Source organism: Anopheles maculipalpis, chromosome X (genome assembly GCF_943734695.1).
Source record: "Anopheles maculipalpis chromosome X, idAnoMacuDA_375_x, whole genome shotgun sequence".
NCBI classification, from domain to species: domain Eukaryota; kingdom Metazoa; phylum Arthropoda; class Insecta; order Diptera; family Culicidae; genus Anopheles; species Anopheles maculipalpis.
In genome coordinates this window covers 5,710,775-5,782,863 of record NC_064870.1, presented here as the reverse complement: position 1 = coordinate 5,782,863, position 72,089 = coordinate 5,710,775, and the positions used below count along the sequence as shown (strand labels likewise).

The window sequence follows — 72,089 nt, the reverse complement described above, 5'->3', positions numbered from 1 at the left end:
ATATTTAAAATCCGGAATGACAGGTAGTACCGGACCGGAGTTCAAATTCATCCGGATCGTTACCAAGCAAGGAGGACTTGACTTTCTAGCTACGTGGTATCAATAATCCAGTGGTCTACTTAATTAGATGGACCTCTGGACCTTAGTAAAGTGCTCAAATCTCTAATAATCTGGATAGTTTCGAAAGCTTTCGTGTGCATTTTCTGCAACAGCCATTTTCAACCATTTTCCCCATCCGTCATCCGTCGTGGGGACACGGTGGACACCCATCGCAACCGGTATTTTTAACTGTTTTATACATCACGCCTTTTTGCACCTTTGTTGGCTATTTTTACCCTACCTGGTGTGTGTGTGTGTCTGTCTGTCTGTTGTTGGCATTTGGGAGCAGTCAACAGTGCGACGATCGTTGAAGCTCATGGAAAAAGATTTTTTCACCACCATTGGCGGCGTGCTGATGTGCCCACACACACACACACACAAGCTGGGCGAGTGAAAACTCTTCGTGGAAATATAAACCATTCGGCTAACCGTGTCCGTGGCGTGAAAAGGGACATGAGTACAAAAAACACACAAACAAAATGCAGGGGTTTCTTTATGAAGATATCAATATTCAATACAGGGTTTATCAGTCCATAGAACAAGCAAAAGTAGAGCTTAAACAATTCAGGATATCACAAATTCAGGATATATTGTGCATCTTGACAACCTCATCCGGCTTGAACGCACATTAAATCAGTTTAGCTACGCTGTTTCAATCAATTAGACATGGTCATCGACTTGGTTTCGTTTCGGGTGTTCCGTTTAGAATTTGCGATTCGTTTCTCAAAACGCTTGGATTGTTAGTTCCAGCCCAGTATAAAAAAATGCCATCCAAGAATTCACCTTTGTATGCTAAACATAGCCATCAAATTCTACATTGTTCCGGCTATTCTAATGATTGTTTTATGAGATGGTAAACCCTGTACGCAATACTCCACCCGGTGGCTACTGGTTTGAAGCTTGAATCGACATCCTTGACGACAGATACTCGGTTACGAGAGACCAGTTCTGTAGAAAAAGCTGTATAAAAATTGTTGAAAAACAAAGAACCAAATCAGCTCACAAGTTTTCAGTGTGTGAAAGCGAACACTTAGATTTGGCGCACTTCTGGAAACTATCCATGCCAGAACATTTTGCCTCCTAATAAACACCAAACTTTATCATCAAAGTGTAGGAGATGGCTTTCAGAGTCTTTTACCACAGTCATTTTCTTCATATTCTTTGTCTCAATTCTAGAAGTTCATGCTTACTAGACTTATTTTATGCTTTGTCACTGTACCAGTCAGGCAATGCTTCAACGCATTATTTGTCACATTCAGTACCCGATCCTGGAAAGACAGGAGCTGCCTTCGATGTCTCGTTATTAAAAATAAACCTCAAACTTCATATACTGAATCAATTTGTTCGTGTCCCATTTCAAACGAGAACAGCTGTAATTGACTCTTTAATTGATTGATCGATTAAAGTCGCGACCAATCTTATCGGAACAATTCAATACCTCGATAAGCTTGTCGCTTGTATCCTTGGCAAACCCTGCTAGATATGAATAAAAACAATATCCCAACAAAACAGATATAGAAACGGCCAACGTCTACAGGCAAAGGGGTCGCTGTTGCTCATATTTCGGCTTTGCACCTGCCCGCCCAGTAACCACAATACGCGCGCACGCTTCCGGGCCGGCGTAAGCCGAGGGTTTAGCGCAAAGGATAGGAAGATTTCTTCTATAAAGTTGGCGTAGGCGAAAAATTTACCCCATGCCGGTGAAAGGCATTACATCTGCCGTTAGGTTTTTGCGGTTTTCGCTAGTTTTCGGAAAATATATATATATATAACTATACCTGCAACTGAAACAACAGTCTCTGTGCTCTTCGCCTGCCGCGGCGATGGTTGTATTGTTGCGCTGCAACAGCAAACAATAATTTTATCTGTTTTTGGCGACTAAACTACGAGCAACGAGCGTCCACACATGAAGGGTTTCCGCCCGGTACGGTGGTCCACATTTTCCCGCAGGCACCGCTCCCTCGCTGGAGGGCGGTTGGGGTACGAGGGAGCAGGAATCACAATAGCAGGAGCACTAGGAGTGATGTGCCAAACCTGCTGTGCCGCCCTTCTAGGTCCGGGTTCGGGGTGTTTGATCCACTGGCTGCTTCCATCCCACAGCCAGTTGTTCCGTCGGCACTGCTATAAATATCCAGCACCACACGTTCTCTTTTATTTTTACCATTTCACATCGCCGATGTGTGATCGAAGCGCGTGTGTGTGCGCGAGCGTGTAGGGCTAGCACAAGCCCGCCGGCTGGTGTCCAGGGTTCCTTGAGTTCCTGTTTATACGCGCGGAACTGTGGGGGTGGGAGTTTCGGGTTGAAGGGGGTATGTTTGTAACAATCTGCCGCCCAGCCGGGCGAACCGCGCGGCATGGCAGCAGAGCATGCGAGTGAAAATTGCATAAAAATCCACACCGCAAAAGCCAACGACCGATGTGTGGTGCTGCCAGCACCGGAATGCTACAAAACTAGCTCATTATTACCAACAGTTAACGCTAGCCATTACGATTGTTTAGGGTAGACGAAGGGGCTTCAAAAATGCTCGAATACTGAATTGGAAGACCGTTTAAAATTGGGTAAGATATCAGGATTTCTATTCTGATGGATAGAACTATAAGCATGCCTTCTTAATATCTAATTCTGAATACAAAGTTTTCGATGCTTGGAACTTCAACTGGATCTTCCATCATATCTTGTCTTTCAAGCGCAATGGTGTGCTCGTACAGAAATTATCATATTTTCTTGCTGACTCTGAAACTTCTAGTGACCTTGACCTGTAATTATTTGAGTCCTGGGTCTTTGTTTAGCCACTGATATCCTTTACCATACCAATGAGTTACTTCATGGTCTCGTCAGCCACTCCAGAGTCTCCAGAAGTCCTCAGTTATGCTCTCGATCTAGAGCTGTCATCTGATAATCCAACCCCATCTCAGTTTGAGCCTACCACTCCTCCTCCCCTGTCCATATCTATGGCAGCCTGAAGTGTCATAAGGTCTGGACGGGACAGGTACCATTCTCATGACATGAGCCCACACCTCATAGCATCCTGGCGAGTCTAATTAGCTGTACGATTAAGAGATTACTTCACGTAAAGCTAGTCCGCGCTTTTTTTTACCTTTCACTTCTTTAATGCAATTGTATCACATAGAACGTTGGTGTGAGGACGCTGTAGTATGAAGCGCTTGTTGCAATAAAGAAAATCGCGTAACAGTAAAACGCTCCAAACGACCCAAACTATATTCTTCTTGACTAGACTGCTGTTTGAAGCTAGAACAAGCACATAAGGGCTGGTCGAAGTCTGTCAGCTTGTGTACCGATGACTTTGAAAGCACTATTCACCTGAGAAGGTAGCTTTCACTTTACCGTATTCTGTCACACACACACGACCGAACTTACGATGCAACTTTTCTTAGTACGCACCAACCTGAATATTTGTTTGACAGCTTGTGTCATATTTGCATGGAGTGGAAAGAAACAGCGAAATGAAATATTTCATAGTCTACTGCAGAAAGACGCAGCTTGCAGCCGAACTTACACACACTAAATTTCGTGGCAAGTATTTACTGCGTTTCGGTTCTAGTTCAAAATTTGTGCCAGATGTGCCAGCTGACTTAATACGCAGGAACATACCTTAGGTCGGAAAACTTCAAACGAGTGAACATAGCTGAAAGATTTCACGCTAGGGAAAGTTTGGATGTCACTTAAAAAAGCACTTTTATAGCGTTTTAGCAAAACGGTTAAGTTTGTTAAAAAAATATAATTTTCTTCTTCTTCTTGGCTTAACGACCTCTAAGGTCATGCCGGCCATCGAAATGGCTTTCTAGACTGTCGATACCACGTGGTTGGCTAGTCAGTCCTCACTACGGGGGGACGGTTGGAATGGGATTTGAACCCCGGTCCTGCCGTTTGAAGATCGGCGCCACTGTCGCCTACACCGTACCGGGCCGTCCCCCGGTATACATGTGTAGTAAAATCTAATTAAAGCTTAGTAATTGTTTAAAACAGTGACTCCGTCTTACAAGGTACGAATTTTCGTTATCGATTAACTCGAAGATGTTCCACAGAGACAGGAAAGATCGGGCGGTTTCCATTACCAGCCCCAACTATCTTCACTCATCCCCCCGTACCCCTCCCTCTTTTCCCCACGAACCCTTCATCGCGTACCAAGCGAAAAGTGAGACGACATTTGTTTGTTTATTCTTTCCTGCCTGCCCAACGCTTCCGTACGCCCCTAATCCAGCCGAGTGTAGTGTCTGTTGCTGTCACCACCCTTTTTCCATTATTGTGCTGCCGCTGCTTGATGCTGGGAGCCGATGTGGTTTGGATGCACTCCAAGGGCACCATCTCCAAAGCCGCAAAACTGCAACAACAAACCGTTGTACCGGTTGTGTGTGTGTGTGTGTGTGTGTGCGACGTAGGAAATAAATTCACCTATTTCAAACACTTCTTCTCCTACAGTCCTACACCCTAATCCTTCCTCTTCCGCACGGTATGATGGGTGCCGATTTGTCACACCCGTCCAAGGATCATTTCGCACCGGTCGTTCGTTTTCGTTCGATTTAAAGTTTCCCCAAACCGTGCAAACCCGTGCTCCCCGCTTCACCCCCGCTTGAATGTGCACTTGTGAACGCATCAGCACGAGCTCTAGCAGAAGTGTGTAAAAAACATTTACGACTCACCGTGGAAGCGCGTTGTCGAAGCGAACAAAACAAAAAACCCACTCGGCCACAGCAATTTTGCCGCTCCGGCGGTTCGCGCCAAAAAACCAGTGGTGTGTATGTTTTGTGATGAAAAGTGGTCTTTAAAAAGCAAAAGCTGGGCAGAGCGCAAAAATATAAAATCCCCTAAAACATCAACCCACCCCGGAACGGTGGTCGTCCGAAAATCTGAGTCGCGGAAATTTACGACTTTCTCCCCGGAGCGTTAAAACTGCAACGCCCAGCAGTTAATATAATATCTCGCTGGGTCGCTTTTGCACACCCGTGGGGCCACCGTTTACGACGAGCTGCATTCATTTCGCGGGGGGGAGGAGGGGGGGGGGAGGGGGGCGCCATTCGCCAGAAACTGCCCGGTACCTGCCGGCTATGACAGGATGTGCTGATTGAGCTGAAAGATGATCTCATTAGTTTTCTATTTGTTCCAAGGTGCACTCCGACGCCTTCCAATCGTGTTAGACTGGTTGGTTGGGCGGGTTTTTTGTGTCTTCTGTCTGCGCACACTGCTTTCGGGGCCGGTTGGTTCGGTGTGAGCATTTTTATTGCCGAACCGAACGGGGTTTTTATTATCATTTTTAGTGCCGTTTTGCCGGACTTGCAACTGTGCTGCCGATCCGTTGCTTTCTGTTGGGTGCATTTTTGGGACGAGGTGGTGGAGGCGTAGGCACGGGACAGGGTAGCGGAGATTCTAATGGGTTGCACGCGCTCGCGTACGCAGCGTCGTTTCGTTGCACTAGCAAAAACTGCGTCAAACCCTTGGTGCACTTAGTGTGCACTATAGGGAACCAGCAGCAGCAGCAGCAGCAGCTAATTTTACGACCATTATAACGGCTATCTGGGTCCCCGGGCTTGGGATGCATTTCGGTAAGGACCAAGTCCACTTCACTATTTGCGTTGAGTGCACGCCAGATGAAAACGGCGTTGTCCTTCGGCATGTGGCAGCAAAAAAACAAAACAAAACAAAACAAAAATTTGCCATAAAACTGGAACGTTTAGTTTTTGTCGTAAAATTATGCAATTTATTTCAGTCGGTCACCGGCGCACTGGTTGTGAATTTAATGTCAGCAGATGGTTGGATTTGTGCACTTCCGAAGCACGAAGTTGACAGTTGTTTAGGGTGTTGAAGTGAAATCATCACTTCAGCGAAACTGCAGAGAAGACTCCGCTCAACGTGCCATGGTTGACACTTTACGACTGCTGGTGCAAATCGCCAGAAACCCATTACAATAACTCAATCGAGCTTGGGCGCCCCGTAATGAATGGTTTTGGTATGATGGGTGCGTTAACTGTTTGCAATAATGAAAAAGGCTGTAAAATGTTTGCTGGGGGGTTGATCATTGTAGGCCAGGAGTGGTGTTTGCATAATTTCTGACATGCAGTATATCTTACATCTCCTAGGTCATGGTCTGGTACTGGTACTGCTATAAAAAAGGTGTTAGTGTGAGCAACTTGTATAGTGCGCCATCTAGGCGTGAGAATTTTTGGTTGAAATACTTAGAGTATTATTCATGTCATGTAGCCAAACATTTATGGCAAATACTAATGATGGTATCGATCTTGACCCAACTAAGATTTTTATCAATTTTGACATGTCGAGGCTAAACAGCTACTAGCTCACCATACAATATGGCATGCTAATGGTTTCATTCGAGCGAAAAATTCGAAGAAAAAATCTAGTCTAAGGAAAAACTAATCGGTGACCACCTTTGGCAAGGTAAGCTGCGGGATTTATCTGTCAAAATGGTATGTAAAAACGTAAAATTTGCGGAAAGAGTTTACGAGCTCGCGAATACAATGTCCGTTTTTTTTTGCCTGAATCCATAAAAAAATCCAATATCAACTACTACGAAAATGGAACGTCTGGCTCGTAACTGACGGGCACAAAGTTTTGTTCCTAAGCCGCTACAGTTTTTCTTTTACCTGTGAAACAGCATTGTCTTTTCGATAGCAGTTCTCGCTGCTTCAATTGAGATGATATTGAAGCGAGAAGCATGTATTAAATTTTAAACAAAATATCGTCGTGAAAATCTTGAGATTTTAAATAGACATTCCAGTCTATTGAAGTCAGTGAATACAAAAAACTAAGTCAGTAGAAATCTTTCTAGCTAACTATTTTGGAAAAGATGCATCCAAATTCAAACGGCGTATTGGGATATTTGGCCCGTAGTTTGGTCTTTTCTTTACTGTCTGGATTTTGCCAAGAAAGGTGTGTCAATTTTTGTTGTCAGGGTCCCAATCCCTATTAGGATACTCTGACAGCAAAATCTCTCTTCTCAAATCTAAATAGGACAGAGGTCGACGCATCCAGTGTCAAATCCTGCGGATTTGAACGGGTTTGAAGGTTTATGCAGAGAAATGTTCACTGTTTTGGGTTTTCACCGGCTCTTGGAACAACTATCGCAGCTTGTAGGTGTAATTTCGAAGATCCTTAAACTCTTTTGGTGGTGAAATGCTATCGTTTTTTTTACCGGAAATCTCAAAATTTGCTAATATTCGACCTCTATCCTGTACAGACTTTGCTTCTCACTATAGTGAACAAGGCACTTCTCGACACGGAGGGAATTTGAACCCCAGTTTTACCACTTCAAAGCTCATTAGGAGTCTTAGTTTCAGGGTTTGCTTGATTCTAGTTGAAGTCTAGTGCTTCTAAAAAGACTTTTCTAGTAGTATTAAAGTAGCATTAGATATTGTTTAATATTTGCTTGCCTAACCGCAAAACGACTCTTAATCGTTAAAGAAACGAATGAATTCTTAATTGCTGAGGTGTGGTCCGATGGTCGCAATGGTAACAGCGTAGAATTTCACCCTGAGTGGTCCCTCGTAGCCTGACTGACTATCCGGCTCCGTAGTATAAATAAGTCCAATAAAACATTTTATGGCCGGCGTGGCCTTGGCGCTCGTTATGAAGAATGGTTAAAGTGCTTGGTACATCTGTAATGCAGGCAAGTCCTCGCCATTAGCCTGAGCGTTTCAAATATCTATCGACAGTTGAACATCAGCTTCATCATTGCTCAAAAATCCATCACTGAAACCTGCGAAACCATCAAAACCTCAAAAACTACGTCCAAAACAAACACCGGTGACTGGTGCATCACGCTGCACCGTATTTGCTTAGTGTAGAGGAAGGCAAGGCAAAATTAATCAAACTTTACGTGCCAAAACGTGACAATGGCGTACGGTACGGGCGCTCACAGTTTGCTATAAAATTGCGGGTGTTTTGAGGACTTTCACGGTTCCTTCCGCTCTTCCACTTTCATTTTCCCGCGCTTTCTCCAGTCTCCCTCACTCTCTCTCTCTCTCTCTCTCTCTCCTCGATGTGCCGCACGGTTTAATTAACGCAAATGAGCCGAACTGTGGGGCCGATAATAAGGGGTACGCAGTTTTGAACTCCGCCAAGACTGCATAAAGGGCAGCATACATGACAGTGAGAAATTTATCGCTCGTAAAGTCAATTGCTAAATTACGCAGCACAAACAGCAGGGAACGGCAACTACTCGGGTGGATGTGTGTTTGTGTGTTTTTTTTATGGGGCTGGTAGTAAAATTTCCACGACTGCACGATTATCACGTCACCGGGGATGCCTTGGAATAAGTTAGAATAAGAGCTACAAAATCTCCCACGCTCTATAAACGCGTATATTAGGACGTCCTTGCGCAGGGTTTGCCTCATATTTTCATTGCACCAGTACGATATTTTATAATAACGGGCACGTTCCACGATGCTTTCCTTTGCGCTATTTTTGTGTGGCAAGAGCTGAACCGATTGACGGAAGTTTATAGCACATGGTGCAATAGATCACGCAAAAGTAATCACGTACGTACCGGCCAGGCGTTTCTATTTTTCCACGGCGAAAGTGGACAAATGTTTCCCTCCGAAATACGGTTCCCAACCGTGGTTCGGGTTGAGCTCAGAGCTGTCAATTTTACCAAGAAATAACAATCGCAAACAAACGCCTCCCATTTCCATTTCTATCTCCCGCTAACCGCTGTGACTAATATGTGCGCATTATTCATACTTATACGGTTTTAAGGGTGCGATTGCTATTTTCGGGTGTGAATTTCGTCACCAAACCCGGCCACAAGCCATCAGCTAGCTAAGCTCGTGTTTCAGCTCTGACAGCCGACTGACAGCGGTTCAGGGCCAGGCCCAAAAAAGCACCCAAAGGTGTGCCCGCATGGAGGCACGAACAGCGCGCGCTCCCCGATTAAATTATTCTTCCATTAGATGACCAATTTATGGCTCGATCTATCTCTCTCTCCCATTGTCACCACACGGTGCCGCATAGTGTAGTGCAATTTTGCGCACCTTTTACCTTGGATTCTGTTTTGTTTCTCAAGACACCTCGATTGCGCACAGTGGGCGATCGTGATGCTTATCTGCGGGCAGTTTGATGACTTGTAGGGGAACTTGGTTTTGTTTTTGAGTTGTTTACAAACAACGCCGGTCTTCAAACGGCAGGCCCAGGGTTTCAAATCCCATCCAGGGACCGTTCTGCCTGTAGTGTGCACTTGACAGTCCAACTACGTGGTATCGGGAAGAGTCTAGTAGTTAGCCATTCGATTGCCCGGCGTGACCTAGAAGGTCGTTAAGACAAGAAAAACTTTCATCAAAACAACTGTAACAGTTCTGCACCCTCACTAGATAGCTCTGCGAGCTCCACGAGGTCTTCACACGCTTAGTGAGCAGGGAACAACCACGAACTGTTCCGAAGTAATTTCGAAGATCTAAAGCAGTCGTTTTTGTTTTATTCATGAAGGGCCAGGCCGCACCTCTTTTTTTTTTCCTAACGGAGAAAAATATACTTCGAATTTTTTTTTTTGTTTTTCCAGAACCCTGTGAACCGTATTGCTTTGGTTTATTATTTTTAAATTTTTGACTTTAGAAAAATGACTTTAACAAGTAGCCGCATAGGCACATAGTGCGTTAGGAGCACCTCAAACCGGAGTCGACTTCCGTGCAGCGAGAAATTGTGCTCGTGGCATCCCTATAATCATCCATCCACCTTCCACAATTTTTGCTACCCCCGTCCCTCCACCCCACTGCCCCTCTTATCCCTCCCCCCCCCACCCCCCACCAACCCCCGGCAAAGTTCAGGCGCCATCTGATCGAGCTGTATTGCCCGCTGAGATGCGAGTACGAGATTATAGGTTTGATAATCAGCTTCATCTACCGTTCCCTCGCCCTTTACTCTCATCCTTTCTCCAATCCCTTCTCCTGCATTGGCACAACGTGACAATTTCGTCGATGTGCGCTAGTTAGTGGCACCATACCCCTCAACCGAGCTGGCAATTTATTTACCCTGCAGAGAGAGAGAGAGAGAGAGAGAGAGAGAAAATAAAATGCCCCGTTTGCCTTCAGGCCCTTCTCGCAAGCGTTTACGTCACAACGTGCAAACCCCGAAAGGGGTGGGTGAGGTATAAAATGCACCGGCTGCATTTTGTGAACGTGCCGGAATGTGTGGTTAAAAATCATTAGACAACACTATCACTGCGGCACATTATTGCCATTGTGCGGGTCAAAACAGACACACACACACACACAAAATCGCACAACGAAAACAAGAGAACTCACGTCGGAATGGGAGGGGGGGGGAGGGGGTCAGTGCAAGTAAATATAGCGACTCGATTCGATTCGGTGCAATGTTATATAAGCACTAATCGTTCGATTGCTAGTGTTTGCCATATTTCTATGTTTGTTGCTGTAACTTTTACGACTGTCAAGCGTGCAATGCAGCGTGGACAACAAACACAAACCATAGCAAAACGCGCCTCACACTTCCAGATAAGCGACACAACAGGTCTTGTGCCCCGGGGCTTATCGGTGCGGCCACGAGAACGGAAGAATTGTTTCGACTACAAAATAGGGATGGCGCTTGTGGCGGGGTTGCCTTTCACTGTTGGGGTTGGGATTTTGCTTTGCCCCTGCTGGAGCTTGAGGCGTCCCCGTGTGCCGGTAACGCAATACCGGGCCACACCGGACAAACAGTGCGGAACTGTTACTGCTGGCGCAAACGATAACGAGCTCAGGTGCATAATAATACGGTGCGAATGAGAGGAAGCTGCTTGCGATATTAGTGCCACGTGAGGAACATGGTGAGGTTAGGCTCGGCCTTTCTTCAGTTAGAAATCTGAAGAAATTTTGCATGTTTGATAGGCTCATCCCGCAGCGTTTGAGACCATTTTGAATGACTATCTTCAGAGTGCATACCATGTAGAAAAAATATGCATCAACGCTATCACTCAATCACTACTTGGAGCTACTACGCCTCCTCCGTCCTCCATGGATGGCATAAAACAACTTAACGCGTTGGGCCGTCCGGTGCGGTGCCATTTTCATAGTAAAAATCAGCCCGCCGGAGCTTGGTGAGTCCAGCTCGCTGCATCACCGTACTGTTTGGTGACATACGGGGCATTTTTCCAAGCATTTCCCTCTCAAACGCGAGACTACTAAGAGGGTTTGGTCAGGTTTAGCCAAAGTCGCCTGGGTACAAGAAAGGTTCTGTACAGAGCTAGCTTCGTCCGCTGCGGTCGGTGTTTTGCTCAACGTAGTTTTCGGTGCTGGACTGTTGAGACGCTGCTCTCAGATAGGTAACGTTCTCGAATCACATGAGCTGATTTTGCCAAAGAAACCCTCGTCGCAAACGTCTGCTCGTATCTAATTTTGTGGGATTTTTGCACGAGCGATAACGAGACGCTTTTAACGCAGGCTAGTTTCGTCTGCCAGTTTGTATAGTGAGCTGGGCATACTTTAGTCGTAAAATCACTAAAAGAAATGCCGACAAGAACAGCTTATTTCGCCACAGTATTAAAATTTTGATACTCGGTTGGTCGAGCAAATAGAGGGTTCGTCGGCTACGGTAGCGTTGAAGTCGTTTGTGAATAAATCGGCTATTTTTGGAACGGTTGGTCACTCTTTGAACGCTACTAGCAATATTGAATTGAAACGCTGTCCGTATTGAAAATCGAGTCGATGTTTTTAGCACCCTCAACGTTAAATGAATGTATAATTTGAAAGCAATATTCATCCTATTTAAGTAGAGCACAGCGAATTAACTACAGCGTCTAGAAATGTCAGCCTCGATCGTGTGCTCGTGTATCAGAAGCAACACCTCTTTCTCTTGCGATGAAAACATAGCGTATTAATTAGCGACCAACCAAAGGGGTCGCTAAATGTTGTGCCTGATTTGTCACACACTCGTTGCGGGTTTGTTTCACACACCGGTTGCAAAATCAACACAACCAAACCACCCAGCAGCCGGTCACACACAATTCCACATCTCGCAGCAAAATCTTCTTACTGCAGTTACATTACACTACTACCAGCCACCCCCTACCCCGCCCAAGCACCCTCCTACCCTTCTCTGCTACCGCTCAATCAACCGTAGCAACTCATAATTTGTGCAAATTGTTCGGTAATTATTCGCAATAATTGCACCCGGTTTTACTTGCTGTGCCCGGTTGGCAATCCGGTGCTGGATGGATTTCGCCACAACACCCACGGGCTCTTCTTACCACCAAGAGTAATATATTTACACCGAGTGAAAGATAGAAAGAGAGAGAGAGAGAGTAAAGCTTTCATTCTTTAAAAAGGTGTAAATAATATAAGTCAACAAATGCTGCAAATAAGGGAACGGCTGCATCCTTCATTGCACCGTCCCTGGCGCTACAAACGAGGCGCGAAAAGCATCCGTCCAAGATGCCGAAGCCCTCGGTTGACCTTTCCGCGCCACCATGCAGCCCCATTACCCAAAGGGGAAGCAGGGTCCGCCTATGTTGGCTAGCGGGCTGTTTAACGGATGCGGATGCTGATTGAATGGTTTTGTCTTTCAGCTTTATTTAAGTCCCTTGCCGGGGAGGTGGTGCTGATGACCTTCGATGAGGAAGAGGACAGGAAGCAATGCGCAACACTCTTCCGGGGGGAGGGGGGTTGTTCTTTGCGGCGGGTATGAAGATTAGAGATGGGTTAATAAGTGGCACTCTCCAGTGGAAGAGTGAATTTAAGTGAATTTTTGTAATAGCTCGCAAGGTGCAAACCCCTGAACTCCCTGGAGGGAGGGAGGGGGGGGTGGAGGGGTAGGGTTACTAGGTTCGTTTGAGGTCTGCTATATAACTACAATCCATATAAAACACCTTCGCCTGAATCGATAACATTTTCCCTCTTCATTGTGTCGTGCGCGTGAGTTACTTAACGCAACGTATTTTAAGTGTCCTTTGCTACTTTGACACCTAAAAAAAAACCCAGTAAAACACTCTGCGCCCGACAATCACCTTGTGCAGGTTCACCCACACCTTCAGCAGCAGTAATTTGCTTAAAGATGCCTTAGCCTTAATTACCAGAAATTTTATTTCTTCCCCTGTTTGTGTATGCTTTTTGCTGCTGTCGATCTCCCCTCAACCACAATACCGTCTCCAAATCGGTGACCCAACGTGTCAGCTTCACAAGGACACAGAAGCACGCTCTTTTGCATGTGTCCCTGCCATCCCTTTCGCTTGCTAACCTTCAAACCGTCCGGTACGATCGGTCAGTGCGCGCAGCATGCATGCGTAGCGTACTGCAGCGTCCATAAATGTCTGCCCCTGTCTGCGATATCTGTGCACCCGGTAGAACGTCGTAACGTCCAGTCCCCAATGTTCGATAAATTGAATTTTAACCGTCATGCACACATACAGATACATGTGACACGCGACACTCATATCGTACGTTTGCCATTTTTCCTTCCATTTTAGGACAGTCCCGCAGCAGCAGCAGCAGCAACAGTAGCAGTTCCGTTCAGTCGAGGCCGCGTGTGACGTGTGCGAAAGGAACGAAAGTCACATCACATTTACATCTTGCCAACCCAGCAAGCGGCGAGGCTGTGTAGACGCCGTCAGTCGTCTACGGGTCTGCATCGAGTGCAGTGTAACGATAGTGCCGCATTGTGGGGTGTGTGTGTGTGTGTGTGTGACAATTGTTTTGGTTGGTTTTGGTGCGTGGAACAAACTGTCACGCCGAGCAAAAATGGTACGCCAGTAACGGAACGCCGAAAGCAACAATCGCTCGTCAACCAGCAGAAGGATGGCCGATAGTGGGGCACCCGGGCCGACGGGATCGGCCGGTACTGGTGGTGGGCCACCGAACCGTGGCAACACTGGTACCGTGATGCCGGGCCCTGGAGGACATCTGGTATCCCACGGGCGTCCGGCACCACCGCCACATTCTACACTACCCAAACCGGGGTCTAATTCGGTAAGTGTTAACGAAAAGATATGTTTACTAGCAATGTCACTTGGGCAGGATTTTTGGTTTTAAATATCATCATTCAGAAGCCTCCAATTTCTAACCTGAGTAGTGGTCTAACTGTGGTCGATGAGCTGCACTTCTTCTTTAGTACTGCAGCTGCGAGAAGTCGAAGACTTCGTAGTGGGATAGGCAGTCATGTCAGCTCAGAGCTGCCGAAAAATTGTGTCCCACAGATCATGCAATTTCCAACCCGTTCCAACACCATTTTATGCCTCTTTGCCGAGGTTGTCTCGTATGGAGAATGTGCTGCAAAGAGCCCCAAAGCCTTCATCACGACAAAAACAGCCTATAGGGTGCGAGAGAGAAAGATGAGTATATTGGTCCTACTTGTGTCCTTCTGGACTTACACTAGTTGGCAACGGTTTTGTTTTATGTATCTTCACCAAGAATTGATGAAGTGTTAACTGCTCGACCAGCAGACATTCACTAGACCACTGTTTAATCGCATCAAACAATCGCTATGGAATGATCCTAAGCTAGAAAGGGCTAGCTAGCCGGACAGTTTATTACCGAGGTTTAACAGCAGTTGTTTATATTGGTGGCGTCTTCTTCTACTTGGCTTAACGACCTTCTAGGTCACGCCGGCCATCGAATGGTTTGCTAGACTCTCCGATACGACGTGCCACCGGTCCGCCCCAATTGGTGGCGTCCAAAGGTTAAGAAATATCGCACTATTTCATTAGCTCTGGAGTTAAGATGCATCCTGGCAGGTACATTGGTATTTTGCACTAAATTGTGATATTCGTTATAAAACAGGAAGTCTTTTCTTGTAGCTTTAAAAACATCTCACCCTAGCAAGAAAATTTGGCATTTTTATCTCTCATAACAACTTAAGCAGCTATGCCGTTTCGCACGTTCCAAAGAAGTGTACCAGCTTCAAGCGTTTTCTTAAAAAAAATGAAGTTAAAATGTTGAAAGAACCAAAACAAAAAGTTTACAAAATTGCTGATATGACGTTGACTATAAGTTTAGTCTTCTATAACTTCAATGATCGTGTGTTTCTGCTCTCATTCCGCATAACTTTACTATAACTTTGAACTCAAGTCATTTCTAGATGCGCAAAGTTTAGTCTGCAAAACGTTTGCTTGACGTTCCAAGCCGTTATACCGATAAATAATCAAAGAGTTTTTAGAGAAACTTCTGTCAAACGTGACAGCAATCAGCATAAAACGATACAAAATTTATCTGCAGCGATTTAAACAACTGCAAAATATTAAAATACCTTGCAGACATACCCGTGCCTGCAGCAGAACGTTCACTCACGTAACATCACACCATTGCATCATTTCTCCCCGATCACTCGCTGTGTTTGCGAGAGCGGAAGCGGAAGTATGCCACCTATGAGCGGGTGATGCGCGTCCGTGCGTGAATGTGTGTAGCATCCGGATGCGTATATGCTTTGGCGTGTAGGCTACCGGTTGCTTTGCGCTCCCTTGTACGGCTAGTGTATGCGCGATAGAAAGTGTGCTGCGGGGTACTTAGTTTGGCAAAGTCTAGTAGGTGGATTAGCATCGTGTGAGGCACTGGATGGTTATTTTAAACATTAAGTACTCTGCTCCTTATATTATGCAATGAAAATAGCATTTATTGCTATTTATTGAATCGATAAAAGAATATATGCTTTTTATTGGGTTGAAAATTGAACAAGGACAAGGAGATTTTGGTTTCCTATGGATCACAGTCGACAGCGACTGCGTCTATTCTATGGGTAGTTGTTCTAGCCAATCCAAAGAACACGGTAATGGAAATAGAAACAAGTATATGAACCTGTATCACATCCGCAACTAATAAAGGACTGTGTTTTTTGCTTAATTTTAGGATATTAGGATAGCATTTTTCGAGAATTATTGGATTCCTCGTTAAACGAATTCTCAGACTCATGGGACAAACCAGAAATCAAAGCTCTTTTTCCAGACAGTGACACTTCTTGTCATTAATTCCTAAGGAACTCTTGTTTTTGAAGATGGATTGTCAAGTCTCTCGAAGGGTACTCAGCAGCAGGTGCAACGTGATAGCTGTCCCCAACTTTCATTCTGATTGGAGCCTCCGTGGAGCTAAATTCGTTTGTCGGGAGATTTTTGATAGTAAAGACTGTTCAGCACACATTCGTGTACATCTTCACAATCTCCCGATGAGCTCCAGCTGCAATAAATCAACGACAAGTACCTCAACTAGATTTGTGTTGTTTTGGACACTTCGTAATCAAGCGCCAACAAATATCCAAACAAACTGACTCTAGTACGTATTCGCGGGAAAAAACGCTCATACGTTTCTTTCGCGATCCAGCTATTAATTGTGGAATTACGCAAACTCAATTCACATGTCCATATCAAAACAACTTTTGCAGCGAGAAATGAATCCTTCCTCAACGGCTTGGCATATCTGGCCCCCGAAGTCTTTCAGTGGAAGTCTTCAACATTTACCCTCAATCTTCGTGCACGTCGTCCGATCGTACAATAAACTGTTCGATTGCAGTACAACTTTACGACCATAAAGTATGCTGCAAAAACACCTTAGCATGATTGTGCAGGGATGATGAAGCCCTAAAAAATGGTGTAGTAGCAGATCGGGCGCAGTAAAAGCAGGGTCAATTAGGGAGATGCACCTTTTATGGCGTGTTCTCAGCTACCGCGTTTAAGAATCCTTGCAACTGCAGCTCGTTTATCGAATTCTCCACCCGCCTCCATCGAATCATGGGTTGGGTTTTTGGTGGAAGCAGCAGCATTGAAGCTTTAATTCCTTGATTTCAAAATTATGCCATAAAATCATGGCTATGTAAAATGGCGATGATTTCTTCCAAACTGTGATATGACTTCACGGCGCGGATAAATATACACACTAGCTCTAGCAGACCATTCGGACCTATAAGTGATTCCGTACAGTACACCGTTCGGAATCTAAATCCCCTGAAAGCAGCCAAATTATTGTTTTCCCCTAAATAAACACACTTCCTACTGGCGCTGAAACAGATGGTTGCAATTGTTTGCTGCATTTTACATGCAGACGTTGCTTAAAGAGCCGAAGCTCAGACCAATGTAGCGGCCGTGTGCCGAGTGGACCGTGTCTCTTCCTGCGCGAGCTCTGTTGTACAATTTTATAGCTTTGAAATGGGCTTCATCAACGGGTGACAATTTATGGTGCTTTTGTGATGACGGCTGACAAACCCGGTACCGGTCGACGGTTCATAATTTTGCAAAGAGTGCACCCTCGAGCACATTCGTTTGCAATAAAAAAAAACGAGATGGACGCTTGACTCTGTACCGACGACGACTGAGAAATGGAGAGACACACTTCGCGGTCACCTAGTATTGGACCTTCCCAGAATCAACCTAGACGATGATACCCGGACCCGGCTAAAAATCAATAAATACATCACACAATCGGCATCACAAGTTTTGAGATGTTCACCATGTACTTGCACCGAAAATTTATTGCATGGCGTGCACTAAGAAGCTGCAAAACCCACATCGCCCGCAGCCCGGCCCAGGAAATACCAAAAATAATCGGCGCCGGACGTCTACTTGCTACGCCTAGGCACAAATGTGTCGGGAAACAAATTTAGAAAATTGTGATCTAGCTCGCTAAGGGCCACTGTGTTGTGTGTTGGAAGGGTTGGAGTGCATCGTAAAATGAAATTATTTCAAGACGCTGCATCCAGCTCAACGCAACAGCCCACAATGGACAGCCAGTTGGGGATTTGCCGCACACAAAAAATTACACTCCTGGCGGGGGTGTCACTGATGCTGCTTGGGGGATAAAGAGATCGTGTTCCACACGATCAGTGGAACGATGATATCTCCTCCTACCATTTGAGAAGAAATAGAACTGCGCTAAGGCAAACACACATCACTTTTGGTGCGCTAAAACATGTGGGGAGGAGTCGCAGGTATGTGATGCTTTTCAACGCCTTTGTTGAGGTGTTGTAGAAGCGTCCACACTCGCCCCAAACGCAACCAACCAACACAGCCAGTGAGAAGGTTATGTGTTGCAGTTATGGCGCGCACATACCAAACTGGCTTCAGATTTTTGAAACGCTTGGTTTAGGAGTAATTATAGTTGGGGAGGATTTACTGCGTGGTTGAATAATTGCTTCATGCTCAGAAAACCACAAATTAGCTTTGCTCGTGTGTTCATTGAGATTCGATCCCAGCACTTACCTGTTGATAAGATCACGACGATAACAATGACACTATCGAAACGGTCAGGCAGGTAGGCGCTAATATGCCCAATATAAGGTAAGCATTTACCATCACATTTAACAACAAAACAAAAAACCGAAGCTAATTCCTTAATGCAAAAATGTGTCCATTGAGACAATATTGAGGCAAATTTGTACTGAAAACCATTAAATAATGACAATTTGTCAATAGGGTTGATAATTATCCATTAGATGACTTCATACATTCCACCGATTCTCTCCGATTATCTCCCTGTTTTTCCTGCTTCCTATCGCGCTGCTCGTAATTTCTTTATCTTGCATTCCCAGTACCGATTGGAACAGGAATACCGTGTGTCTCGTGTATGATAAATTGTCGATCGATGATACAACATTGGGATTGGAAAAGCAAGTGAATCGGTGCACATTCTTCCTGAAATTGAATCGTTCGCTATGTTTTCTATTACAACACATGCCGATTATAATTGCTACTTGTTGGAAGTAGCCCTTTTGTTGCATTTTATTGGTTAGAGAAGCCTTTGAGGACTTCGTTTAGCTACTTCAGTGGAAATGTAAATTAATTTTAGAATTAAAACTACACTTCGCCCGCCTTCGCGACGCACCGAACGTATTTTATTTGGGCAGCTGCACGTTTGTAGGTGTTGTTGGGTGCACGCTTTACGCTACATCAAACGGAAAATTGCAACAACAAAAGCTGCACAACCCACTCGGGAAACTCCAACGCGTATCAATTTCGTTCGAACGCATTTGCCCTTTTCGATTTCGTCCGGAAGCGGAATGTTGAGTCTATCCCGCAACCCTTTGATATGTCCGGGCGGGCGAGAAAAACACCGGAAAAGAACTATCCAAACCTAAGATAACAATAGCATCCTCTATCGCGCGCTCAGCACCCTTTTGATGGTACACCGTAAGGCACATTGACGGTGGTCAGGTCTAGACATCTTCCGCACGGGTGAATGTACCTTACGCACATGTGCACGGCACAGCAACCGTCGATCGGGCATCGAAAAGATAGAACACCGCAGATAGAACGATGGATGTGCAATTGTTTTCGAATCACGTCCCGCTTCTGTCCCTTTTGCTTTCCTCACTATCGTCCGTCCTGCGATGGGTTACGTTTTTCGTTGTTGCGCGCACGGTCGCTACTGCTGCCCACTAGGAAGTACACTTGCGGTGAACATTTTTAGACGAATTGCCTCCACTGCTGCTCTCCCCGCGCTAATCGGTTATGAAAACAAATTCGGCGGAAGAAGGAACATCAAAACGGCGTGCAAGTGCACACAATCGTCTCGGCCAAGTAAACTCAAAACGTGGATGACGAAAATTAATATTTGCATAATAACAGCACGCGTTGGTCGATCGTTGCACGATCGTCGAATGCGTTATGAACAAAGACTTCTGGCAGCAGAAGCATTTGGGGCGATTTTCCTGTTTTTAAATGATGTAGGCTGCAACTGTTTTACCAGCTACATCAAAAGGGAGTTTAAAAATGTACATCCAGATTGTGTTTTTGTTTTTAGTTGCCGTAGTTTGCATCTAATATTGTTTGGTGTAGGCTGCAAACGTTCTATGCAATGCTTCAAAGGGTTTTAATAGTGTTTGTTTTAGATGTATTTTTTGGCTTTTGAACGGCTGTCTTTATACTTATGCGGCAAACATTTAATTTGCTGCTTACTGTTGTATAATACATGTTCAAACGATAACAAAATCATACAACATTATCATGGAAAATATATTTCAACATATTTCAACAAACTTTGAGCGCTTTCACCAATCCAACCAGGGTTTTCTACTTCAATAAAACGAATTCTTGTGACATGAATATACTTTACAATCATGTACAGTGGAGCAAAATATTATTATTCTGCATTATATATTTCAGTTGTTCGATTTCAAATGTAATACTGACTACCCGTTTCTATCGATTGATGGTTTATAATATTTATTTATATTTATGAATTATAAAGCGCTAACATAATTTGATTCTCTACTATTGTAATATGGAAATAACATAGCCAAGTTACTCTTTTTGTATCAACTTTATACATAAGATTTATGCAATAGAGCAGCATGAAGTTCTTCCAGGTTTTTCCTAGAGTTTGACACACTGACTACTTACTCTTTATGTTAAACACTAGAACTACCGCAATTTTTACGCGTGCAACTCTACCGCGACTAGTCAAAATGACTGGTCGTTACCAAATAAATCGTTTGTATGATCAGACAAACATTTTCACTTTTCTTTAAGTTCGTATACTTATCTTAATACACTTTAATTGGTGATTTTTTAAAATCAGCATTGAAAATCCATCAAATCGAAAAAATCAATAGTTCATTCGGTTGTGTCATAACCTCGAAGTTTCAAATCGCATACAGCGGAATGATCAAAGCAGCAACAATTTTATGCTACTCATAAAATTGTTACTTTAAATGTTTATGTTTCTTGCAAGAAATACGACCATTTTGTAAGAATTTCGCATTGAAGTACGCTGTTTATCGTTCCACAAATCACCAATAAAAATGATTGGTTTTGGTAGCATTGCCCATGACTTAATTGAATATTTTCATTACATAAGATTTTTATTTTTTGTAATCATAGAAATGGCTTTTCCTATTGAAAGTATAAAAGGCTTGATGCATCAACTTTGGCAGAATTGTTTAACTATAACAAATAAATTCATTTGAAAGGTATGCAACCAGTCAAGATGACTGGCTCGGTAGTTCTAGTGTTAATGCGTTACATTAAAGATTTAATTCTACACAAATCTTTCATAACCATTGAAAAACATTTTAAAACAATTACATTATTGTTTACCTAATATAGATGAACTGTACAGTGTGCCGAAGAGTGACATAGATCATCAAAACTAGGCTCAAAATCTCGCTTGTTCCTTTTCATACAAACGGGTCCGATCGCCTGCGTGCAGAGCAGTAGTTTTCAAACCCCTACCTTGTACGGAGAGCGCATAATAGGCCCGATTAAAAAAAAATGCATTATGAAAACGTTCTTGTGACAGGCAAGCTTCGTTGAGCATTTTTCTATTCGTTACACCTTCAAAACCAATCTGTCAAAGTGCTGAAACCAACAAAAACAAAACCAAAAGTTATGAAACAACGTTGGCTGCTTCGTAGTACGTTCGATCCTTTGAAACTTACCAATCAAGCGAATGAGTTTAGCCTGTGAATCTTTTGTGTAAAACCTTTTTGATATGTTTTTGTGCTTGTTGTCTTCAGATTTAAGAATAATTTTTTTTCTAAAAATCGAAGGAGTTTTTACTCGATATTCTGAATGAGATCGTGCCAAAGTTTCCGCCTGTAAGGTTTCTTGCGAAGGGAAGATACCGACATGGAGCCAATCCAACTTTCTCAGTGGCATTTGCCAAGTGTTTAAATATTTTGGAAGAAACGTTGGTGCTCAAACACATTTCATTAGAGATGGAACCAAATGAGCAGCAAGAGATGCCCGGAACTGCTCAGGAAAACGAGCTGGAAACACACAGGACCGAGTGAGTTTGGCGCTTTTCCGTTTCGAACGGGTGACGGAAAACGGTTTGTCAAACACGAGTCTCCGTTTGTGAAAGAGAATACAAATTCTTGGCAGTTTGCGTTTCGTTAAGTTTTGCTGTATCGTCTTAGTTTGATGTCTTAATTTTATAGTTCATTTTAACCTTTTAAGTGTAAAACTTAAACAAAAGCCTGAGCTGAATCAACAACTCTGGAAAAAAATGTCAAGACTGTGACACTGTGTTGGTCCATCAGTTCCTTCATTACTGTTCTCTGTTAAGAAACAAATATTAAACTCATTTAAAAAAAAATCTTTTATTTCGTGATGACGGCCTAAGTAAGACGGCCTTTACAACTCATTCAATTTATATCCTATTTGGCAGGGTAGACATTTTCTTCTCCCCTTTTAATTCAAGTGCATCTTATCCCGAGTGAGCTCGGTTGTGGATGCTGTTGCTGTTAATATTCCACTCATTTATAATCTAAACAATATGTACGGTGCATGCTTCAACAAAGAAGTCAATAAAATTTCATACAAAAGATTCCATTCATCTATCTCAGGTTTACAACGGTTTGTTTGTCAAGCTTCATAGAGCTCGTATTCCAAATTTCTACAAATGGTAAAGCAGATATCTTATCGTACAGCTTGAACAGGAAATCTACGAAATTTGCCTGCTCGTCCTATCTCCTATCCACTCGCACACGGAAACGCATTCCAATCGATACGGTTGCATCAGTTTTCATTGCATACAAAAGATCCTTCAGGCTTGAGTGTTGCATTTTCTGCGCTTTATTGCAGTGATGTAAAATGAGTCAACCCTTCCCATCTAAGGAACAATTCCTGTATCACAACCGTCGAACCCAAATAAAACACCTTCGATCGTTTGTGTTGAATCCTTCGCTGGCTATTTGCTTATCAGTCTTCCAGGCTTGAGTAGCTCATCATATTGCACGCCTCCTGCAAAAGGGTGACCTAAACAGCTTATCGAAAAGTTTGAATAGTTTGTTATAAAATTTTCCTACCCGTCTCGCTCACTCATATTACAAGCGCTCAACGCAAACGCATTCCAACCGATGCACTTGCCATAGCTGCGCGGGAAACGCTCGTCCCGGATTGCTGTTCCTGCGCACGGGAAGAAGCAACTACTGCCCCCCTCCCTCCCTCCCTCCCTCTCTCCCTCTTTTTTTGCCCTGTAACACGGTGTGGTGTAGGATGTAAAATGGCTGCGACTGCATTTTCTTTTTTTTGTTACACCACTTCCTTTAGACCGCCGGGATCTGTAAGCTGGCCGAAACAGCCAATGGAAATTGTAGTGCACACACACACACACACACACACACCCGTGCACTATCTTGAGTCCCGGGCCGATAGTTCGGTGGATGCGGACGTGGATTCTGTGGTAATGTGAAGCGTTGGAAACATGCGCATAGATACATCGATACACAAACACAGCTCCGGGGGGAAGCTCGTGCGCGCGCACATGCATACCCCCGGAATAAGGGGTTTGGGATAGGGTTTGCAGAGAGAGGGGGGGGGGGAGGGGGGGGAAGGGGTGAAGCGCAACCAGATGGGCGGTACGGGCTTGAATGAAGTTCTTGATCCGATTGAGTAGCGCGATCCGTTCAGTCGATAGTCGACCCAGCTGGAGGAAAGTTCTTCACTAAGCCCTTGGGCAGAGTGTTCTTCTGTGCAATCGCAGTGTTTAGAGTGGTGTCTTCTGTGCTTCGTTCGTGCTACAGTTGCTCGTGTGTTTTGCCTTGCTGCCAGTGCCCGACCAGGATCCATCAACCTACTACAAACCGATACAACGCTTCTGTGGCTGTGGCTTTTTGATTTTTGTTTTTTTCGTTGGTGCTTTTTCGTGTGAGTTACGCACTTTTACGTTTGATTTGTCGCGGTGGTGGGTTTTCTCGTGCTGCACGAGCAATGGGTAACGCTGTGTCCTGTGTTTGTCGTGAGGGGGAACCGCGTCAGGAACCGATCGGCCGATCCTTTATGCCGATCTACGAAACGGTTTGCCGGCTGACATCGCCGAGTGCGCCGCCATCGACGCCGGTCCTGCCACGGCGTGGTCCGCTACCGTTGCCACCGGGCCGGGAGCTGATTTCGTCCTCGGACGACGAGTCGAGCCGTGGTGCGATGGTCGCCTGGCACCCGGTCTACGAGTGTCTGGAGCGTAGCGATGCATTGCGCATCGTGAACCCACGGTACCATGAGTTGGTGCTGACGCGGGACGATTTTACCGTGCGGTTCGCCTTCGTGGTGGTTTCGATTGTTGACCCGAACGGTCGGCAGCACGATGAGCAGCACGAAGAGGTACAGGGATCAGGCCTGCCACTTCCACGTTCCACTTTTGGTCCACATTCAATCTGCAATCAATCAGTCAAAATCAACCTGCAGTGCGGGTGCAAAAACAAAACCAGGGATCAAATTTTGTTAGGCAACTTAAGGTAGCAGGGTATGAAATTTGGGGTTCTTATTATTTTTTGGCATTTACAGGCATTGGCAAGTTTGGCGGATTGGTTGCATTTCGAGTTCAAAATTTGGTGGCCGTTTTTTTTAAACTGCATGAATGTCGTTTTGAAGTACAGTTTTCCAACGAGCGCTGTGTTCTAATTGTTGTACGCCTCGCTTCTGCATGTTTGGTTCGTTTTGGTTTTGTTTTTTTTTGAGGACGTTCTACGTCCATAATTTTATCTTCAAGAAAAATTGACTTAAATATTTTAACGCTTCACGTTAACGATTTATTGAACGCTCGAATCGAGATTTAATAAACGTCCCGTACATGTCAACCGGTTCGTTTTGATATGCATAACTCGTGTGACTCCCGGTTTTTTTTTTTTTCGGTGAACATCTCGATTTCTTTCCCGATATCCAGTTTCGCTGTCCCGATCCTACACAGTACAACAAAATGCCCATAATTAAGCTTCTGATTGTTAGGCTCCAACGAAAGGTGTGCGTTGCGTTTGTGTGTGTGATAAAACAGTGCCCTTCCCTAGCCAATTTCATGGCGTCCCTAACCGTACGTTGTACACACTCTGGGCCGAAAATTCCGATCCAATCCGTCCTATAATTGTAATACCGCTGTCTCTCCGGAGGAACCAGTTCCGCCAGAAGTTTAGACCGCTCCGGGTCCGGACCTGACCGGACACCGGTTGGCAACCGCAGCCAGCCCACGGAAGGTGTTTGTGTGTCTAACCATGATAAGCTTTGGTGTTGTGTGTGATCACACAACCCGGCTAAGCGCAAGCCTTCCTACCGATGCTCCAGCTTCAAGCATTATTAGCTTACATTTTATTAGCTCTAAATGCATCATCTACGTAAGAGTGAGAGAGAGGGGGGGGAGAGGGGGAGCATAATCCGCCGACACGACAGCATCTCCCTCGGAGTTGGGAGCACCAGAACACGGGTGACAATAAATTACTCCAGCAGAGCTCAAGAAAATACGAGAAGACAAAAAATCCCCCTTTTCTCGTGTTTTTCGTGCTGATGTTTAGTCTTTCGGAAGCAAAACTGTCGTGGGTTTTTGGTCGCGTCAAGTCCGGCCATTCCCCCCCCCCCTCCCCTCCCCTCCCTCGCCCTTTGTTTTCTTCGTTCGTCTCAGCTTGGTTAGCGCTTGTCCGATCAAAAAGTTTTGGAAAAGACGAAATTTCACTTTAGCCGCCGCCGGGCCGCGTAGCAAAGTGGCGTTGCCGTGGCAGGACTTCCAAGGTCCTGCTGATGGCGCGACGCGCCGTGTGGGCTGCGAAACGGAATCCAGGCGTGACCCAATTTCGTTCGTCCGGGCTGGGATTTTTTTTTGTTACTAAGCTACGATGGCTTTGCGATACGCAGCACGTAGGACTGCGCGTGGGACCGTCCCACAAGGATGGTCTGGTTGGCTGCACGCATGGACGTTGACTCGCACGGCTAGTAAATCACTGAAAAGGGTTTTTTTTTTTGGGAGGGAGAAGGTTAAACAGTAGAAATTATCTTCCAGAAATCATTCTTTAAGTTACATTATTCCGAACACTGTAAAGTGCAGTTTGTAATATTTTACCAGCAACTTTCTGGTCCAACCATTGGTTAAAATAAATCTCCCCACCGAGTTTCGATCCTCGCAAGCGATTGTGAAACAATCGCGCCATAAAGTACCTCCAGCGGCTAAGGATGGCTAGGCTCGATCACTCTGCGTCCCGTGCAGCGACAAGTTTTTTGTTTGTCTGCTGTGTCTGTGCTGTGTCCTTCGATTTATCGCCAATCGCGCTGGTCGCTTTCAGCGGCGAATGCTTGTGCCGGTCGCTGCTGTAAAGCAATAAAATATTAAATCCGTAGATTGCACTGATTTACACGAGTTTAAACAAGTCGTAAAATCTCCTCCATACACACACACACACACACACACACACACACCACACTCAGACACGTTGTACCAACGTCATGTAATGTGGTTGACGCTTGTAGCTTCCGTTTTGCGTCTTCCCGAAGCCAAAACATCAGCAGCAAACAGGAGAGCTTCGAGACGATGATCGCGTTTTATATTATTTTATTAGATTCCTTTTTTTTTTTTCTTCCTCAACTGCCCGCTGTAAAGCGCTTACGTGCGTCAGTTTCAATCGAAATATTACATCCGTGCTGAAACCGTGACTCTAAATTTAGCCCTTTAGCAGCGGCTTGTAATGCGCCGTAGCACACCGTTTATGGTTGCTTTCCCGGTGCCGATTGTTCGCTCCACTGTCAATCAGGATCGTTTCGGGCAATTTTATTTCCAATCATCAACAGAAACGTACAGTGCAGCGAAACAAAATACCGATGAAATTAAGCTCGCCACGGCACAAGTGTTCGTCGCTTGTGCTATTTGTGCAGTCTTTCTCCGTTAGATTAATTTAGTTTCCAAAACAACGTTCAATTTAAATAAAACTCGGAAAACAGAAAAATGTGTGTGAAGAAATTTACATTTTGCACCACGTCCATGTCAGGTAGTGGCGTGTTTGTGGGTGTGTGTAGGAGGCTTAAGGAAGATTTTGATGTTGGACGCAATCCACTGTTTATAACGCTCTTAATTTAATTGCGTTTTATTTCGTGAGAGTATTCGCAATAAACCGATCGGGAGGGAAGGGACTGTAACGCATTAAATTGCTTTCGATCGACGAACGTAGGTTGTACTCGCCATCAATTATCCTCGAATTTTCTTTTTTTCATGCACTGTTGTGTTGTGTCCTGACGATGGATTGTTGCTCGGATTGCTCTGTAGCTTTTACCACACGGAGAAGGTTTATTTTGCAATTTTAACACCATGCACCAGAGCAGCGCCGATCCGAGGTGTTGCGGTAAAGGTGAAACAAGCAAGCACACAACATACCGTCGCACGGGACTAAACAAGCCAACAAGCGGGACAGCAGCTACCGTTGATGTGCCGATCGTGTAACGTTTCGAATGGTTTTGAAGCGATTTTTGAAATAGCTTTAATCGTTGCGAACAGGAAATGTCGCAGTTTTCAGCACAGGTGTTTGTACTCTCGTTTGGGGTTTGAATAGACGGTGCAGTTTGTTGCTTGTTTAGTACGCTCTAAGACGTTTCACCTGTGCAGAGTTTTTCAAACATTTAAATAGTGAGAAAAGGGAAAACTCGATCCGCTCGATAATCGATCCGAAATCATTTACGAAATATCCTTCCAAATTGATTGTAATACTACGGTCTATGATGGATTGAGACTGAAAATTCAACATTTTACATCAGCTTCTATCAAACTGGCTTAGGTCCTCATAGACTCCAATGATAGATCAATTACTGTAGGAGTAGTATACAGTGACTTCCCAGGTTAATAGATTACTCCAAAATAAATCCAGCGTAAATCTCGGAGTGGCTCGATGATGAATGCGACAGTGACGCAGCTCTTTCGAAAACTAACCTTTCTTGTACTAATATTGTTGTATTTTGGAAGCATATTCAATAATTCCTAATAGTTTACCAAGACCTATTCATTGTTGATCATCTGGATGAATCCGCTGGATCCAAATACAAGTTGCAGAACGGTGAATGCAGCAGAATGTAGTAAAAATAACGCTCTTCTGGAAGCTTACCAAACTTCAACAAGCAGTATGCCTGCGCAGATCATGTCCAGCAGATCATTGTTCATCGTTCAACATCCTCTAACTTTTAGATCTAGCTCGCAAAGCAGTCCCTGGATTTCTGGAAGCAGTCAGACTCGTATACATCAGCTACCTTCATAATGCTAACATTAATGCTGGAACCTCATCAAACATTAACCGTCGAAATGGTTTGCATCCGTGTCCTGCACTCTGTCTAACAAAAGCTCCGACCCAAAAAGCATCCGATCCCAAGTGACGTTTTCATATTCTAACAACTCTAATACGCTGTCAATTGCATCATGATTTCATACTAATTTGCTCTTTCTCGTCTGCACGCGGGCACAGGTCATCGTGGGCGGTCTGGTGAACGGTCCGAGGATTGTGATCCTTCACCGTTATAATGGTGATTTCGGATTCACTCTGCGTCATTTCATCGTCTATCCACCGGAGTCTCTTACGGTAAGTCTTTCACAGTCGGGCTGTTTCTGTGGCGCAAATCACGGGCAATTCCCTTTTCCACAGGACAATACGGTCAACCCGTTAACTATTGCGGGCGTGCTGAACTTTGTCCAGCCGATGGACACGGTGTTTGTGAAGAAGGTGCACCCGAACTCGCCGGCTTATTTGGCTGGCTTGCAGGAAGGTGACCGGTTGCTGGCGGTGAATGGCGTCCCGGTTACCTCCATACCGTACTCGCAGGTTGTGGCTACGATTCAGCAAACTCCGAAAACGCTCACCCTGCAGGTGGTTCCGAAAAACTACGACATACTGCAAACGGTAAGCACGTACTCACAGTTCTCCATGCCTCACACACGTCATTCATAATTTGCCTTCCATCGTAGTTCTTCCGCGAAACCGCTCACAACCCGGAAACGAACCAGCGTCCGCAACCGCAACAACCGTACAGACCGAAACCGTCCGTAATGGCGGCTGGGACGTACCCGAAATCGAGACCAGCACCACCGCCGCCACCACCACGCCACTCGCTCACGGTGGAGGGCGTGCAGGAAAAGCAGGAATCGCTGTACAGCACGCTGCAAGAGATCGTGGCGGACAATGTCGTCCCACCACAACCGGGACCGAAGGGCGTGACACTGCACGTCGATCTGCCAAAGATGATGAACCATCCACCATCGTCCAACGCCGGTGTGCCGATGGTTCCGCACCGTATGCATGTGCAGAAGCCGCTCGCGCCGATGATCGCACCGAAACCGGTACCGATGCCGTACGAGCAGCATCATTACATGAATCTCCACCAGCAAGAGCATCAGGTGCAGAAGCAGCAGCAATTTCTGCAGAAAACGGTCCCTCACAGCAAGGAGGGAGCTGAGTCGATGCCGGGGGCTGGTGAAGTTGGTTATGTGCCGCTTGGCGAGGGCGACAGTGCCATCATGTCCCGATTGCGCAAAAGTCTGGAGCAGAAGGAAGAATTCCTACGCCGTCCACCGGTCGCCGTACAGGGTGCTGCACCGGCAGGCGGACCGATTGTACCAGCCCAACCCGCGAACAATGGCCTACCGGCTGGGCACGATGTGCAGCAGCGTGAGTTCTACGCACGCCCGAACCGTCTGCAGAAGTCCGTATGGCCACCGAACGCAGCTAACGCAGCTGCTGCGTCCGGTGGATCAGCTGGAATGGCCGGATTTCCGATGCCAGATAGCAACAAAGCTACCGCGGGTGGTTTAGCCTCACCACCGTCGGCCATCTCGAGCGTGGTCTCCTCCGCACCATCGCAATCTGGTACCGGTGCGATCGCCAAACCGATGGTCAGCTCCAGCAACATGCTACGGGAGCATGCGTCTCAGCTGTCCGCTATACGGGAGCATTTCTTTACCAGCGGTATCGGTGGTTCGCTGCAGATGCCACCGAAATCGGCACCACCATCGCTGGCGATTGCTCCGGCCGCCATTACGACGACTGCTGGACCATCTTCCCCGACCGGAGGCGCTACTGTTCCGCTGTCGCCGCACAGCATGCATGCCGTGTCGGAGAAGGCCAAACTGTTCGAGTCGGGCCGTCCATTGTCACCGGAAGGGATCGATCGGATGGATCTCTACAAGAGTGAGCTGAGCCGGTAGGTTTTAGAGAAACCCAAATCCGTCTCTGACTGTGCTTAAACGTAGTTACTTACACAATCTTTGTTTTTTTTTCTTTATATATTCTGACAGAATCAACACGAAACAGGTCGTACCGAATGTGGCCGTGCGTAGGAAAGAATTCGAACTGAAGGCCGAAAGTACTGGCTGGCGCAAGTCCATCGGTACGTTGTTTGGACTATTACGTTCTACTCAGCGTTTTCCTAACATTTCCGTACGATACGAATTTATTTACAGAAGACAAGCCCCGTTCAGTAAGCTCTGATTCGGAATCCAGACGCACACCGGTCCGTCTACGGTCACTCTCGGTCGAGTCGAACACTACGCGCGATTCGCGACATTCACTCGCCAGCACGCTAATGCTCACGAACGAACCGTACGAGCTGAACGACAAGGATAAGGAAAACCAGCAGCACACGGCACCGCCGGTCCCAATGATGCGCCAGAAGCCGATCCGGGACGATTCGTATCGCAATGCTGTCCGCAACTCGACAGGTAAAGTTACGCTGCGCGACGCTACTTCCGGGTCGCTGAGGGAACGGAACGGGGTAGTAAATGTTCCAATGATTGGTTCAATTTTTGGTTCAGCATTCTGGTTGCAAGGAACACCGTCGGGAACGTCCGCACCGGCAGCAACAGCGCCATCACTCGAGGGAAGTTCTTCCGTCACGTCGGTTGCGTCACTGACGTCGGACAGTGAGCCGTCCGGTTTGGTGCGTCCGATACCACCGGCCCGCACGTATGCCGCCGCACACCGACTACAGCATCCCCTGTCGGCGGCGGATACGGAGCAGATGCGGATGAAGATGCTGCACCGCAACCAGACGATTGTTGTGCTGCGTCACTTCCTGGCCGGGGACGGTGACGGTGGTGTTGATGGTGCGGTCGGTGGTGATGTGGAGATGTTTAACCGTCCACCGCTTACCTCGCCATCACTCGCACCACTCTCACCGCTTACGGTTGCGTCGACCGTTACGAGTACTTCGTCGGTACCGCTGACGAATCTCGTAGCGCTCGAAAATCAGGGCGCTGGTGCAATGGGAGCCACACCATCGGCACCACCATCCACACCAACAGCAGCATCAGCCTTTCGTCAAGGGACCGCTCCGATCCGTCCTACAACGCTCAACCTTTGCACAGGTTGGCGCACTCTTACTCGACTTAACAATTCGCTTCATCCTACTGAGTCGTGTGTTGTTGCCCTTGTTATTTATTTTATTTTATTTTCTACCTTACTTTCGTTCAGTAATACACTAATCCACACATCTCCTATCGCAAGCTCTAACGTGTAACCAAAACCTCGACGCACAGCTCTCCGTAGCTTGTGAAGAAGTGACAGAAGTCTTCGCGTTGCATGTCTACCTACACTAACTGGTAGCAGTTGATAAGGGCAATCCTAAGACCACACCGGCCAAAGTGTGGTGTGCGGGATGTGTGCCGCAAAGACTCCCCCAAAAACCCTGACACTCCATAATTTCAATTGGTTGGCATGCTTCTCTAACCTGTACTCGATGCGCGACTGGTGGCAGTTGTCCACCACTATGCAACCTTACTACTGTTCCACCTTTTTCCATTCAACTTAAACGCATTAAAACCACTGTTTTTGTTGTTGTCTCCTCCTAATGCTAACGTCGTTGCATGACCGTTCTCAGCGAGTGGCAAATCTAACCAACCGCTACTTACCTCCAAACAATAACATGATTTGGATTGCGCCCAACCGTCCATCTGATGCATTTACGCTGCCTATCTTCTTCCCAACAGATGGTTCAGTACCGCCGGTGGTAATGCGTCAGAAGCAACCGCACCATCCACTGCTGCTGGAGGACGATGAGCGCAAGATGCGCCGGATTTCATATCTACGTGCGACCGCACACGACAACCTGTTCCAGATGCTGGAGAGCGATGCGGACAGTAGCCCAATGTCGTTGCCACCAGCCGACACACCGGACACCGATGCCGCGGAACCGCCGGTCATCGAATCGCCCAGCCTGCCGACGGCTGTGGCCGACGATTCTACTGGGCCCACGGGCAAGATGCAACCGCAGCAGCTCAAGAGGTAAGTCCTTTCCTTCGAACGTGCGTGTGTTGTGGATGTTGCAGGTGCTGTTCAACGGCGAAAAAAGGTACTCAGCAAAAGTCACTCAGATTTAGCGGGCAGTGCAGCTATTCTTCCCCCGGTCGTTCTCTCCCTGTCGTTACCTTTTAGGCCACCCCCCCCCCTCGCTGAAAATCTTCTACCTCACTGAAACACATTCTCCTTGGTATTTTTTCTCTTCTCCCTATCTCTTTCTCTTTCTCTCTTTATATTCAAATGCACAAAAATATGTAACGTGTGTTGTGTTTTTGCTATGCGTGTCCAGTGCCTATCGTCCCTGGCGAAGGCCTCGTCTTACAACCGACATTCAGCCGCTGCGCCGTCTGTTCGACCCCGAGTCATCCGATTCGACCGCACTTCCACCAATCCTTGAAACCGAACCCGCCGGACCATCCGCCGAACCTGGCACGAAAAAGCGTTCCCGTCCCCGTCGTACCCCTCGCCCACCGCAAGCCCATCGACGCGACGTTGGCGACGACGCTGACGACGATGACGACGATGAGGACGAGGACGACGAGGAGGACCAGGCCGGTGCTGCGTCGCGCACCCGGCCCACACCGCCAGCCGTCCCGAAGGGTCGATCGGCTTCCCTGATCACGACCACCCCGCTCGGGGCCGGCAGTGGCCGACTGTTTGGGGCGGCGGCGGGCAGCCTTGGCAATCTGCACGTCATCACCACAACGACGGCGGGCGGAGTCGTCACACGCAACTACTTCTTCGCCCAGAGGTTCGCGCACCCTGTTGCTTTTTTTTCTCCCCCCCCCGATAATCCCCAACATCCGGATTCTTCTGTACATGCGCCTACTTTCTAGATGTTGTTGGTGGATGTGTTGGCTCGTGTATTTGTTTGACGTTGTTCTTTTTCTTACCCTTTTTTTTGTTTTCTTCCACATTTGCTGTTTACAAACTTGCTGTATATTTTGAGGGTCCTACTGTGCCCAGACTCCCAGAGCCTTTTAATGCGCTGCATACCTTTCCTCGTTTTTTCTTTTCTAAAAATAAAAAGGGGCTGGAATATGTGACCTTCCGCCCTTTTTGTTTCTCACCCACACTTCACCCGCTTGTCTGTTCCTTCATTTCGATCTCTTTTAACCGGTACAGACTCTACTCATCCACTAGTGCCATTAGTATCGCATTATCCTCAGCTCATTTGCGCGTGCTTCACCTTCTTTATCCGTGAACCAAAGCCACTACACTCACGCAAGAAACAAAAAAAAACCCGCAGAAATGTGTTGACGGTTGTATAAAGTCATCTTCAAATTGGTCACACGCAGCGCTGAACTGCCGTCCAGCCGTGCCGTGGTCTGTTCGTAATCACACATCGAATGGCAACCGTCTTCGCTTGCGGTCGTAAAACTGAACTACCTCATACCGGGATGGATTAAAACGTTTAGTATTTTAATTGGCAATCTAGTATAAACAGACGCTGTCCCCATTACAATTCTTCCAATCACCCACACACCGCACTGCTCTTTCCCCTTTTCCATCGGAATTATCGTTTAACGAGCTTGATTTGATTGAAGGTTTTATGTGACAAATCCCTTCTCTCATGCGGATGCAATTGTAAAAGTCGTTTGACTGCTTTTAGTGTCAATGTTTGTCTGAATGTTTGGCAACATCTTCAAAGACATCTTTATACTCTTTCTATACAACATAGCAGTGTTTCGCACCGTTTCGGAGAGGAGTATTGCCTTTAAGAAATAAATAAATCCATACATTCGCCTAATGCCCGATTAGCTTTTGTCCTCAGGAAGTCCTCAATAGCTGCATCAAGCTGTCTTGTTTGTGTTGCTTTGGTGTTGCTGGATGTCGGATCATCCCATTCGGGGTTTCCTTTTTTTGCCGAAATCAGGACTAGCGTTTCATTAAAAGTTTTGGTGTGTGCGCACAAAAACACACACACACACACACACACAAAAAAACACACGTATATAGATGCATGAGTTAATGTGGGGTGCGCTCATCAAAATGGAGATCGATTATTAAATAGTTTTCCCTCTTGACAGGGTTTGCCAATTCTTTGCAGAAAGGGGCTTTTCCGTTTCCTTTTCATTACTCCACTCCGATAGTCTTTGTGTGGATACATCTATTTCAGGACCTTGCTTTACACTCATCACGCTCGTCTCATCTTCTCGCTGGTGTTTTATACATAAATGTGTTTATATGTGTGTGTGTGTGTGTGTTTTAATGGCGTGTATTTGAGTGTATTTCATGCAACCGTGTGTTGCCATTCGTTAGGCAAACACTCATTTTTCATCCTTTCGTGAAGAAAGTTCCAAGATTTAGATTCATTCTACTCCTCCAATTTGGTGTTCTCCGTTTCTCTTACTTTCTTTCACTCTGTCTCTCTATCTCTCATACATTTTTTATGGTTCATCGTTCATCCATATCCTTCTTTCTCGGTGTGAGAGTGTACATTCATCTATCTGTGTGTGTGTGTGCCATTTGTTGCTATTGTTGTTATTGTTGTTTGATTATGCTCTCTTTGATGTCAATGCATGGATCAACCAGCCCGGCTCGGTTAAGCGATTTCTAATTTGCCAAAAAACCCCTCCTCCCTCCCACGCAGCCACGGCGCCAAATCGAAAGCACTGGCCCACTTCCGGGACGGAACAGCCGACCACACCGAACCGTTGGCGCGGGAAGGCGAACTGCACGTAAAGGTGACGCTGATCGACGGCAAGCGTTCGGCGGACCGTAGCTGGCGCACCGTACATGCCGAGCTGCGCGGACACCATCTGACGCTGACGCTGGTACGCGAAGGCAAGAGCTCGAACCAGGTAAGAATTCCAACCGCCTACGCCCACCAGACTTTTCCTTATTATTACAGCGATGGGTAGATCCGGGTCAAGTTGGATGTCTCGTCGGGAAGGCCAAAACCATATTTACATTTATAGCAATCTGTGCCTCAGCTCGCTTCCTTAAGACCCGCTTCCTTTAAGAATGAATCGCAAACGCAATAAGGCAGCTCGCTACGCACGAGTAAAAGTGTGAAAGTGCAAGGTTCTATTACCACCACCCCACCCACACCCGTTTGCTTGTGGGCCAACCGCTGCCCACGGGCACCTTAAAATCTCATTTACTGTTGGCCAGGCTGGGTCGCTTTTTCTTATTGCTCAATCAAACGGACGGCATAAAAGAAACAACCCCACACCGAGTGGGAGAAATCCTTAGGAAATGTGTAACAATAATCATAAATTAATCAAAATACGTAAATACGTAGCCGGGCACGGTTTCGCCATTGCGCTTCGATGCGGATAGTTGTGTCTTTCATCGTTCGATCGCGATCGCACGCCACGGGATGGGCATCGGAGCCTTGCCCGGGAAGTGTACAGTGGGTGCAAAGGTGAAATGGTGTCTCCGGTTTCAGCATGATCAGCGTTATTAATATAAAGTATAAAATGTTTTAACAGACCGTAAAATTTTACGCGAACGTCGTAAAACATGCGGTTAAACGGTGTTAGAGGGAACATGGTGGAGAATACGGGGTTGGGGGGGGGGGGGGAGGGATGTCAGGGACGAAAGGGTGTTGGAATCAATTTATTGGCATTGTGCGAGCAATCGCTGCCCAAGTGTAAAGTGCGCAGCTGCGTCACCCGTCAGGCTTTACGAAATAGAAATACGAAAAGAACTTCAACGGGCGGTTAAGCGACGAATTCGGGATTTGCTCGATATGGATATCGAGTGCGGGAGGGTCATTCCGATACACACACCATCCTTATCCTCTGTGGGGATAGCTTTGTCAGCATTAAAACGGGGGCACGATAATGGAAGCAGGAGAAAGTGAAAGAAGAAGCTGACCATAATCTGGCGCCAGCGGAAGGCGGGAGCGGGAAACGCATCATCCAAAACCTGCGTCTGTTTCTCACCTTTCGCTCAATGTTGACTGCGATGTGCAGAAAGCGTTTCCACGGGGCGTTTTCCACAACAGCCACAAAGGCCAAAAATTGGCTTCCGCGATTTGTCTCCGTGACCGTCTGATGTTCGCTTCAATTTCTTATATTTTCATTTGCACACACACACACACGTGCATATAGATAGGCAAGGGTCATTTCCAAACAAACTGGGAGAAGGATGCAGGGGTCGGAGGGGGTTTAAGGTGAAAAAAACTTTTCATTTCGAATTTTGATAGCAACCATTTCTCTTTTCCATCGGCTTTCGGGGTGCGCGGGTGCGGGTGTTGACTATTTTTCATACATTTCCGGCACACATCTTCACCCGCCAGACGGTGCCGTCTGATGCGTGTGTGTGTGCGCGCGCCCTGTTTTGTACAACAATTTTGTTTTCCACCAAAAGCCCATCACATTCACGATCTGATGATCGATCAATTTACCTTTTCCCTCTACGCTCTAATGCTCTTCTTTAAATATTCACTCTCTCCCAGCTGAATGCTGAACCTCCCCCACCCGGTGCTTCACCATAAAAAAAAAACACACACATCTATGCTCTTTCTTTCTTTCAGGCCCGTACCCAAACAGTGTCATAGCACACACACGTTTCCCTTTTTTTTTTGTTGCTCTTTATTTTTGACTGCCGAAAAATCACCCCCAAAGGCGAGAAGAGAGCAGTCACCCCCCCCCCCCCATCTTAAAAAAAAAATACATACATAAACACGGCCGCGCGCTTCGGGTGGCGATGAATCGCATAAAAATCGGAGCAATTAGACATTTTCACTTCCATAACTACGCATACGCGCGGTGAACGAAGAAACCCAAACATGGCACCGTGGTACTAATGGCTGCTCGTCATTTCGATGCGAACGTATATGTGTGTATGCCGCTCCACCGTCCTCCTCCCCCCCCCCCCCCCAATTCACCGAATTGACAAATTTGTGCGTTCTTTTAGTGGATTTTTCACGTTTCCGCGGTCGCACAAACGGTCACATTCGCGGGCTGCATTTCTCTTTTCTCCACGCGTAAAGATGATTCACTGTAGCGTAAAGGGACGGTAGGGTTCCAGGGGAAAGAGAGATATTTTCAAGCTTCCTAAGGTAGCAGGTCATTTTGAGCATTTTTTTTTCTCTATAGAACTCGGTTACGCCAATAGAATTCGATTACGTGAACACTCACTGACCTATGCCACTGGGCAGGGTGGGGGGGGGGGGGGGGGGGGGGTGGAATGACATAAAAAATCACATAAAAAGTACCAGAGTCCTTGGAGAATATTGCTGCATGCATTCAGCGACAACAAAAGACCATAAAGTGGGACAAAGAAAATAAATAAGGATTGTAGAAGCGATGTGATGCCGCTCGTTCTGATCGTAACCGTGTAAGGGAATTTATACTGAATACTGCACCATTTGCTTTTCCTTTTTGGTTGTGGAAAATCCTCTGAATGATGGGCCACCTTAAATCGATACAATTTTGAAAGGAATGAAGGTTGAATATGGTTTATGAAAAATTTAAATTTCAACACATTTGCTTGTTGGCTTATATGATCCTGGTCACGGCACCAAAATACTTTCTTTCGTTTGCCTCTCTTTTCCTACTGGTTACCTTTAAGTTATTTATTATTTTAGTATTTATCATTTGCAAGCAGAAAGAGGCAATTAAATTTCTCAAAAGTTAAAATAATCCTGGTCACGGCACCAACATAATTTTTCCTTTTTTTACCAAGAAGAAGGGTATTCTAAATTTTAAAAAAAATATATAAAATAACGCAGTTTTAGAATCCAAAACATCGGTTTATGCTGGTCATGGCATAAAAGCAAGGATGTAATAGGGCTTATTTAGAAAGTAAAAGCCCCAACCACCATTATTACCTACTAATAGAATCCTAGTCACAGCACCAGAAGTTTTACTTTTTTTTTTTTTGCATTCAATCATAGAATGCAGTATGCAGCAAAGCGATCATTCTTTGCCAACTCGACTTTGTTCGCTCGCTTGATCGTGCGCTTGATATGAGGAAAGCTAAAACAACATATTGTGCGTCAAAGACGGTGGTTACGCAGTGAGTGACACGCTGAGCGCTCAAGTGGCGCTCCCACCACTCAGCTTCGCTGCACGCACTTGTGCCGGCGGCCAGCTGGGTGGATGGTGTGTGAGTCGGTCGATCCCGACCGTGTGCGCGTTGTTCAGTCCTCCGTACGCCAACAGAGCTAGCAGCGGGAGTTCGAACAGCAGCGCGGTCGCTTTGTTCGAGGCGGCGAACACGCGTTCCGTTTTCCGATCGGTGCCTTCTGTGCCTTTTTTTTCCCCGCCCATCCACCATGGAACGGAAGGGATCCATCGGGAAAATTTGATTACTGTGCGTTCATCTGTACGCGATTTAGTGAGCGTTTGTGCTAATCAGCTCCGGTTGAAGGTGTTTCAGTGGTTTGGAGATTTTAAATGAAACAATTTTTGTGTTTAGATTCGTTGATCAGTGAGTGGTTCGCGCGTGTGATTCAAAAAGTGCAACAGCGAGTCCAAATTAAAAGCAAAGAAAATGCAATACACGCATACGCATTCGTTATAGGAAAGAATTAAAGAATTTTTAGCTGCAAAACCGCAAGTGTTCGCAAGGGTTTCCGTTTAAAAGTGTGAGATTGTACGAGTGATTTATCGATCTCGTGTACGAAATATGATATTGTGCCCATCCTATCGCCCTGATAAAACACAAAACAAACTGCCAACATTCAACTGCGGAATCATCAACCAACCTCGCAAAGTATGCGACTCCATCCGTCGTGATGTTCGATTATTTTTATCACTTCTCCCGATGGAATGTAGTGGCATTTCTCGCGCCTGCTTATGTGTGTGATATCATTGGTGAAGAATTTTGTCCACCGTTGTCCTTGTTTGGCAGCGGCCACCCTTCCAGTAAGGCGGTGAAGCAAGGAAAGTGGGCACGGACGGTCCTCTAGTGCACTTATTTGGCAACCTTCACCAACTAACCATCCTACTATCGATCACCTATTTCGCTACCGTTGCGAACTCATTTGGACTTCATGGATTTCCGATGGACGGACCGTTGTGAGGGAGGAAGGAAGGAGGGAAGGGTACGTTAGAGCCCTTGCGTATGCAAATCGCGTATCAAAAAGCGCTCCTATCGGCCGCTGCCACCACCATGTTTGTGCAGGGCGTTGTCTCTGTTGGCGGTTTGGAGTGGTTTCGATTGCGAGAAAGAAGACACCCGGGGGAAAAAAAAAACTTTCGAGGCGTTTGTCGCTTAGTCGCTACTACTTCCCATTTGCAGAATTAATCGCACAGCTGTGTGTGTGTGTCACATCGAGCGCATTACTTCCGGTAAAACTAATTTCACACCCGGTTGTGGGTGTCTCGAGTTTTTCCGGTCCCGCCGCGCGCCCGCTCGGTGTAGGGCTGTAGGTCACCGACGGCCTTCCACCGTGTTTTGGGGGTGGTGGTGGTGATGATTTCGAAAAATTATATCACGGGGTCTCTTGGGGGTTTCTTCTTCTCCCCCCCCCCCCACCTCCTTTGTTCCCCTCCCACCAACCGCACGAAAGTGAAAAGTGCTCGTGTTTTGTTGTTGGGTGCATTCGCGCGTTAAGCCTTTTTCCACGCCATTCCATGGCTGAACTTTGATCCGAGCCGAGCGGAGAGTTTTCTCGCGCGAGTTTTCCGTTTTGCTTGCCTCGTCTCTCTCTCTTTGTGTATTTTTTTTTTCGATTTTTGATTTTTGATTTGAGAGGGTTCGTGTCTTGTTGCCAACAATTTCACCCCAGCCGAATGCTTTATATGAACGCACGGCGAAGGAGTCGATTGGGTGTTGGTTTTTACGGTGCGCATCTTGCGTACCGTTTGCGATCGAAGAAAATTGGCAACCATCTCCCTCTCCCCCCCCTCCTCATTCAGTCCTCACAATGTTCGTCTTTTTTTTTTTTTTGGGGGGGGAACCTTGGTGCAAACACGTCAACGAACCCACCGGTGCTTGAAGGCGATCGGAAGCCATAGCTTTCGACATCTCACCCCACATTCGGCTACATCAGCAACAAAATAGTAGCTAGGCTTCATGGTTTTTCCCTCACCACCCACGCCACTTTATCGCTACCGAAAGTAAGGAAACAAAAGGCAAACTGCAGTGTTGTAAGGTTTGTCGAAGAAAAAATATTTAAATTGTTATAAAAAGAATACAGCTAGCTGGAGGAATCTACTCGAGCACACACTCACACACAAATTGAGTGGAATAGCATAGGGAAAAAAGGGGGAAAAAAAGAAAAAGAAAAAGCAAAAACCATAATCAAAATCATTTTTCGTTTTAATATGATGATGCGAACAATTGTTAAGATGTGAGTGTTTTGTCTACGAACCCACTACCATACAGATGCAGAATAGAATTTTTATTTATTTATTCTTCTTCTATTTCTTGGCTTAACGACCTCTAAGGTCGCGTCGGCCATCGGAATGGCTTACTAGATTTGCCGATGCTGCGTTGTCGGATAGCCAAAGTCCTCACTACGGGGGAACGGCGTCCGGATGGGATTTGAACACCGGTCCTTCCAGTTTGAAGACTGGCGACGCTGTCGCATACACCCTCCGGGGCCGCCCGTATTAAAATTTATATTTATTTTTTATTATAATGCCTCAACGGCGTGTTGTCGTTACTATTTGCGATGGCTAAATAACAAATTCATTTCCATTTGACATTTTCGGCTTATTCTTCGCCTTATTCCGGTCATACTCACTGAAATTGAACCGTTCTTGGAACGTTCTTAACAAAACTAAATATCTTTTTTTGTTAAGTTTTTTTAAATTGCAATTGTATTTTTTATTTTACTAATTGAATAGAATCATTTCATAAATGTAATTGCTTTTTTTTAAAGGAAAATATTGTTAATAACCGACTACAGTACTTAGAATTTATTATGTAGGTTTTATTGTTCAGTTGCAAAAACCGTTGAAATTAGCGCCTGAAAAAATCGAATACTACACGAAAAAACAGACACACAGATTCGGGGAGTGACCGTCCGTCTCATACTTCAATCGATTTCATTATAAGCGATTCATAATCAATTATTATTGCACCGGTAAAAGACCCGACAAAACTATAAAAAGAAAAAAAAAACAAAAACATTGACAATTAACCATTAAAAATTGCTCGCCGCAAGTGGTAAACATCACTCCTTCGGTAGCAATCACTGAAATTGTAAACTGAATGTGCATCATTTTGCCATTTTTCCCTCCCATCTCTGTTTTGCAAACTCTTCCGTGCGTGCTTTTGTTTATTTACCGAACGCGACCGTTCTGTTCGCGGCTGCTCGCATTTGCTAGCGGTAGCGGCAAACACAGAAATAACCTAGGCAAAACGCTTCTGATCCAAATCATCAAGCAACCGTGCAGCCGGCGCGTTATGGGATGGCGTTACGGGTGTAACGCAAGGGTTCGCAACACCCGTGACCAGCCGCGTACGGCAAAGGGGAGGGGGAGAGGAGGGGAGGGACCGGTCCTAGTCGCCTTTTTAAAATTGATTTGCAAACAACCAACCGATCGCGTTGGTGCAATGGTTTAGCTGGCTGGCCGCATTGCCCAGCGAACCCTGTCCGGTTGCAATTTCCATGCTGCCCAAAACGCGTGTGTACCGCGTGTGTTTATGTTTGGAAACGCTTGAACAAAAAACAAACAAGCACAATAAAAAAAAAAAAAGAGCCACCCATACTGAGATGAATGATCGGGATGGGAGTTCGAATCGAATTTCTGATTGTTTCCTGCATCGGATGTGCCGTCAGTTCGCGGTGCACGTGTTACTGCTAAGGGCAAAGGATCGCCAATCCGATCGATAAGCGGGTTGTAAATAGTAGTGAGTGTGTCAATCGAATGGTCCTCGTAGTCAGCAGTGTCCATGCATCGAATGTTTCGTTGAGTTAATTGTCTTCGAGCGGGTTTTCAGGATTAATTGCCGTCTCAATCTTAAAATCAAACAATCTTTTTATTGCGGTACGACACGCTCTTGCTCATCTAATATACAATACAAAACAATTTCTAAGGAGTCCTCCCCGTCACCCCACTCTTTCTTTCTCCTTCTCTCTCTCGCGCTCTTTTTCTGAAAGAAATAATCAGAGCTCAGAGAATAACAGAGAGCTGAGTCTCCGTAACTCCAAATGTCCTCCAATTTCGCATTGCCTACTATAAGGCGTACGACATCGTCTAAGCGAAACGACTTCAACCCTCCTATGCAGTTCTGTTCTCCTCCTGATGCTGTTGCTACTACCAGCACTGCATACATGCGTGAGTCAACGGTGTTAGAAAGCACTCTGCATCCGAACATTTATGACTTCGGATGCAAAAACGCCCGCCGCACTATTACAAAACGTACCGTCTTCCAACTGATCTTGTCAGTCGTGTTCTGTGCTTGGAGGTGGTAGCATCTTTGCTAGTGTGTTGTGATGATTCCTTGCAAACGGTTAGAGGTTGCAGTAAGTGTAATAACTAGGCTGGCGCCATTATAAGCAGTTGGTGTATACATTTTCTTCTTCATTTTTTTTTTGCTATTTAGCTTTCGAATTCCTCCAGTGTACGCAACTGATTTTGTGTTCGCAACTGGTGAACTTCCTTCTCTTCTTCTTGGGCTCGGAACTTTGAAATAAAAAAAAAACAAAGAGTCAATTGAAAAACATTTGTGCGTAGTTCGAATGTTTCAGGAACAATTGTGAAGAAAAGTAACGTTTAGGCGTGTGCGCCGTTGTGTGTGCGGTTAGTTTCGGTTTGGCCATCGGTTGGTCCAGTTGGAGAATGCACCAACCGAATCTTCATGTGCATCACAATCAACTTCCCTGCTACGATCGTCAGCAGTATCAGCTGCTAGCACCCGTACCGACCAACCGCGAGTGGGCAGGACTGCCCGGCAAGCTGTCCTACTACAGCGAAAACGAGCTGGCAGAACATCGGCAAAGTGTAGCCTCCATCACCAACCGTCATCCTCGCAGTCGGGCCGGCTCGGCCGGTCCGGCTGGGAGTGGATCGCACGGTGGTGGAGGCAGTACCGACGGGCCGACTGGTCATGGGGGTCCAGCAACTGGTCATGGTGGGGCCCGATTACTCAACTGGATGCGCAATGCACCGGGCCTGCGCAAGCTGCGTCTCCGTCGCTGGAACTCCACCGGGTCGTGGGTTAATATCGTTCGATGTTTATTTTTTTTTCGTCTGACAACACTCCATCGATTCTACCGGCAGAGCAGGATCTCTCGAGCCCAAGATACAACACGGTAACTGATGTGTGCTTTTTTTCTCTTCTGCGGCACTCCGATACCGTTCTTCCAGAGTCCGGAACCATGCGGTACGATAGATTTGACAAACTTCCACGTGACGGAAGGAAACTACACGAAGCGCAAGAACGTGTTCAAGCTGACGACGGCAGTTGGATCGTACTGCCCGATGGAGGCGGCTGCCGTTGCTGGTTTCGGACACGTCGAGGTACACCGTACACAGTCCGCATCCGGGTTAGCCAATGTTGGCGGTGCGGGCAGTACCTGTGGGTCGTCTATTCGCAGCACGTCCACCGTTGGGCTGCCGGGCTCGGAACGTGAGCTGTTGCTGCAGGCCGACAGTCACAGTGACATGCAGCAGTGGATGGAGTCGTTGCGGCTCGTCTGCGGTGGAGGCAGTACCAGCCAGCTGCACAGTCCGGTAAGTAACGTCCTAAGTCTAGGGTAGGTCAGGATACAGAACAACCGTAACGAGATCGTGACCCGGAACCTGAGATTAGAGATGCAGTATTTGCTATCCTAAAAGTAGAAAATCCCCCCCCCCTCCTACCCCCTCCTCCCCCAGAAAGATATACCTGTACCCGTCGTATGACAAGCAGTTTCTCAAGTAATCACAAACAGAAGATAACATTACATTGCAATCGCCATCCTTGGTGGTGGTGATTTAAAAAAAAAAACCAAATCAATTCCCAAAAACAATTTCTCACCTGGATCTCGTGAAGGCACAACAGGCACATAAAGGGTAGTGTGTGCAGGTTTATGTGCAAAACCTCTTATCAAACTGTTGTCACCAGTTTGCGAGCCTCCTCTACATACACAAGCGATACGATAAGCGCCGTGCTTCCGATAAGAACAAGTGGCAGGCGCGTGCATCACTGCGGTCCGATAACCGGTACTTCATTGTCCAGTTTTGTGGGGGCTCTGTTTTTTTTGCCCGCTGTGGTCCAGTAAGCCCAGTATGTCCGCCGTGCATCAATGGATCTCATCCTCACAGCACCGATCGTTCGGCAGTACTTCCCGAGGACGTCGCCCTGGGATGTGGCATTCGCGTACGTCGCGATCCAGCAGCGGATGGGGCAGCTGGTGTTGGTGGCTGTGTGGCGAACACGAGTGCGCGTTACTAAACTACGACTTTGCTATATGTGAACGATATTTAATGCTGCTGTGTTTGCCCGCTCTCTTTCTCTCTCTCTCTCCATCTATGGCTGTTTCTTCAACAGGACTACCTAAGCGGACGTGGAGGACAGCAGGCAGAACCACAGCGCATCGCTGCACAGACAAGCGTACAGGTGCACGGTGGAAGTGTGACCGGTGGTGGCAACAGTGGTGACGACTACTCTCCAGTACTGCCAGCAAAATCGCACCGCAAGTATGCAATCGGATCGCGCTCCCCATCCGGCCAATCGCCAGTTACGAAGAGCCGCAAAACACCGCAGACCGGTTGTGGCTCACCAACAGGCAGCGCGGACCAAGCGATCGTGTCGATACCGGGCGCCACCAATCAACAGGACCGCTCGCAGTACCACAATCAACTTCACCATCAACCGCAGCATCTAACGCTGCAACAGCAGCAACACTTTGCCGGTACCAAGGATAGCTCCGATCGTGAAAGTGGTTCGCCGAAGTCGAAAACCTGGAAGGGCATTGTGGCCCGCCAGTTCCGCAAGATGCAGGGACAGCCGCCCGGTTCGCCGTCCGCCACTAGCGGATCCGAGCTGCTCGCTCTGCCGGACGGTGCCTCGATCAATGTGCCACTGCAACAGTGTCCCGTGTCGGAGGAGAACCCGTACGTGCCGCTCGTACTGGCCAAGTGTACCGGTATCGTCGAATCGAAGGGTCTCGGCGTGGTCGGTATCTACCGCATCCCGGGCAATACGGCTGCCATTACGCAGCTGACGGAAACGATCAACCGTGGGCTGGACGAAACTGCGCTGCGCGATGCACGCTGGGAGGACGTTAATGTCGTGTCCTCACTGCTCAAATCGTTCATACGCAATCTGCCGGAACCGCTGCTACCGAACGAGCTGTACGGCGGTTTCATTGCCGCGGACAAGCTGAGCGGACAGCGACGGCTAACCGAGCTGCGCCAACTGTTGCGCCGTGTACCGCCGATGAACTACGAAACGCTGAAGCATCTGATGCGCCATCTGCACCGAATCAGTGCACACAGCGAGGTGAACCTGATGGATCCACGTAATCTGGCCATCGTGTTCGGACCGTCCGTAGTGCGGTCCGCTAACGAGTCGCTCGAAACGGCCGTCAAGGATATGCGCCACCAGTGCCAGATCGTCGAAGTGCTTATCAACTACGTGAGTGTCAATGTTGTTGCCCGGAAAGTTTGCCAGCGGAAGACTAATTTACGCTTTTGCCTTTTTAGTACGAATACTTCTTTGAGGATGGGCTGCTGCCGAGCGTGGACGAGAGCAAAAATGGCACCGGTACCATAATTGATTCTGGGCTTGAGGTGCCATCAACTTCACTGCTGCTCGATAACGTTTCCAAGCTCGAACGTAAGTTGAACAGGGCACCGAGGCGTAAATTCGTCCAAAACGCAACGGTTGCTTGTCGTAAAAAATTTCGGAACCTACGCAAACGCTTTTTCCGTTAAGCTGGGGGCTACACAACAACAAAAACAACAACACACAACGACACATCGTGCACACGGAACGTGTTTATGTACTTGAAGCTACAAGTATTGAAAATAGTTTCTTTTTTTTTTTTTCGTAGAAAACGCATAAAGCATTATTAACATAATACGCGCGTGTGGTGATGAAACGTTCAACATCACCACCCGCGCATCTGTTTGTTGATTCTTCAGAACGAGTAAGATTGAAACATCGGAATCTCTCTCTATTGCTATCTCTCTTTTATTATCTATCTATTGTTTGCTTACTGCGTGATCAATGACATTATGCCATTAACGTCCAATAAGAGAAGGATATTTACAGATGCGAAATATATTACGTGCGGAAATATCGTTCAACAGCGTTAGGAAGTTAGCGGTATAAATGTCTATTGTGTAATACGTGCCACGACAATTTTTTAAAAAAATATTTACATATGAATAATCAAACATTTTACAAACATATTATAACCATATGCAAGTTAATCAAAAAAAAAAATCACACACACACGCACGAGCTATATGCCATTGTTTGAACAATGTTTATACGACGAGAGAGTAAAACAATTTAGGCTATGCGGTGAAAGTGTATATTAAAGAAAATATCGCACCTCTTTTGTGTATGCTTGTTGTTGATGGAATTGATACGAAAAACAAAAACATCCTCATCATCATCATCCTGTATGTAGTAACGAAATGTTACTGTAAGTATTACGAAATTAATGCACCTTCCGATTGTATACTCAGTTCATGGACACGAGACAGCACACTCTATTGACAGACGAAAACTAAACTAACTAAAACACTAATCACTACTACTTCGCAACTAGACTCTATGGGTTAACGGATCTACACTTTACTTTCAAAGCTTTCAGTTTGGTTTTTGTTTTACATTCTTACAGTTTACAGTTTCTCCTGGCTTTAGGTTTCAAACATGGGTAACAAAATTGAGATTGGTTTTAAGGTGTTCGCATGATCTTTAAGCTATTTGATACCAGAAAACTGTATATGTTTCACGCTATATTATGCGTAAAAGTGGGCTCGGTGGCTAACACGCGGGATTCGAGAAAAAAAAAAATCCATCCGAACCATTAACCCCTGCATTGCTGCACTGATCATCCAGCATGCGGGTAATCAAACGGTCCAGGGAGACGGCAATAGTTGGGCATGGTCTCACAAGCTTGTAGTTGAAATTTGAATTTGAAAAGCCTATTGCAAAAAGAGGACAAGTTTCTGGTGTTTCTGAACTGACAGAGAAGTGTGTGTGTTTTTTTGTTGTTGTTGTTGAAATATTTGAAAAGCCTTTTGCAAGAAGAAGGCGAGTTTGTTTTATGCAGAAATGCGTTTCTTCCGAAATTTTAACCGACAAGTTTCCGAATTCTTGCCGGCTAGAACCGCTGTTCACGAAATACATTTATAACCCGTTGCAGCGTTTAAGGAGCAATCCAAGGAGAGTACCTCCGGCTTTGTGGCCAACATTGTACAGGCAGCGAACCGAAAGATTCGTCGTACGGCACAGCGTAAGAGTACCATGTCCTCGACCACTCCCGATACACTCTCGCTCGACAGCACCACGGTAAGTGTTGCAGGCGGCATGCGCGCGATGCGAATGCACCATTGCACAGTAGTGCCCCCACTAATATCGCTTTTCTTTTTTTTTTCGTTGCTGTTTGCTGCAGTCGGCGGAATCGAAGGAGCAGTCGTCACGCGTCATCCGACGCTATCTGGAACTGGGACCGAAGGGCGGTACGACTATGAGTGTCGGTGCGGGCGGTGGCTCCGATCGGGCCCTGCAAACCGTGCACGACAATACCGGACCGATTGCCGTCCGTGGTCCGCGCTCGGTTGGTGCGGTCGGATCGGGTGGATCCGAACCGTCAACCGAGGACAGTCTGATGCAGCTGCAACATCATCACCATCATCACCATCACCATTACTATCATGGTAGTGGTGGTGGTGGTGTTGGTGGGCGGCACCATAGCAGCCAGAGCAATGACGACGCGTCATCAGTATTAAATCGCTCTTCCGAGGATGACTCGAACGACAGTGCCTTCGCCGACAACGGTAAGCGCTGGGGTGGATGGACCACCGGCCCGTTTCTTCCACGCTGGTCTTAGTACTGAGGGGAGAGGGGGGGAGGGGAAGGGGGATCGCACGTTTAGCACACATATACACATACGATCCTTCTTCCGTGAACATTTTCACGTCTACGTCATTCATCTCGGTCCCAAAGCATCCAAACATATGCAGCCCATCCTCGTCGCATCTGGTTTTTTTTTTTGTTTGTTCTTTGTCAATCTCGAGCATCAATGCACAATGAGTCATACCCATAACGAAACAACACATGTGAACCGAGAAACCGAGATGAGCAGGTGAAGCGAAAAGGCAGCGTTTCTCTTGTTCTGCTCCCCGTTTACTTTCCTGTTATTTGATCGATATCGCATCAGTGCTGGCGCAGCAAACCCTCAACATTCATCGTCCGAGCGAAATGTACCGATCAGGACCGCGACCAGCATCCGGCCTTATCGAGGCACCGCACACCAACCCACACCCCTTGTCTAACCATCCGAGCAATCGCTTTTCCTAGTCGTGAAAAGCGATACCGCTACGTGATACGCGATACGACGGGTGGATCCGGACTGTGGCAGGGTGCCGCACACAACAAAGCGTCCCTTTTGTTTTCTGCCCACACCACGGGTAAACATTCCACTACTCTGCGTACGATTGTGCTGCGCTTTGAAGCTTTTTGTCGTTTTCTTCTTTACTTGATCTTTTAACATTAATTTACTTGTTCCTGTTTGCCTGCCCGGTTTTCTACCAATCTTTTATTTTATTCTACCAATCTTCTTTCTTGCTCAAAACCTTCTACCACTAGTGCGCATGCAGAGTGCAGAGTTACGTTTTTCTTTTTTTTGTTACGTTAACTTTTCGTTATTGTGAACTTTGTTTTGTGCTAAAACCATGCTAACCATGCTACCCTGGATCTGCAGCTGTAGACATAGATAGGGCAGTTTTTGGACGTGTACCAAAGCGCCTAACTAGCAAGCTAGCTTTGCTGAGCATTCCATGACTTCATGCTTGAGGAAGAGAAGACTGATCGTTGGTGGAGATCCAGCGTTGTCGAAGTATTCTAAAAAAATAATAATCCGGCCTACACCCTGTCTTATGCAGCCTTTGGATCAGATCTTGCTGTCTTGTGTGTCTCAAGTATTCTCGAAGTTTGGAAGTTACCTACTCGTTTGTCTAAGCCTCATAACGGTGGGCATTAATTCTTGAAAAGCACTAATTCTACAAATCTTTCCTGTCTGATTCTATTGTACTGTTTGGGACGGATGCTCCGACCAGTTTACCTCAACTAAACATCTGGAGACTCAATATGCGGTCAATGCAAAAACTTTCAAGTAACTGAAATATAGGCTGTACAGACGTACCATATTTTAACGGGATAGTTTTTTACTATAAGACCCGTTTTTTTAAACTCCGTCTGGTCAGCCTACTGAACCGCCTGAACCAGCTATCCTCGTCCAAAAATTGAAAAGATGTTGTTTAATGCCATTTTAGAACCTTAGAATCGCTTCACGCGAGCATTAGAATGGATAACGATGGTGTGGATGAGCGTTTCTACTCAATAAGGGCGTTTTTAATAGTAAGGTTGATCACTTGGCCATAGGATCATCGCATGCAAAATCGTTCAAAAGTTTTCACGACAGAAGCAAACCCCGACTAATCCGCATAAACTACCATCATGCAGTTAGAAATTGAATCCCCGGCATTAACGATCACCTCACATGCATCATGCAACATCATGCCTTCCTACCCTCCCGCCCTGGAAACTTGCACCATAATTGCTGCTGGAGAGTTATCGCTTGTCCGTGTTGATTCCCGATTTTGTGTCGTTTGTTTGTCTTTTTTCACCCTTCGTTTGGGTTTGCTCCAACCTACTGATCTGATACTGAGGCGTTGTAGGACGCCAAAGGTAGGAGTGCACCGGTTAGCACGCAAAACCAAACCAAACCAACCAACCAAAAAAAAAAAAAACAAAAAAAAAAGCAACATTCTTCAACGATTCGTTCTAACATTCTTCCATCCTTTCATTCCACACCTTTCTACCCTCACCCACAATCGCCGCAGGTTCCATGTCGTTGAAGACGGTGACTATCGCGCTGGACAACAAGCTGCGCTCGTTGCGCGACTCGTCGATCGATTCGGACCGGGACCAAACGCAGGAGAGCGATGGTGATCTCAGCGGCGGGAATGCCGGCTACGGTAATGGGCGACACTCGCTGCACCAGCAGTGGAGCCACATGGGCCGGTCGCCGCGCCCGCTAACGCTGGGCGAGAACATCCCGTACGCGGACGAATCGCCGGAGCGGCCACTCATACAGGGTCGCGCGAAACCGCAGCGCACACTGACGATCGTCGGTAGCAACAACAACAACAATCATGAGGACAGTAACGTGGCAACGATCGCACCGGCGAAGCAACAGCTGAAGAAAGCGCTGACGTCACACTCGCAGAAATCGATCGATAGTGGCGGTACGGTAAACTCCAGCACCAACAACAGCTGCCTGACGCTGGTAAACGAAGCCGATGCAACGCTCGACGGTGTTCTCACCGTTGGTGGTGATGGGGAAGGTGGGGGTGGTGGTGAGGTGGCACACGAGCCGGATGAAAACGGGCAGCAGCAGCAGCAGCAACAGCAGCCGTCGGTCGGCAAGGGCCGCAACGTGTCGCTCAGCTCGGACGAAACGGACACGTCGACGACGAGCAATCCGCGCGAGAAGCTGACGGCCGCCACGTACCGCATCGATACCGAGAAGCTGAAAAAGATGAACCGCATCCTGACGCAGCTGGAACGCAAAGCCAACAATCTCGAGCGCAAGTTCAATCTGAACCGCTCGCTGTCGCTCAACTACAAATCGCCCAAAGCCGTGGACTGTTGCTGCTCGCATCACGCCCTTCCGGTGACGCATTCCGCCCAGCAGCAGCAGGCACACTGCTGCCAGCATCAGCAGCACATCAGCAACAACATCAACAATAACAACAGCACGAGCTGTCACAATCACAATGGTAGTGTGGGTGGTATCGGTGGCACTATCGTGAGCCTACGCTCACGGTTCTCCCTTACCAAGGATGAGAAGACGGACAAAAACATTAACCGCCGCCGGCAGATACACGACACGTCGGTCGTTACGTCCCATCCGGGCGGCGGTGCAACATCGGCCGGTGGTTGCGTCGCAGCGGGCAATGGGAATGCCAGCGGTAGCAACGACAGTAGCAGCTGCTCCGGTGAACCGTGCGGTCCACAGATCATACTAACACCGGCCGTACCACCGGCGACGAGTGCCACTGCACGGCAACGGCGCCATGTTGGCAGTCGATCGATACGCCGTCGGCACACGGTCGGCGGTACGCACGATTACTACTCGAACAAAATGAACGGCCAGCATCATCACCATCATCATCACGCACACCACCACCCACACAACCATCATCATGCCGGGCCGGGTTGTTGCCCTGTGCCGCAGAACTGAACCCTCTTCGACAGCCGCGTTTGGCATTTTACAGTGTGCGTGTGTGTTGATTGGTCCTTTTTTTATTGTTTGGGCTTTTGTTTATTTTTTTTCTTTTCTCTCTCTCTCTCTCTCTCTATCTCTTGCTTGGGGACTCTTGTGTGTAAGGGCGACGGGTGGACAAAAGATTTCCATCAGCGATCAGCTGATAGATGATAGGCTTAGTAGTTATTAGCATCCCTTCAAATCCCCTTTTGCTCCCCATACTCTCATGAAGCCCCCCCCCCCCCCCCCCACCATCCTCCTTTCATATGCTTGTTTAAGTGTTTCATTGTGCAATGTATGTGTGTTGTGTGAGAGCAGCGTTAGGGTGAATATAGAGTAGGACGACGCCACCTTGTTCATATTGCGAACAAAATGGCGAAACGAATATAAATATAAAAGAAAAATTGCGACGACGCATACGACGCATCGTAGTTTAGCAGCGTATTTAAGCAGTAAGTGAAAGCGATAGTGTGGCCGTTTTGGGCGGCACAAACACACACACACACACACACGCGCATAAAGCGTAATAACAAATTATTGAGCAAAACAATAGCGATCGCGCACAATCGGGAAAGCGTTTGACCGAGCGCAGGCGTGCTCTTGATCTTGCTTTCGGGTGCTCTGGTAGATTTAGTTGAAAATTTATAATCTAGTGCACACACACACACACACACAGGCAGACACATGCATCCCCGCGCTTTCTCTGAAGCAGAAGCGCACGAGGGGGAAAAAACGAGATAGAGAGCAAGAGACGGCAAACGCGGTTACGGTGGGGCGGAATCAAAATTGTGATAACTGTTGGAGTCGCATAGAATTGGCATACTAATTAATATTACGCTCGTGCAAACAAACAAACAAAAACAAGGCGATTTTTTGTTGCTGTGCCGAGCCCTTTGTTATTGTTTATTATTATAATTATTATTATTATTGCTATTCCTATCTGTGTCGCGCTACCGTACCGGGTTTTGTTTTTTTTTTGGTGTGTTGTGTGTGTGTGTGTGTGTGTGTGTGTGTGTGTGTGTGTGTGTGTGTGTGTGTGTGTGTGTGTGTGTGTGTGTGTGTGCACAATAGAATTATTCACCATGGTTTTGTTTTGCAACACGTGTCCATTGATTGTATCCCCCCTTCCCCAATATGATTCATAATTGTCTGTAACGAATCAACTAAATGCTGAGTTAGTGTGCGTGTTTGTAATGCTGGTTTGTGCTGTGTATTTCCTTCTTTCATTTTATGTTTAATCAACCACTTCTTCTTCCCTCTCGTCCTTCTCCCAACCTTCTTTTTTGCTACATACAAACCATAAATGTGTACGTGTTTATAGCGTGTTCTTTATCATTGTACGTGTCAGTGTGTCAGCGTGTTTGTGTGCGTGTATGTGTGGGCCTGTGTATTGGAAAGCAAAAACGTTTTTGGTTTAGTATTTGATATGTGTACACAATTTTTTTGGTTTGGCATCAAGAGTGAAAACAAACGCCGCAGCTAGTAGCGAAACAAACAACAAACGAAATTAGACATTAGGAAACAAACAAAGAGCAAAGATTTACCCCCTCCCAAAAGCGTCAGTTTGTATTTTCCCCCCCTCCCCCCCTCCAGTAGTGTAATCGTGTTACTAATCCGTGCTCAACAAAAACAAAATGTGTTCAATCGGCACGGTATTTGGAAGCAGTATTGGAAAGCCCCTTTTTTAGATGAGTGAGAAAAGAAACCGGCTAGCGAACGTTATTGTGCGGCCTGCCAGGAAACAAAACAAAAAAACGATTGACAAAATTACTGTAGAAAATAATGAAACAGGAGGAGAATAAAGTAGAACGGAACGATACTCCATTTTTTGTTTGTTTTTGGTTTTTCTTTGTTTGGTAAGGGGCAAAATCAGAAGACTGTAGGCGTGGCACGGAGATTATAAGAAAACGTAACAGGGCAGTGAAAGGGAAATTCAAAAATCGGATACCTTTAGGTAGAGGACGGCGGCTGCATACACACGGCAGGAGAAGTGATATTAATTGCTAATAAAAATGGAAAATAATGAACTGTGAGTGTTTTATGCGCAGGAAGATCGTGCACCCGTTTCGACGAACACGCATATCACAATGTATTGGTCCTGAGCAGGAACGTTACGATGGGTTTGTAGTTTGTGCCGTAACATCCCTCTGCCTCTTTGAATCCCTTTGAAAAAAAAAAAAAAGAAAAATATTTCACCAGCCACCAGGCGCCTCCATCCACAATTACAATTTTCATTCGTAAAATTAAATTTTCGTTTAAATTTAAACAAAAGCAAGAACAACCCTTAGAAGCAAACACAATTGACACCAAACAGGAGGAATTTTATTTGTTTGTAATTTTTCTTTTACAAATTGTGGAGAATGGATTCGTTTTTAATCGAGTGCTTTAGTTCTCGGGGGTGAACCGGTGAAACAGCGGCGTCTAGTCGTCACACGGTAGCAGTGGCGCAGTTGGCAAACGCTAGAAGTAATGTAATTGGAATTAATGCAAAACAATTCGATTTTATTTCTTAGTTTTATTTATTAGTAGTGATCGAATAAAGAAGCCTCTGGGAAACGCAATAAGCTCGTGAGGTAAGATAAGACAATTGGAAAAGGACCTTCTATATACCCTTTAGGAACTAGTCTTGACTCCTAAAAGTCTTCACCGATTTTTATGCTTCGACGGCCCTTAAACTTACGGAGAAGGTAAAATATTCGCCCTGTTGAGCATCTGTCAGTATAAAAATGGTGCCTGTTCGAATATTTTTCCACAAAAATGCTTGGAATTGTCGTCCTGCGAAGGCTAGCGGGTATAGACTTAGTTTCCTTCCTCATCGAGGTGTCTACAGTAAAACGAGAACTGCAGATCGCGGGTAAGCTGGCACAATTGATGTTTTCCGGGGTTGTTGGGGTGTAACCTGCAAAGAGGCAAGATTATGAAAAGTTTTCTTGATATTGCGTCATTTTGTTATTATTTAAAAATATACAAATAACAGCGAAAAATAGGAGACTTCAACCAGATTGAATGATGCTTTATTTTAAATTTATATTTTAGAAGATGCTTGATGACAAAAATCTGAAGAATCTAAGCAGTGAAAAATAGATGCTTTTGAGAGAAAACTTATTGACAACGTCTGTAAAATTGAACAGCTACTGCCTCCCAAAAACCCTATCGAAAAGCTTGATTGGTGCTAAGAAAAAGCTCACCAGCTCAGAGCTTACTGTATGCTGTACGAAGAAAAAGCTCGAAAGAGTGTGTAGAGAAAGCATTTGCTAACACATACTGTTGTAGCGGAGAAAATCAGGACATTTGTATTTACAGATTAGAATTTTCCCATCCGATGGAAACACATTTACACGATAAAGAAAAAGAGAAAAAGAAAGCATTTACCTGAAGCAATTGATGATCGGCTCTTCTAGCAAGCAAATTATTTAAATTGAATGTGTATGGGTATCGTATTAAGGTCAGACATGTCAAACACTTTCGGTTTTTTTGGAGCTATTTTAAGCATAAAAATCCCTAGCTGCTTAACAAACGGTACGGTACGATCTCCCTAAGAGAAAGTCAAGAGTCTAGCCTAACCGGCGTCAGGTGATCGAGTTCCAACCGTGTTCAAGTTCTGTCCGGACCGCGTCCGCCCCGTACGTAGGACAGTGGTGATGGCCAGTTGGAATCGTTTCTACTTCCGATTCCAGAACGATTGATTCAGGTTTCGGAACCGTTTCCTATTTTGACCGAATTTGTTTTCCCATCAAGTGAATCCTGGAGACCTGGATGGGCCGCTTTGGAATATATGGAATGACAGTTTTATATGACAAGTGGGAACTCAATTGTGAACATTGTGCACTTCCCTTCTTAAATCTAATGTTTTGTCCTGGCCGATTCAATTATCAACCAAAGGAATCGCTCTTCTTACTTTCGGAGGAAGTAGCTCTGTAAAACAATTTTGGAACTGGAAATTCTGGAATGGAATCTGATCCCGGAACCAATTACTGTTCTGAAACAGAATTGGATCACCGAAAGCTGCTCGAGCTTGTGACCCAACGCCAAAACATATTTTGCACCGAATACCGAACCTACTTTCTGGAATTGAACTCGGATATTTAACAGTCCTGATGTAAAAAATTGAAGCACATGAATTTGACAGCTGTCAGTATGAATTTGACAGCTGTCAGTTGATTAGTTGATGCGTTATAGTGTTTTGTGTGGAGCGACTTCTAATGTGGAGCAGAGCATGGATAAAACCAGATTTATTGTGCTGATCCATCATTGATTTTTGATGACTAACTAAACACTGTTCAAACTAAACAATCGCTTGCCGAATCTTACCCGGAATCTCCAGAATCATTCACAAACATTGAAACAGAGGAAAAACTACACATTTTACGTCTTTTGATGTAAGATTAATCATTGCATAAACCGGGGAGGAAAAATAAATGCTCCTCTCCTCCGCTGCAAGAAATTGATGGAGTAAATAAAAATGAAAATGTGAGCCATTATTTGTACAATCGAGCAACAGCAAAAGTAAACAAACCGAGAAGGTCACCCACCTTACATCAATATAAAAATTCATAACCCACCGCCTAACAACGCTATCCGTATCCCGAGTAGATTTTATCGTCCCTAAACCCAAATCCCAATTCCGTTTCGATTTCCCAGGCACCGCAAGATCTTGCAGGCCCCATCGGGTGATTGATAGGCTACAGCTTATTGGGATATTTCGGCACTGTACGGTTGAAGAAAGGAAGCACGGAGCGCAATGGAGAGGCAGGGTGTATCATACCGGCTCCCGACCAGTGTTGAATAAAAATACGTGACAAAGCCAGAAGCTCTCCCACCGCTATGCAAATCGGACGAAGCGAGATGCAAAGCACTCCACCAGATGCCCCCTCCCCCCCCCCTCCCCAGCCCACTTCCCTTAAATAAGGCGTAAAAGAAAACAACAACAGAGAGGAAATTGAAATATGGCGGGTTCAGGTCTGGCGCAACAAACAAAACAAAAAAGGGTTTTTCCTTCGGGTTTACCCCTTCGACACTGTACCAGAAAAAAAAACACTCCCCGAACCGAAAACGCAATATCCATGCACGATGCGCAACAAGCGCAGGGGGAGGGGGGGGGGTGCACAAATTTGCACAACCGCAACAATTGGTTTAATTTTTAATAGCCCTTTCCCCCCTCCCCCTCCCCCTCCCCTTCCCCTCCCCCTCCCCCCTCCACCCCTTACCCTAATGGATATTTGGGACGAAGTTATGCGAAAGGGTACTGGCGCTTAAAACCGCGCATCAGAACGTAACAGCCACAGCCGTGTATGACAATCCGCCATTATGGCTGAATCGTTCAATTCAATCAAGCGTTGGCGCGCTGTACTACCTTTGTGCTGTGTTGTGATAAATGGGGCTTTAATTTACTACTTATGGCTAATCCATTCCGGCCCGGTGTTGGAGTGCGATAGAGGCGCCGGTCTTTACACGGCAGGACCGGGGTTAAAATCTCATTCGGATCGTTCCCTTTTCTGGTAGGTTCCTTCCTATCGGCAAGTCTAGGCAAGCCATTCGATGGCCGTTAAGCCAAGAGGAAGAAGGTACGATGAGAGCTACCAACTACGGTGAGAGGAACTATGACAATTAAAAAATATTTAAAAACCATACTAACTCAATCATTGCTCGGCTTTGTTAGGCTGTACAAAGAGCAAAGTGACAGGTGCAAAAAAACACTCTAGTCGTGTCTGTCGCCAGTCTCCTCACAGCTTGGATACAGCCGAAGGTACGGTGCAAGAGACCGCCCGAGATCTATCATTACTTGTAAAGACCCCTTGCGATTACCGCACGCTCGGTGCGCTAATGTATAATTAAAGTAGTAAGCCTCTTAAGTAAACGTGTCGAGGTACAGGATATCGTTAAGATAACGCGCAAAGATGTGTACGTGTACGGTGCACCTTGATTGATAAGGGCGGGTGCCAACGTGAGAGCACATCTGCTGCACAGTGTACGGCCGGAGAAGCTGCTCCAGTCTCGCGAGTGCCACTGGCTGGTTGCAGATGAGACTCTCGTTCTCTCTACCAAACAGACACACACACACACACAGGCGAGCGAGCTATTCATCAGTACCTCATACTAAGCACACCTTTACAGATTCTAGGACTTTTGGTGAAGAATTCACGTCCTCTGTTAGCATCGTGTGGATGCGTCCATCCATCATTTTAAAATCTGTACTCTAGGTCTCTTACTCTCTCCTTTTCTTTCTCTTTTCCTAACCTTAGTAGTGCACGCGCTAGATTGTTCCGTATTTATGATGTACTTCAAGACATGTGCGAAATATTATTTTATCGGGCATCATCATTGCCTTATTGGTATGGGAGATGGAAGATAACAATAGTTAACGGAGCGAATCTGCAGTAGATCAGTTCGTCTGAGCAGTGTTTTGAGAAATCATATTTCGACCAATTTTCTCGTCTCTCCCTTCAGCCCCCCCCCTCCCCCCCTTCCACCCCATCCAAAGATATTTCGCATGTTATGTAATGTGTATGAATTTCCCACCCGGTCTCAGAAGCTGACACGTTCAAATGATGACGCTCCCTACCGATGCCTTCCCCCCCTCCTCCATTCCCCCACCCTCTTCCCTTGTTCAAGCTGGAAGCATTGGCACATCAAGGCAAGAATAAATATTTCGCAGGTTCCCACCCGAAACAAGTGTTTCCCTGCGACTGCGAAAGAGACGTTCCGTTGGAACGCACACAAACTGCTCACTACTCTCCGCCCGCAGTCACATTTCTCGCCGTAGCTCTCGCACACGTTGCGTTGCGTGTATGGGATCTTCCTACACCTTAGCCGTGAGAGCGTTGGAGCGAATTTTCACCACACCGCTATCACGCTAGCCGCGTGATAACGAGGGAAACATATATCCGGCATTGGTGTGTTGGTGTCGGAGACGTGAGCCAACCAATTCTCCTTTTCGGAAGGTTTACTCGCGCACACACACACACACGGGCAAAGCATTGCTGGTGGACATTAGACATCTTCTACACGTTTCGCTCCAAAAAACCGAGACAGCGCGAGAACCGATCCGCGTCCTGCGAGCACCTTTTACCTACCTAGATTAAAAAGAAAAAAAAAACCAAAAAGATGCGTGCCTTCATATCTCCGTGTGTTCGTTTGTGTGCGCGTGTGTGCCCTTACGGAGAGCAAACGGAAAACTCTCGCTGAGCGTTGCGTTCGCTAGATGAAAATAAATATGAAACCTACCAACTGAGATCCCCACTCGGTAACGTGGGACCGGATCGAAGCGAAGCAAATTCGCAGTTAAGCACAAGGGCACAAGAAGTTCGGCAGGTCAGTCTACATCGGTGCCCAGAAGGGTGGTAGAGCGTGTGTGTGCGTGTGTGCGTGCGTGTGTGTGGTGGTTGCTTAGCTTTATCAACTAACCAAGTAAGCGTCCCGCGTACAGGGACACGGCGGAACAGGGAACAGCTCCAGGAGACTAAAACAAAAAAACCTCCCTCCTTGAAGAATTCTTGAACGAGACGGTAGGACGCATTGCCCGTTCGGTACTGATAGCGAACACCTCTGGCAGGCCAGGTACAGCGCCAGGTTCACGTTTGCTTACCCATTTTTCCCAAAACACCTTCAGCGTGGTTAGTGGTAAGCGCTTAGTAAAACCCCAACCCTCTGGTTTCGCTGTTATGTTTTGACATCCCGAAAAAAGGCTGCTTCATCATCATCAGTACGCCCAGCGGTTTGTGCGTGTGTGTGCGTGTGTGCGTGTGTCTTGAAGGTTTGCCACAATTCAAACGATATTCATCTGCAAACTATCAACCCCAAATCCAATCCCGACCAGCAACAGGCCAATGCCAGCCCAGTAGATGCACCAGCAGCACCAGCTCCTGCAAGCTCAGCTCAGTGTGTAAGTAGGAGAGCCGTCCAGCCCAGTCCAGTTAGGTCGTGGGCGTGCAGCAAGTACCACCAACTACTGCTGCCTACTGCGACACAAAACAATGGTGTGTGTGTGTGTATGAGTTGCAGTAAGGTTTGCTAAAAACAGGCTCCCATTTTCATCCGAGTCGCACCAAGCTGTCACCGTCTTTCAATGTGTCTAAACGTGGAACTCTTCTTTACATTGAAAGCGTATTGTGATGTCATTACAGACTCACAGGCTTTTCTGCTTGTAATATGAATTCGCAGGACTCTCGAGCAGAAAGTGTTTCTTTGATGATGTACTACAAGAAAAACTCTCACACATACACACTCAGAGGGAAATCTTACCTGAAGAGAAAATATCTCTGTAATTGATAACGCCATCCAAACGAAACTGGTTCATGTGCTTTGCTCAGCAGTATGTGAGACCACTCTCCCGATGCGTTGCTGCTATAAAAAAAAGGAATTCAATTTTCCCTCCAACTATTCCAGGAGAGTAGCTAAGCATTTCTCTCACAAATTTCCCGGACTCTTTATCCGACGTTGAACTATTTTTCTAGCCGAGTCGACATCTTAAGCTATGTCATCGTCTGAGAGTGTCCTGTACAGCGTAATGATAAAAGACTTTCTACTAGAGAAAGCGCCACTAAAATACTCCAGAATATCGCGCGTCCTGTAAAAATCTGTCCCCTATAACGTCACAAAGTGACAGTTTTTTTTGCAACTCAAGGCTTTAAAAAGCACGAGTGACATCAGCATGCTTTGCCTGCGCGGTTCAAGTACTAGCGAGCGGACAATTAAAGCAACTCACTATTTGTATTGTTTACCTCCCTCGGCTTGACAGCAGCGTCAGAACACACGGGAGAGGGATTTCCTGTTCTGGATGAGAGAATTGAGCGACACCGTTGCGTTATCGGGAACAACTAACGGCAACTGTTCGCAGGACGCACGGTTACATCAACAGTGTAAATCTGAGGAAACTATTTAACCTACTAATCGATGCTACTTACTCGGGCAGCTCTTGGACGGATACGTCAGTAGAGGCGTTAGCCTCGCCTGCTCATGTGATTGATTGAATTCGGTTTCGGGAAGGCGTAGAGGCTATTTACGACTAGCAAGCTACTTACTTAACTAATAGTCAGGTCAGGAGGTTCTGTTGGATGACAGTTCTCGTACAATTAAGACGGGGAAAAAGTACTTCTTTATGTAGAACCGCCATAATGAGCATTCCGAGTCGCAATCCTAATGGCTTAACGACTTGACAACTAAGATGTTCCTCTCGTTTTTTTCTCTTTCATTCTCTCTTTTTAACTGACAGGTGTACGTTGACGGATAGTTCGGAAAGCAACCGCGTTCGCCACCTGTGCACGCAACACCGATTGCAGTAGGGAACGGAGCGAAATAGTGTGACCCATACCGAGGGTGCAACAGCAAATGCAACTGGAATGAAAATAAGTGCAAAATAAAATCTAGAACTACGCAAAAGAAAAACGCGCAAAAATATTCAAAAAAAAACAAAACAACAAAAGAAAAAAAAAGCAAAACTATACAAACAACAAAGGAACACCATTATAGAAGAAAAGAGGGAGAGGAGAAGAAAAAACAACACATGAAAGTACCATTCAATTTATGAGCATTATGCCTAACGCAGGGGACAACACTGACAAAGAACAAATAAGCAAATAACATTTACTAGATATAAACGAAAAACCGCAAATAACCGTATACACCTAATATAATAAAAATAAAAAATAAGAAAACACAAACCAAACAAAAAGAAATGCAAGCGATGTAGCAAAACAAACAAGAAACCAAACAAAGGAAGAGAAAACAACAACACAGCAAACAAAAGCAAACCAAACCAACCAAATCAAGGGAATAATAAAAGCAAATAATAATAACGTTCGTAAAGCAAATAATTAAATCAGGAAACTTTCGGCGGTGCGCGTAGTGCGGCAGAGAGAGAGAGGGTGTCCCCAGTGCGCCCGGGAACGCACCTTATACAGATTGTCAATAAGGCGATACTCCAGTACCGAACAAAACATAAGCAAAGCAATATACCTAACAAATAGCAAAAACAAACCAAAAAACAAACGAAGAAAAAAAAAACAACCTCAAGCTTGTCAGATGACTCACCTATTTAGGAGTTTCGGTGTCGTATCTCGGGTAACGGAGAGGTATCGGTAGGCGTGCGTGTTTTTTTTTTCGGTGTTTTCTTGCTGTGTGAGTGAGTCAGTCGGACGGTTCTCCAAACCTGACAAGGCGCTAGTGCGTAGACATTTTTTTTTTTCGTGCAGACAAATAGCCGGAACAATATGGCGGCGGGAAGGTGTTGAAGCAGTTATCGTCGGCAGGGTGTGTGAGTGTGTGCGGTTGTGTGATTTCTAGACTGCAGATAATCCTGAGAAGGGATTGAACGTGTGTGTACTGCTGCTACTCGTCTGTTTAGAAGAAGAAAATACTGAGACCATCCCACCCCACCCCTCCTCCAAGAAAAACCTAACTAACCTCAGTAAGAACGAGTCGGCCAAATGGCTACCGTCTCGTGTGCGTCGTTTACCGTGCGCCACTGTGTGGGAGTGATTGGTGCGTGCTCGCGACCAAGCAATCACAGTTAGTTGCTTGATGCTGCAGCTCGTACACCGGTGCGCTGTGGTGTTGTGTGCCGTTGTGTGCCGCGCGTTGTGGTGATATAGGTTGGACGCTAGGGACGTGCCGGGACCGGGACCGAAATGTGGTTTGCAGCCGGACAAGCTGCTGGTAGCAAGTGTGCGCAGTGCAATAGCAGGTAGTGCCTAGACCCATCGATCGCGGCCCGCGATCGAACTACACACGACGTGCACACATACATACATACATACACACGCATCATCTATATAGTACACGGCGCGGTTTCGTTGCTGTTGTTGGTCGGTCTGGCGTATGTCCGAGGGCCGCCGCCGTCAAGCAATCAAAAACCTGCACGCATCAGATCAGCAAACCCGAATCGCTCCCGGCACCGTTAGTAGACGGAGTGGAAGGACAGAACAGCCAAATACACCAAGCAAACATTCTCTGCAAGCAACCAGTACCTACGGGAGGGTGGAGAGTAACACTGTTTCATCGTTTTCGCTAAGCCTTCGCGCGTATGTTCTAGTTTTGTGTGCGTGTGTGTCGCAATTTGCCGCTCCGACAAAACCGAAATCCCACAAAATCGCGACATCGAGTACGGCCGGCTGGTCGGATAGTGAAGGTACTTCAAGTGACAGTTTCCAACAAAACACAACAAAAAAAAAAACCCCCTCATCCGGCATCCGCGTGTGAGTGTGATCGTGTGCCGGAACTGTTTCGAAACATGTCGCCACAAGTTTCGTGGTTTCACCGGTACCTGCCGCTTGGTCGGTGCAAGCTAACGGAACGCAGACTTCCGGACCGGACGTCGTGGTTGCTGCTCACGCTCATCCTGCTCGGCAACCCTGGAAGGCTACAGTCAACGGCAGCTGACGATCGGGGAATTCACAAGCGAGGTAAGACACCTTGCGCTTTGTCTCAATATTCATAACAGCCTTGTTTGGGGGATTTAACTAACTTATGCTAAAGACCTAGAGCTAAAGTTGATGCAAACAGATGTGCAGATCTTGTTTGTGGACCAGTCTCAGCTATCCTGTGAAGTACACGTCAAACTAATGCATGCTGGGCAAACTACTTTCAAGTTAAAGTCGTTTGGGTCATCCATGTTCTTTCCATACACATAAAGTTGAAGTCAATCTTACTACTTTGCGGAGCACAGGTGAAGAAAATGTTTTCTAGAGGACATTCTAGTTGAAGTCTGTCAAGGTATCCTCATTAGGTCTTCTCCTCTTTCATTAGGTCCTCCTTTCCGGTCATTAGGACATTCCTCTTATATGTCTTCTTATCAATAGAATGATCAGGTAGACGACTTTCAATTGGAAGTCGTTAAGGTCATCCATATTCTTGCTAAATAAATAAAGTTGAAGTCAATCTTACTAGTTCGCGGAGCACAGCGGTGTCAGGATAATGACTACTAGACGAACTACCTTCAAGTTGAAGTCTTTTAGGGCTTAGGCCTCCGCCTAAGCCACCGGATCACCTCCATTTTGGATTTCTCTTCTTCTTGTCTCGACCTTCTTAGGTCACGCCGGCCATCGAATGGCTTACTAAGACTGCGGATAACCACTGTCCCTGGATGGGATTTAAACCTCGGTTGTCGCATTTACTACCGGACGCCGGGCTTGATTTTGGACACGAAAGTCCCTTTTTGTTCTTCAATTCTAAGCTTCACAACTCTCTAATGAAGTTAGGATAAGTACTTTGCTCGGATAAATTCTTTACCAAGTCGTCATTATTATGCAATAAAGTGCTGTTTGGTCCTTTTAGTACCTTGCCCTATCATAATTAAAACTGCTTCACACTATGCAACATACCGAGAGTGACGAGCCTGGGACGTTCAGTCCCACTAGGTCAGGTTGAAAGTTTGAGGTACGCTTTTGTTTTCACGGACCACATACACACACACACAGACACACACGACCGAAACACCGCGGTTGTAGTGTTTCGGGCGGCTGGGTCGTAGTCACTCCCAACGAGCTTTGAAGTTTGATTACGGGGCTAAATTCGTTCTCATACGTGGAACAAATCTCTAGGGAGCTTTCCGTTGTGTTGCTGTTGAGGGAGATTGCGTGTAACTTCACCAAATACCCTGCACTACACTGCATTATGTAGTTTGATTACTTCGGTTAATCTCTCACTCAATGGATCGGCCGCCATTTTACAGATCCCGGCGAATTCTAATGAAATAAAATTATTTAATTCTACTTTACTGCGATCCAAACCTAGGGAGGGACCTGATGGTAGGATGGCGCATATATTGGGAAGTACTCATCATTTTCACCATCATAATCCCCGGCATGCACTGTGGAAAACTTTCAAACGCATCAAACATATAATCAACATGCCCACCGCAGGCGCTGGGTAGGCTTCGTTTATTTCTGTTCGGTTGCGATGAAATCTAATCTGCAAACCATGAGCCAACCCACTCTGTGGAACCGACTCACTGTAAGGATTCACTAGCGTGCGGCTCATGATGTCTCGGTTTTTAAATGGTAATGTACTGGCGATGATGTAAACTAACCACAACAAATGAACCTTGAAACGGTATGAAGGGCTTCTGCTAGGGAAGCATCTGTTTGTCCGATAGTGAAACGTTCTCGCTCGATTGTGATGAAGCAGAAAGGCAAAGCAATTTCACTGCACGGTACAGCAGCGTCACGGCCATGACCACGGTCTCTGGCAATTAAAAAGCAAGGCTTGTAGCATCGCCATTCGTCCAAGCAGTAACCGATTACCCAAAAACAAACGCACAAACACGCGGCGCACATTGTGTCTCTTTCGTCCAGTTGCGTCAGTCAATCGAAGGTGGCGATGAAAAATGTGTAATATCCGCGAATCTTTTCCTTTCCCAACCCCCAAAATACCATCTGCTTATGCATTTCCGGCCAAATGTTGATGTGATCTCACCGCGCGCTCGCTCTCTCTCTCTCTCTTTCACTCTATCCACCTTTCCCACCACCCTTGTTTACCCTTCTTCGCTTCCCTTTTTGGTTTCAATCTCTCCAATTTCACCGCCACCGTCGGGTGGACTCCATTAGTGTACGTTATGTTTCTGGTCCGTTTTATTTTTATGTTCACATAAATAACAACAAGCGGGATAGATCAGGGGTCAGATTGGAAGTACAGCGTGTGTACAGCATAGGCCTCCACTCCAACGCGTTGGTACGATGTCATACCGGTGTACACACCGAGCAAACACACCGGGGCTGGCTAGCGCGTTGGAACGCGGGACAGGCGCAGCAGCAAAACACACGAAACGAAAGAGCGGTGTCCGTAACGCACGTAGCGGTGCTTTAAATTTAAACAAACAGCAAGAAAACGGCAAATCGACGAAGCGTGTCTTTTCGGGTGTCGATGTCTCAGACGTTGAACGCGTTCTCCATCTAATACGCACATCCATTAGGGTCCGTTTCATCCGCACCAACGTCCGGATCGTGCGTCTCTGCCTACGACCAGCACAGAAAGCAGGTGTGAACGAAAATCGTCCGTCTGACAAGCGGTGGCGATGAGAAAATCGACAACCTCCAGCACACACACACACGCACACACCAACATACCCCGGGAGCTGGCACTCATCACTCATCATCCACCTTGCTAAAAGTCAGGGAACGTGCAACATCTAGCGATGGTGCTGTGCTTAAGGCAAAGTGTTACGATATAAGAGCCAGTGCTATCAGAGTCTTAGACTTGATAGTGTCTAAGGAGGGAGGAACGATGATTTTTAAGTAAGAAGGCTGAGGTGAAGCAAACCGGCGTGCAAGCTGTGCGGTTGATTCAGGACGGTGGTCAGGATGATTGTGTGGGAAAAAAAGGATGCTGGCCGATCGTGACGTAGGATAGGGCGCATGAATTTTTGGAAGAATTATTAATGATATGTGTAAAAGTTGCAAAACACCCGGTGGCGGATTAACCTATTGGTGGCCGCTCGAGGGGAAACCTCGCCGGGCAGGGAAGCTTCGCCGACTAGAGAACCGCCCGCTAGACTAAGGACGATGAAACCAAATATCTTCCCCCCAAAGACTAATGGGGTTTTGTGACTGATGAAGACCTCCTGACCGGTGACTTCGCTCATAGGTTAGCCCACCACTGCCAATAGGGAAACACTAGTCGGCGGAAAATGGCAAAAAATGGCTTAATAAAGAAGTCATGAAACAAGTCACCAAGGACACCTCACATGTCAGAATGGACCTCAGGATGTCGATGTAAACAGTGACTGTCATGAGTCTTCTTGTTGTTGGCTTAACGAGCTTCTAGATCACGCCGGCCATCCGGCCGGATGGGATTTAAAATCCCGGTTCTGCCGTGTGAAGATCGGTGGATGGTCATGAGCCCTGTACATTCAATAGACTCTGAAGGAACTAGAAGTCCTATCAAAGAATCCCGCGAATTTGTCGACCCCTGATGTTAAACAAACTTTCTCTTGCTCTCCACGATGCTGTTCCTCACTATCTCTCTTTCTCACGCTCTCTTTCTATTGCTTGCGCACTCTTTGCTCATCTCTCAACCTCTCGGTGCACAAGATTTTCCCCAATACTTAAACCGCAGGCAACGGCTGTGCGGTTTTGAGGCTAAACGGCACTGCTTGGTGAGAGATTGATTGGTGAAAACTTGCTGCGTGCTGCCTTTTTTGGTGTAGCTGTTTTGGCGATTTTGGCCCGATCGAACGACGGTGAGAGCGGGCTCCTCGGTGCACAAACACGTGGGGTTGATGGGTGGGATTCTAGGGGAGGATAATGGATCCTGAACTCTTCGGCCTCATTTACATCGGCATGAAGCAAATTTTTGTTAGTAACCCACTAGACACAAACACACACAGCCAAGGAGGATAAAGGCGCTTGCGCTGTTGGAAAAGTGGGAAAGGTTTTTCTTTTGGGTAGAAAAAAAGGCGAACTTTGCTACAATCGCTAGGACACATCTGAGTCCTGTCTTTCGGCCACACTTTCGCCCGCTGTCTAAAACGGCTACGCCGTCTTACTATTGCCGCGCTAGCAGCTTCGGAGGTTCTGCATGACTTTTCAAAGCACTGTCGCTCCTTCGGTTTCGCTGAAAGTATCTACCATTGTTGGATCCTGCTTACCATCAGAAGAGCATGGTGTGTGTGTGTGAGAGAGAGAGAGAGAGAGAGAGAGAGAGAGAGAGAAGGCCTATCCAACAGGCCATTTTTTCATGTTGCGCGAAGCGAAGTGACATCCCCAACCCACGCACACATAGAGATAGATGTCGCCACGTACAAGGGCTAGCCGTGTTAGTAGGTCAGTGAGATGAAAAACAGTCAGCCAGCGAGCCAGCCAGTCAGCTCGGGCCACGCTTTTGACCGACTGGCCCCGGAAATAACCTTCCCGCTCACACGCTCTCGCTCTCTCGCTTGAACGTGTCGCCGTCCACTGCCATCGAACCCGCCACCATGCTACCGCGACCTTTCCTTACGGTGCCATTTTGTTCTTCTTTACCCGTCGGGTGTGCGTAGTCGGGCAATAAGTAATTTGTGCAATTTTTATTACATATTGCTAGTAACTGTTGTTTCGAGCTTCTTTGTTTTAGGTGCCTTTTTTTTTTGTTGCTTCTCCTCTCCAGTTTCGCTCCGAGTCCCTTGCGCGCCGTGCAACTCTCGCACTCGCAGCATAATTCCAGCTGTTGCCCTTATGATTTAAGGGCACGTGTTTTGTTGTAGAGCAGCCTCAGGAGCCTTACGTCTAAAAGGATGCGGAAAAGCTTTTCGGATCACGTTTTTTTTTTGTGCGAAACCTCGTCACAATCGTTCTCTCCCGGTAATCCTTTCCCTCCCCTCTCACTCTCTCTCTCTCTCTCTCTTTCTCTCTCTTTCTCTCTCTCTCTCTCTCTCTCTCGCACACACTCACACACAAACAGAGAGCGAATTTCATCTCCATCTTCCAACACATACACGAAAACGGGCACGTGCACACATCGCATATTTCTTGGGTTTAAATACCTCTTCATCTCTCCAATCCACCTTCCCCCCTCCCTCCCTTCCTCCCTCCCACCTTTTTTGCTTGTGCTGCCTGGCAACTCTCCTCACGCTCCACTCCCCCTCCTCCCTGGAAGTATCCATTACTCTAAGGCTTATAATAATTTGTGTGCCGAAAATTCATCATAAAACATGTACTCGGTGTGCACGCTCTAGTGCTATGTATAATATCGTCTGGGTGTACAATGTTTTCGTTTCTTTTTTTCATCTTCTTCTTCTTCTTCTTCTTCTTCGATTTTCTTCTTCGTTTTACTGGATGTGTGTGTGTGTGTGCCGCAAGACGCGTGGGAAAAGAAAAGCCAAATAAGGCAACGTTATTTAATGGGTGGGTGCGCCTGGTCGCTCGTAGTCAAATCCGATCTCCACTACATGCACACACACACACACACACTATAAATTTTTTGTTTGCTAACGAACACCTGCAAACAAAAAAAGGATTCAAACAACAACAACAAAAGAGGAAGAAAAATTATCTAAAGGATATTTCACTACACTACAGTTTTCTCAATCCCGCCTCACCGCCCCCACCCCCTATTCCCATAAACAAAAAAAAAACAAAAACCCCACCCGTAAAGTATTGAAGGTTACATGGTAAAAACCTGCAGCACAGTAGAAACGTTCGAAAAATTCACTACAACCTACCCGATGCTGAGTTTGTACCAGAACGGGAGGAACGGCGGTGTGAGAGTTTGAGAAAAGATGGGTGGAAACGCAGCAAAGGTACGGGTTCGAAGGGTATAGAGAAAGTAGTCCGGGATGGAGAAAATATCACAAAACCATTTACATGTGATCCAACCCCCCCCGCTCCACCCCTTCCGCCTACCCTCATTAACCCTACTTCGGTTGCCATGGACAACAAAACACACTGGAAAGGGAAGGTTTTGTGGGGCGGTGGAAAGTATTAAATGTGATGGAAAGCCACAAATAAGACGAAAGTTTTTCGGCTGCGTTGTTTCTGGAAGCTGTTTTCGAACTTTTGTTGTTTTGGCTTGAAAAATGCAGAAAATGTTAATTTTTCGGGCTCCGTGTCTATGCACTCGGCACGGTTTTTGCTGGTTGAGAGAAGACGCGATGAAGGGAAAGAGGCAAGCAGTAAAGCGAGGAGCAATGTGATAAAAAAAACACACATACACTGGACAGAGAAAAGAAAACACCGCGAAGCACATTAAACACCGGTATCGGTTTGTGCATTGCGTTCGGTTGATATTATGCAAATATTAATAAAGTTGCAGCATTTTTCGCTACTTTACTTGTGCATAATTTTTTTTTTGGTTTTTATTTATTACAGTCTTTTCTTCCAATTCTTTTAGCTCCTTTTTGCATTTTTTTGGTGTGGTTTTGTGTCTTTTGCTTTTGTGCTTATATTATTATAATTTTGAAACCTTACCTATCTGAAACTTTTCCTTTTCATTTAGAGAGGATCCAACTTTTGTTGGGTTTTACTCCTTTTGCTTTTTTATTCGTATGCTGCTTTTGCTTCATTGACAGTTTTATTTTAATTTAATTGACATTTTGCAAATAGTTGCTCTTGTTTGTTATGATTTTCATTTAAAATGTTCTTTTTTTTTGAGTATTTTATTTTTACTGTAATTTTGCTTGGTTTTATTAATTTTTTGTAGTGCTTTACATTTATTTTAGTGATTTTTATAAACTCGGTATGTTGTAGCAAATATTTCTTTACAAAATAGTTTTCATTGCTGCTATGAAATTTTTTAAAGTAATTAACTTTATTTCATAAATTTTCAATGCCTCCTCATACTGTTTTGTTGAGTTTATTTCTTTTTTTGTTACATTTTTCCTAACCATGCCTCTTCGCTTTCTTTCGAAACGAAATGAAGATAATAAAACCAAGGCCTCACATATTCTTGAATAATTTTACACCCCCAAACTGTGGGGTGTTAAAATTTCGCACCCCTTTGCGCCTTCCGCTTAAGACTAAATCGATTCACGGTATACTTTCCCTCACTTTGCCTTTCTTTCTTACCGTTACCAAGTATCATCCGCCACGCCCTTCCGCCTTCACGTGCGTATGCAAAGATGTGTGTATATTTAAAGAAATAATAATTCTTGATGAGCATTCAACCAACCAAAGCCTAATGTGGATGCTTTCGCTCCACTCCGCTCACGCTGCTTCCCCTTCATCGCAGTACCGTAGCCAAAATTTTGCCTTTTTCACACCACCGAGCCACCCACCCGCCTTTATCCAACCCGTCATAGAGCGTTGGAGTTAAATTTTCCAATTTTGCGTTTTCCAATCTTCCAACGTGTGTGCAGCTCGCTAGAAAATTGGGTTTTTGGTTAAGAGCTCTCTTACTTGTGGGGGGGGGGGGGGAAGGGTAGGGGGGGTGCCCATATGGTGATCTCAAAAAACCCGGGCGGTAGTACTCCATCAAAACATCGTCAACGTCGTTTGCCTTGTTAAACGATTCCAAATACGATCAACCTTCGCAAGTTGGAGACCAGTCTCCCTTCATCTTCGTTTGCCTCTTTAGGTGTGTGATTGTGTGTGTGTTTGTGTTTTTTTTTTTTTTGTGGGTTGGTTGGTAACCTCAGCCCTCTCTCCTTCCTCAACCCGGCTTCCGATGGGTGATGGATGTTGTTTCACCCCCATTTGCAACGGTGCTGAGGCGACGTTCAGGCCCATCATGCCCTTTTGGACCGTGGACTCGTGACGAAACATGGCAACCAATTCTGCAACACCCTCCTCCCGCTCCCCCACTCGCATCCCTTATTTCATTTAAGCGAGTGAGGTGGGTGAAGTAAAAGAAGCGAAAAACCGAACGGGAACGGAACTTCACTCGAGCAGTTTTTATTTATGAGCAATTTTCTATTAATTTGTCAACTCGCTGTTGCGCACTAGCGGCGATCGTCCCCCTGTTCGTCGTCGTCTGCGTGTGTTTGTAAGTGTGTTGTGTCCGTTTGGGCGGTGGTGTGCGTGCGTATCTGGGCTGGTGCTGTGTGTGTGTGTGTACGAGAGCATCAGGTACCCAAATAGATTCGCAAACGTTCTTTACAACGCTGATGGCTTCGGTAGGGAAAGTAAGATTTTTTACCACTGAACCTACCCGAGGAGAAAACAAAAGCAACAAAAAAAGGAAATGTGGGTGAAACATATAGTGCAAAGAAGAAAAAAAAAACACAGAGAAAAAGTGAAACCCATTTCTGTGCTCTGATTGGAAACACATAAAAATAACACGAGTGTTAGGGGGTCTCTTGTTTTTTGCTTTTATTTTTCCCCCTCCGGAGTTTTTTTCTGCGTATTGCTCGAATTGGGTTACCTTGAAATAACGCATTAATTGTTTTGCCAAAACAGCAGCAAACTAGACTAGGCACACTAACGAAATAACAAGAAATACCAACATTCGGGAAAATATTTTCATTTCAAGGACTCACAAAAATTTCCGGCTATCGGAGTAAAATAATTGCCTATTTTAAATTATCATATTTTAATTGATTTATTTTTTATTTTATTTTTTTAAACACTGCATATAATGTAATAAGTTTATACACCAGATCAACGGAGAGTTTTCTCCCTGTTTTTACCGCTACCGCCAAATAGCCAGCATCTGCCAAATAGTCAAGCAGTCATAGGCAGTTACACCGACACCGAAACAGCGAAACACGTCACGTCAAAGCAATTGACATTTGATGTACCAATTTTTTTGTCAGAAGGGTTGCTAAATGTATCATAAATTTGACACATTTTTCGGAGATCACAGAAGAATAAAGCAGATCATAATTATTTGATTAAACAGACTTTTACTTATTTGTTTATTTGTCGGTCTCCTTGAGAATCAAATTTACAACTAAAAATCAAAAATTACTTTGGATGGAGACGCCTAGTGCTCCATTCGAACGGTAAAGACAAAATGACTAAATCACGGATGGAAGCACCCATTGTTAACATTTAAGCAGTGTATGAAGTAATTTTCCAATAAGGAATACGGTCTACCCGTCATTACGAAATAAGAAAAAATCCAATATGTTTTTAACCTTTTGTACAACCATTATGAGCATGATTCTTTTATGGGCAAGACTAAACGATTTTCATGAGGCAAAATATTTAATAGTTTGACTTTAGACAAAAAAAAAATAAATTCTATTAGTCGTTATTAGATCGTCTGCTTGTGAATCAAATTTTTACCTTAAAATTAAAAATTATTTTGGATGGAGACGCCCAATGATTCACTCTAACTGTGAAGGCAATAAGACTAAATTATGGATGGATGCGCCCAGTGCTTACATGTAAGCTGGGA

At 46.0% G+C, this 72,089-nt stretch overlaps 2 protein-coding genes across 11 annotated transcripts in view; both read left to right on the top strand.

The window, feature by feature from the left end:
• The first annotated feature begins 13,845 nt into the window (after nucleotides 1-13,845).
• LOC126561861 (uncharacterized) lies at nucleotides 13,846-51,320 on the top strand. The gene is made up of 16 exons (XM_050218214.1): nucleotides 13,846-14,022; nucleotides 28,175-28,288; nucleotides 28,352-28,606; nucleotides 28,672-29,903; nucleotides 29,998-30,089; nucleotides 30,163-30,420; nucleotides 30,514-31,065; nucleotides 31,687-31,981; nucleotides 32,286-32,747; nucleotides 34,590-34,800; nucleotides 43,219-43,584; nucleotides 44,384-45,472; nucleotides 45,541-45,673; nucleotides 47,217-47,362; nucleotides 47,466-47,850; nucleotides 49,918-51,320. The coding sequence occupies exons 1-16, from the start codon at nucleotides 13,852-13,854 to the stop codon at nucleotides 51,318-51,320; spliced, it is 7,164 nt and encodes a 2,387-aa protein (XP_050074171.1). The 5' UTR covers nucleotides 13,846-13,851.
• An 11,230-nt stretch (nucleotides 51,321-62,550) lies between these two features.
• The window catches only part of LOC126563597 (disintegrin and metalloproteinase domain-containing protein unc-71), an 86,535-nt gene continuing 76,996 nt past the window's right edge, over nucleotides 62,551-72,089 (top strand). For all 10 annotated transcript variants that reach the window (XM_050220788.1, XM_050220690.1, XM_050220441.1 and 7 more), the window contains exon 1: nucleotides 62,551-62,743. In XM_050220788.1, the coding sequence (XP_050076745.1) occupies nucleotides 62,572-62,743 (172 nt within the window). In that variant the 5' untranslated portion in view covers nucleotides 62,551-62,571. The remainder of the gene's footprint in view (nucleotides 62,744-72,089) is intronic.

Bases quoted from the DNA above. Each gene is read 5' to 3' on its own strand.
- LOC126561861 (XM_050218214.1), top strand. From the start codon at position 13,852: ATGGCCGATAGTGGGGCACCCGGGCCGACGGGATCGGCCGGTACTGGT. The intron at 47,363-47,465 runs GTAAGTGTTGCA...TGTTTGCTGCAG, and splicing joins TCTCGCTCGACAGCACCACG to TCGGCGGAATCGAAGGAGCA. The intron at 47,851-49,917 runs GTAAGCGCTGGG...CAATCGCCGCAG, and splicing joins CAGTGCCTTCGCCGACAACG to GTTCCATGTCGTTGAAGACG.